This window comes from Pseudonaja textilis, chromosome Z, assembly GCF_049901715.1.
Source record: "Pseudonaja textilis isolate UNSWEBS1 chromosome Z, rPseTex1.2, whole genome shotgun sequence".
Lineage (NCBI taxonomy): Eukaryota > Metazoa > Chordata > Lepidosauria > Squamata > Elapidae > Pseudonaja > Pseudonaja textilis.
In genome coordinates this window covers 124,129,173-124,183,984 of record NC_142008.1, presented here as the reverse complement: position 1 = coordinate 124,183,984, position 54,812 = coordinate 124,129,173, and the positions used below count along the sequence as shown (strand labels likewise).

The 54,812-nt window shown below is 47.6% G+C and overlaps 1 protein-coding gene and 1 long non-coding RNA gene across 2 annotated transcripts; one reads left to right on the top strand and one right to left on the bottom strand.

Annotated features, from left to right (window-relative positions):
• Window positions 1-10,226: 10,226 nt before the first annotated feature.
• LOC148124368 (uncharacterized) lies at window positions 10,227-10,804 on the top strand. The gene is made up of 2 exons (XR_015740349.1): window positions 10,227-10,551; window positions 10,743-10,804. It is a non-coding gene; the product is annotated as an uncharacterized LOC148124368 (long non-coding RNA).
• Window positions 10,805-11,368: 564 nt separating this feature from the next.
• Window positions 11,369-54,093, bottom strand: KCNAB3 (potassium voltage-gated channel subfamily A regulatory beta subunit 3). Its single transcript, XM_087917805.1, has 14 exons — window positions 53,706-54,093; window positions 39,801-39,844; window positions 38,252-38,289; window positions 36,481-36,560; window positions 31,227-31,271; window positions 30,115-30,159; window positions 29,327-29,370; window positions 28,435-28,521; window positions 21,165-21,250; window positions 20,929-21,049; window positions 19,778-19,872; window positions 15,781-15,901; window positions 13,165-13,253; window positions 11,369-12,392 (listed from the first exon to the last, which is right to left on the bottom strand). The coding sequence occupies exons 1-14, from the start codon at window positions 54,005-54,007 to the stop codon at window positions 12,303-12,305; spliced, it is 1,287 nt and encodes a 428-aa protein (XP_087773931.1). The 5' UTR covers window positions 54,008-54,093; the 3' UTR covers window positions 11,369-12,302.
• Between the last annotated feature and the right edge of the window lie 719 nt (window positions 54,094-54,812).

The window sequence follows — 54,812 nt, the reverse complement described above, 5'->3', positions numbered from 1 at the left end:
CTGTTGATTCACTGGCTAGGATTGCATTGGCTTTTTTGACACTGCTGTCTCATATTTAAGGTGATTGTGCATCCGTTCTCCCAGTTACTTTCACGGTTACTGCTTTTGAGCCAGGTACCACCTATTCTATACCTGTGCATTTGTGTCTTTTTAATTTCCTTGCCATCTTCCTCATTCTCAGTGGTGGGCTGCAAATTTTTTAACGACCGGTTCTCTGGCTGGATAGGCGTGGCTGGTTGGTCATGTGACTGGGTAGGTGATGTCACTCATCACACCATTTTCGGGATAAAACAGTCTGAAAAACGGCCTGAAAACAGTCCGGAAAACAGGCCAAAAAAACCAAGCAGCGGCAAGGCCCAGCCAGGGGTGGGATTTGCCAGTTCGCCAAATCTTAACTACCAGTTCTCCCGAACCAGTGCGAACTGGCAGCAACCCACCTCTGCTCATTCTGTTCCCCTCTCATTTGTAGGATCAGCTGCTTTAATGGAAAAGATACCAAATGGGAAGGAAGAAATTGAGAAAAGGAAGGAAAGAAAGGCCCATTTTGCAAGGCAGTTAAACAGGACCTGGTGTTGCTACCAGCAAGACAAGGTTGGGTGAGTCAACATCTTTCTAAAGAAGAAGACAAGTTTTATGAAACCTGGATTTGCCAATCAGCGGATGCCAGTCCCATGACTGTTTATTTATTAAATTTGTATGCTTGTAATTTATATGTCAAATTACTGACATTGCATTTTGAAGTTTGCCTCGCTTCTTATTCCTTGCAGTAGTAAACTTTAAACAACATCGGATAACGTGAATGTCATGTATTCCACACTCCACATTTTGCCATCACAATCTCAGTTGTTATTCCTCATGGGGCACGGGGGGGGGGGATGACAGAAAGCGATTTGGGGGTGAATTCTGGGCTAAATAACCCACATTAAAATGATCTTACTCCCTTGCTATAGAAGGAGAGCTATGTTAGTCTGTGGTTTGCCAGAAATCAAATACAGGTAATACTTGATTGAGCCCAGAATTATAGTTGCTAAGTGAGAAATTTGCTAAGTGAGTTTTGCCCCATTTTATAACTTTTCTTGCCACAGTTGTTAAGTGAATCACTGTAGTTGTTAGATTAGTAACAAAGTTGTTAAGTGAATCTGGCTTCCCCATTGTCTTTGCTGGTCAGAGGGTCGCAAAAGGGGATCACATGACACTGCAGCCGTCGTAAATAGGAACCAGCTGTCAAGCATCCAAATGTAACTCCTTTCTGACAACTCCTTTTATGAACAGACGTAAGGAGCAGCTGCTTAAAACCTCAGGCTTTAAATAAAATTGGGAAAAGATGCTCACTTATTCCTGATGTGTTGTTTCTCTGTAAACATCAGAGTTTCTTTGATGGGCATCAACACTGTGTGTGAGTTGGACGGATATATGTACGTATGTGTGTATGTCTATGTGTATATGTATGTGTGTATATATATCTATATATATTTATATATCTGTATTTATATATTTATATATCTATGTCTGTCTCTCATCTCTCTCTCTCTCTCTATCTTATCTCTCTATCTACCTATGCATCTATCTATCTATCTATCTATCTATCTATCTATCTATCTATCTATATATGCATCTATCTATTTTATCTCTCTCTCTCTCTCTCTCTCTCTCTATCTATCTATCATCTATCATCTATCTATCTATCTATCTATCTATCTATCTATCTATCTATCTATCTATCTATCTATCTATCTATCTGTCCATCTATGCATCTATCTATCTATCTATCTATCTATCTATCTATCTATCATCTATCTATGCATCTGTCTGTCTGTCTATCTGTCTGTCTGTCTATCTATGCATCTATCTATCTATCATCTATCTATCCGTCTCTGTCTGTCTGTCTGTCTGTCTGTCTGTCTGTCTGTCTAGCTATCTATGCATCTATCTATCTATCTATCTATCTATCTATCTATCTATCTATCTATCTATCTATCTATCTATCTATCTATCTATGCATCTGTCTGCCTGCCTGCCTATCTATCCATCTATCTATCTGTCTGTCTGTCTGTCTGTCTGTCTATCTATCTATCTATCTATCTATCTATCTATCTATCTATCTATCTATCTATCTATCTATCTATCTATCTATCTATCTATCTATCTATGCATCTATCTGTCTGTCTGTCTATCTATGCATCTATCTGTATCTACCTATCTATCTATCTACCTATCTATCATCTATCTATCTATCTATCTATCTATCTATCTATCTATCTATCTATCTATCTATCTATCTATCTATCTATCATCTATCTATCTATCTATCTATCTATCTATCTATCATCTATCTATCGATCTATCTATCTATCTATTTATCTATCTATCTATCTATCTATCTATCTATCTATCTATCAGCCTCCCTGTGGTCATGAGATAAAAAATGGGACACTTGGCAACTGCCACGTATAACAAAATTTGGAAGGGACCCAGGAGTTTTTCTAGCCTAACTCCATGCTCAGAATGCCTATACCCTAGGCCCTTTCAGGAAAAATCAAGCGGGCAAACTACATTCGCTTAATGACTGTGTGATTCACTTAACAATGGCAGTGATTTGCTTAACAGATAGGGTAAAAGTTGCACAATTGGGCCAAACTCGCTTAACAACTGCCTGGCTTAGCAATGGAAATCGTGGGTTCTATAGTCATCATAAGTCAAGGACTAATCATAATATTATTATCATGAACTAATAATGAAAATATTCAATGTATTTCAGACCAAGTACAGAAATGAAGTTAATTTTATGCCTCTCAATAACAAGTTGGCACTGCGAAGCTTCAAAGCGTTGGAAGAAAATGTCCCCCACTGGTTCAGTTCCAAGATGGGAGATTAGAAAGAAAGGTTTATTGATGAAGCAGAACCCACATGTGATTCTGGTGCAGCTGACAAAATGAAGTTGAGAGTGGGTGGGTTTTTATACCTTCTTCGGGGCTTTGCACTTGAGCTTCCTGTTCCTGTGCAAGAACATGTATTCTATCTATTGGCTGTTGTCAGATTCCTATGGGGTCATGTAGGGGTCATAGCTGGCTCTATAGGCAAAAGAGGAAATGCAAATCTGTTTGAGCTAATCTGGTCAACCTCTGGCTTATTGTTTACCTGTTCCAAGGTTTCTGCGACTTTGAAGTTTGGACTGCTCTGGGATGGTGCAACGAAGGGGCTGGTGTTCTGAAAGGGTGTCGGACAATTCCTATTGTGCCTAACGGCTAATGTCCTGTGTTGGATCTCGGATGAGGAACTGCTTCTAATCCTACCCTTCTGCCTTTGTTTCAAAATATCCTGTCTTGAACGGACTGCCAAATCTGCATTTCTAAAAGCCGGCCTGCTCAGTTTCTGCTTTGAAGATATTAAAAAAAAAAGAGAGAGATTGGGGCATGCTTTCTGCCTTTAAAAACATGTTTCTCCGTTTCTCCTTTAGGGAAATATAATATTCTGCCTTTTTAATATCTCTCAAAATATTTCATTCTTCTGGAGGGTGGAGAGTAGGTGCTGTTTCTTACCCAAGTTTTAGAACGAATACATGCAGAGTCAGGATATGCGAGCCAGATTAAAACCTCAGAATCACGCCTTGGTGGGCGCAAGGAAATTGATGTGGTTTTATTGTCCAGGAGCGGTTTAACCAGTTAAAGAAAGATCATTCAGCTGGATTAGTCATCAATCATGCAGACGCACACTCAAGTGACAACAAGTATACAACGCGCCCTCGCTTTGTTTATTTTGTAACAACAGCTTATGGTTTCGGGGGTTGTTTGGCACGCTTGTGGCTCGCATTCATTTTCTTTCTAATGGTCTGACTGTTTTGAGGCACGTCCTCTGGTTTCTTCCAATAAACTAAGCCACTCGGTGTCTCTCCGTGACTTTCTCTGCTTGGATTGAACCAACCGTTTTTGGATTAGTGATGAAAGCCGCGGGCTGGGAGACAGTGAATTCTAGTCCTGCCTTAGGCATGAAAGCTGCCTGGGTGACTTTGGATCAACCGTCAGGAGACAGTGAGTTCTAGTCTTTCCTTAACATGAAAGCTTCCTCCCTCCCCTTTCCTATTTCCTATTTCAAGTTCTGCTATCCTGACTGGCAACCTAGTTCCCATCATCCCCGGCCTATAGGCTGCTGAGCGTCCTCGCCCCTCCCAACAGTGCAATTTCTTCTTCCAACTATTTCCCCCTCCCCTTCTCTACTTTTTCCAGGATTAATAAGAGTCCCTGCAAAGACTTTTCCCAGGATCTGTCGATCTAAGAGGGGCCGGTTCCTTCTCTCGCAGCGCAACCCTCCTCACAAGGTTGTTGTGGGGAAAATGAAAGGAGGCCAGAGCCTGTGTTTGCCACCTTGAGTTATTGATACCCATATTTTTTTTTAAAAAAATGGTTAAAGCAAACAAGGAAGTTGGAATAGAGTTCACTGGGCTTTAGTCAGCGGAAAAAGAGTTGACTTTTTCTACCAGGTTGTGGTCGACGCGGTGTAGCTACTCCAAACTCCACGCCCAGTTTCCTTTCCGCTGGCCACCTTGTCTCTACCGTCAGCAGAACTGGAGTGTCGCCATGTCTGGCTCCCGCTTACAGAACCATCCCTCTGTAGCAGCCTTCTCTTCCTCCTCCTCCTCTTCCTCCTCCTCCAGCTCCAGGTGAGATAGACACCTGCTTCTACCCTGCCTTGCAAGAATGGCCCAAACGAGCCAATAGCAACGCCTCTTCTGCCGAAGGCATCCAATTTGTGCCCGAGATGCTTGCGGTTGCTTCCTTTTGAATAATGTTAATTGCAGGGTGGAAAAGGAAGTGCCACTGGCCCTTAGAGGATACTTGGCACGTGCGCTGGCTGTGCTTCTCCAGCCTGGGGAGGAAGTCGAGCATCACATGAAGATGCTTGTTAGGACACGATCCAGAAACACATCCAGGAATCTGAATGCCAGAGCTGCCTTAGGGCAGCGTAACCGAGCGTGTCGGCCCCCCTGAAGCAGGTCAGCCAAAAATTCAGCTTCACACACATTTTTTAAAAAAAAATTCACTTGCTAAACCAGGGTAAGAGTTAGTTTCATGCCAGCTTAGAGATTTACAGGCAGTCCCCGCCTTAACGATCACAATCGAGTCCAGTGTTTTTGCGGCTTAATGCGAGGCGTTTGTCAAGCGAGTTATGATGTCCGATTTTTATGACCTTGCCACATTTGTCAAGGGGATCGCTGTAGTTCTTAAGTTAGGAATGCGGTCGTGAAGTGAAGCTGGCTTCCCCGCTTGTCAGAACGTTGCAAAAGGGGATTGCGTGACCACCCCCAGGACACTGCGGCCATCACAAATACGAGTCCACTGCCAAACGTCTGAATTTTGGTGATGTGGCCATGGGGAATGCTGCGACGGTCGTTCAGTGGGAAAAATGACCGTTTTTCACACTGAACAACCATTGCAGCGTCCCCATGGTCACGTGATCAAAGCCTGGCCACTAAATGAATGGTTGTAAGACAAGGACTACCTGTATTCAGGGGTGGGCTGCTAGCGGTTCGCACCGGTTCAGATGAACAGGTATGAACGCCGATCGGTTGGCCCCGCCCACCTGCCATTGCCCTATATTTCTTCAGTTTTGCTGCTCAGCTGAGGTGCGGCACAGCAGATTCCCACGCCTCGGCTATTTTACTTACCAGCGCGGGAGTAGAAGGTAAGTTTTAGGGCGGTCTTTGAATGCTGCGCAAAGCGTGCGCTCACCGAACTGGTTGTTAAACTGGTAGAATCCCACCACTGCCTGTATTGATCTGATTATTGAGGGTAAACGCAGGCACATGGAGGTTTAAAAAATGTGCCCCCCCTCCCCCCCATGAAAAAGGCAGCAATATAAGCCGGTACGGTCAGCGTCACCTTGAGAGGCTAAATTTGTCACGATGCTCCTAATCGCTTCGGCTTCGCTCGTTTTTTTCAGGGTGGACTTGGAGGGCTTCCAAGGAATTGGCCAGTCTGCAGTAACTCATCATTTTTATTTTCATTTTTTTTTTTGCATCACTTTGGAGTATTTTTGGAGGCTGGTAATTTGCATCTTGTCCAGTTTATACTTCAAGAAAAGAGAAAACGCGGCGCATTGCGTTTGTGGAGGGACACCGCAGTGTCCTAGTATAAATCTCAGGAGAAAACGAGAGGCCAGTTTTTCTTTGCTCAAGCAACTTCACACCTTTCCTTTCCTTTCTCCCTCCCTCTTTCCTTTCCTTTCCTTCCTCCCTCTTTCCTTTCCTTTCCTCCCTCCCTCTTTTCTTTTATCCCTTTCCTTTCCTCCTTTCCTCCCTCTTCCCTTTCCTCCCTCCCTTTCCTTTTATCCTTTCCTTCCCTTTCCTCCCTCCTTTTATCCCTTTCCCTCCCTCTTTCCTTCCCTTTCCTAACATTTACTTCCTCCTTCCTTTCCTTTTATCCTTCTTTCCTTTTCTCCCCCCCTTCTTTCCTTTCCTGGTTGATGGTCACCCCGCCGACTTTCATACCTAAGGCAGGACTAGAACTCCCAATCCCCTGTTGATTGGCCCAGAGTCACCCAGCTGTCTTTCATGCCCAAGGCAGAACTAGAACTCACTGCCTCCCAGCGTTCTAGCCCGACACCTTCACCGCTGCACCAAACCCACTCTCTATAATTGTGTTTATCCCAAGAACTTGAGAACAGGCCCAGGCTAAACCGACTTCCCTGCCTCTTCCGAAAGGATGCCAGAACGAGGAATAAGACCCAGGCCAGTTTCATCGTCTGCTGTTTATTTCAACAGTTCAGATATCCCACCCACCCTCCCTCCCACCTACCCACCCTGACAATCCAGAAGAAGAAAAATAAAAGAACCTCGAAGTAGCTAGATGGGCCCATTCTATTAATTAACAAGCATGTCTTCCCCCAGAGCGGTCTCTGCGGCCCCGGACTAAGGTGCTCATCACCCCCCCCCAGGTACAGCCAGGCAGGTAGAATTGGCCAGGTTGTAGAAGCAGCTAGAGCGGGGTGGGGGCGGGGGATAGAACCGTTTGGCTTGTGGGAAGAAGAGGAGGAGGAGGAAGAGGAAGGATGACTTCTTCTCTTTTATCCACCACCCCCCCCTTTCAAGTTTTCCACTCCCCGCAAGCTTGCTTACTTCAAGGCTAAATTTTAACTGGGAGTGGTCCCCAAAGTGCTTTTTCGAGAGGAAACTGGACTTCCTTTGTTTTTCCTTGGAGACCTTTCACTTCTCGCCCGAGAAACTCCTTCAGTTCTGACCGAACGGTGCAGGATGGAAGGATTTATATTCCTTGCTGTCACCTGGTCGTTAGCGCTCTCTCTGAGGATCATTGAGGCCGCTTGGAGGTTTATCTGCGTCCTTAGGGTCACCCGAGTGGTGCAAACGGGTGTGGAACGGCTGCAGGATTTGGGTTTGGATAGTTTAAAAGAAAAGAAGGACTGGGGGGACATGATGGCAGCATTCCAGAATTTGAGGGCTGCCCCAAAGAAGAGGGGGTCAACTTATTTACGAAGCCCCCGAAGGCAGGAGAAGCAGCAACGGATGGAAACTCATCAAGGAGAGAAGCAACCTGGAAGGAAGGAGAAACTTCTTCACAGTGAGGACAATTAACCGGTGGAACTGCTTGCGACCAGAAGTTGTGGGTGTTTTTAAGAGACAATCACTTATCTGAAATAGTATAGGTTATCCTGCTCAAGCAGGGGGCTGGACTAGAAGACCTCCAAGGCCCCTTCCAGCTCTATTCTATTCAACCTTCTTGGAATTGCTGAAAGGAGCTGTCTTGTAAACAGGAGATGTGGGGAGGTCACATCCCTCCCCGCTCTGTTGAAAGTGGAAGAGGGAGACTCTGAAGGCAGAGATAAACCCCCCTCAATGACTCCCAGAGAGAGTGCTAACAACCAGAGGACTGCAAGGAATATAAACTGTTCCATCCTTCGGTCAGAGTTGGAGAAGCTTCTTGGAGGAGAAGCGAAACGTCTTCAAGGAAAAACAAACACTTGCCTCTTGAAAAAGCACTTTTGGGACAACTATGACTCGGGTGACTGAGAATTTCCAGAGACAGCCGGGAGAGATATTCACACCCTTCCACCTTTTCTTCTCCTGAGCTGAATAAACTTCTCAAAAATTCTTAATTTCCTCTTCACCGGAGCCCTTTAGCGCTTCAGTTTTTGTCGGGCTTCGGTCATTTGGTTTATAGTGAATTATTTCCCCCTGAAAACTGAATAAACATAAAACATTTTATACCCTTCAAATCTCCCCTCTCCATACGCTAAATAAATCAATAAACCCCCTCTTTTCAAACAGTAAAAAGTGCATTGTCCTGAGCTTTCAGCAGGTACAAATCTGGATTCTTTTTAAAAGTTTAAACTCTTTTTTTTTGTTTTTTGTAAAAACACGTTTCTTTTTCAAAACATTTCTCAGTTTAAGGGTCTCTCTGTGTTCTATAGGTAGAAATGCTACTGGTGCTGGGTTGTTATTGTTGCTTTTTCTTCCAGTTTTAATAGCTCTTATCACGAGCTAACTCCTCAACTTTACTGAAACTCTTCCTAGCTATCAAAAAGTTGAACGCTCCAGAAAACTGTCTTGCTAAGGACAGCCAGCCCCCCCCACCCCCAACCTGGATGGTGAGAAAGAAGACCAGAGGCGGTTTGTGAATCAGGTGGTCTCACCTGGACAATGGTTGTGGGGGTACATGCAGATTAGAGACTGGAGATGGAAGAGACTAAGAAGGAACCCTTCTCCGCAGGGTTTTGGCCAAGCTGAATCCACCTTTTTTTTCAACCTCGTCACTTTAAGACACGTGGACTTCAACTCCCAGGGTGGTTCCCCAATCAACATGGAGGTCAGTAACCTCGGCAACTTTTCAGATGGGTGGGCTTCAATTCCCGGTATTCCCCAGCCGGCTCTTTCTTGTTTTACTTTGCTGAAGTCGAGATATATTACGCTTATTGCGTTCCCACCGTCTATTAAGAAAGTTACCCTCCATGGCTGGCTGGGGAATTCTGGGAATCGAAGTCCACACGTCTTCAAGTGCCCAAGGTTGGAGACCTCCGATTTAGGACTTGTGGACTTCAACTCCCAGAATTCCCCAGCTAGCTCTTCCCCCCCCACCCCCCCAATTTGCCAAAGTCAAGATATATTACGCTTACTGCATACCCACCATCTCTTAAGAAAGTTACCCTCTATGGCTGGCTGGCTGGGGAATTCTGGGAGTTGAAGTTCACAAGTCTTAAAGTGGCCACAGTTAAGAAAAGAAAAAAATCTGCTTTTTAAAAATTATTTCTGGTGCAATATGGCTGTCCCGGAGTTACGCACAGGAAAAAAAAAAACAACCCCTACTCAAATACAAGAATCTGTGTGAGAGTTAACTAAGCGCCATCTTTTACCAGTTCAAAGGGGCAATTCTGAATTTTTTATTGCCATTTCCAAGATGGAAAAAAATGGGAGCCTCTGTTTCGGAGAGTTTGTCGGTTGCATGAAAAGAGGAGTGGGGGGCGTACTTCTTGTGAGAAAGCCCACCATTGTCTCTGTTCTGACCAGCAGATGCCCAACCCCCCCCTCCCCCGTTGCTGCCCTCCGCAGAGACCCGGGGAAGAGGCAGAGGTGCTATCCTAGAGTAAATTTCACAGCCAGCGCAAGGCATCGGGGACCAAAGCAAGAGGAAGCGCAAAGGGGGTAGGGTGTGGGAATGCAGTAGCTGTCCTTCCTTTCTCCCCACTGCCCCCACACGACTCTTGACCCCGAGGGCACTTTTATTATTGCTTTTAAACGAGATGGCTCACTCCTGGAAAAGGGAGAAGGAGAAAGAGAGGGAGGGAGGAGAAATAGACGGAAGGAAGGAAGGAAGGAAGGAAGGAAGGAAGGAAGGAAGGAAGGAAGGAAGGAAGGAAGGAAGGAAGGAAGGAAGGAAGGAAGGAAGGAAGGATAACAGAGTTGGAAGGGATCTTGTAGGTCATCTAGTCCAACAGAAAGGAAGGAAGGAAAGAAGGAAGGATAAGAGGAAGGAGGGGACAGGAAATATCAACAATGGAGTATAGTAGCTCCCGGTTGGGATGAGAAATCCATGGTGCTCTCTGAGCTGGGTTGTTTTCATGACCAAACTAGGGAACATCATCAGTGCTACTCCAGATACACTGGTGATGTTTCCTAGTTTGGGTAATGAAACATCTGCAAGAATAATAACCCAGCTCAGGGAGCACCTAGAGTAGGGAATATAGGGAAGGAAGGAAGGAACAGAAAAGATAAAGAGGGAGGAAAGGAAATAGGAAGGAAGAAACAAAATGAACAAGAGGAAGGGAAGGAAGGAAGGGAAGAGGGAGGGGAAGAGACAGGGGAAGGAAAGGAACAAAGGGAAGAGGGAAGGAAGGAAGGAAGGAAGGAAGGAAGGAAGGAAGGAAGGAAGGGAAGAGGGAGGGAAAGAGACAGGGAAGGAAAGGAAGGAAGGGAAGAGGGAGGGAAGGAAGGAAGGGAAGAGGGAGGGAAGGAAGGAAGAAAAATGAACAAGAGGAAGGGAAGGAAGAAAGGGAAGAGGGAGGGGAAGAGACATGGGAAGGAAAGGAACAAAGGGAAGAGGGAGGGTAGGAAGGAAGGAAGGAAGGAAGGAAGGAAGGAAGGAAGGAAGGAAGGAAGGAAGGGAAGAGGGAGGGGAAGAGACAGGGGAAGGAAAGGAACGAAGGGAAGAGAGAGGGAAGGAAGGAAGGGAAGAGGGAGGGGAAGAGACAGGGGAAGGAAAGGAACGAAGGGAAGAGGGAGGGAAGGAAGACTGAAGAGCTGAGGACCAGAACTGTTTTCCCCACCCTCAGGAGTCCTCCTGACCCACGGGATCCTTTGGGGGACGTGCACCCCAGGAGGAAGGGGGAAAATTCTCTTCCCTCTCAACTGATCACTGCCGCAGGGGAGCAAATTTTGCTTTCCTGTTGACGGCAGAAGAGGGGATCCAAACCCCTCCCTCACGACCAGCTCTACTGCGGCGGTTTTCAAACCCAACAACTTTCCGACGGGTGAACCTCAACTCCCAGAACCCGAAGATGGCGGACGTCCTTCAAGTCCTGACTCAGTTTCCTTCTGGGATTGCTTTCCCCTCTCTTCCCTGGTCACCTGCCTTGAGATACCGGGGATGTCCCAAAAAAAGGGCGAGACGCCGGCTTATGACTGTAGGATTCCCTTTCCCGCACTTTCAACATGCGCACCGTCCTAACATATACCAAACTCGGGAAAAAAATAAATAAATTGGAGTTTAAGGGGACCGGGTGGGGGGGAGGTCTGTTTTTCTCCCACTGTGCGTGGTGATATTTGTCCTGATTTAGGCCAATCTTAGCCCTTGGGCGGTGCCTCTCAGTGACGACAATGCTGGTGTTCACCCCGGACTGTATTGCAAATTGGGGATGGTTTGTGGGTTTTCAGACATGCGTTGGGACGACGACCTCCAGGACATCTCCCCGCCACCCACATCCCCGACAGGAGACCCTGACTGGGGAAAGCGGCTCGCCACGGGCCACAAATCTCCGAGGAAAACCAAGCCATGGAAAACAAACACAGAGACAAACACAGGACGTAGGCCGGGGGTGGGATTCCGAGGGTCTGGACCGGTTCAGGCGAACCCGTTGTTTCGACAATCTGTTAGCCCCGGCCACCCACCCCCTGCGCTAGTCCTACATTTCCCCGTTTGGCAGCACAGCTGTTTTACTCACCGGGGCTGCAGTAAGGTTAGTTTTAGAGCTGAAGACTTGTGGTTTTCAAACGCAGTGCACGCGCAGCTCACCGAACTGGTTGTTACACCGGTTGAACCCCACCAACTGGGCGTAAGGGACCCACGCAAGGGACAGAGGGTTGCAGTGAAACCGAGGTTATCTTAACACCCAGACGGATCCGAGGTTCTCTTAGACGGAGATTGTGCTTATTTCTCTAGGTTGCTCCCCCTCTCCCCACCCTTTCCAACAACCCCTCCGGAGGAAGCCAGGCCTCCCCGTACGGAAACGGGTTGAAGTTGCAGCAGCAGCCCGGGCACCGGCCCAGCCAGGCCAAGGCCGTCTGGGGGGGTATTTCCCCGCCAAGCGCGATTGCTCATGCCATAGATTTGAACTCGAGATTAAGCAGCCACTCCGCGGATGGGAGGGCAGGATGACGCAACTTTCTGCTTCGCTGGTCTTGGAAGAATATGGATATTTTGTAGTTCATGCGCAAAGCAGGTCCTCTTGGGCCACCCCCGCCCTTGTCGAAGGCGGCAGCTGGTGGATGGCGGGCGGGGGCGGGGAGGGACGGGAGACGGACTCGGGGGTCCTCAGAGGAGCGGGAGGGAGGCGAGTCTGGTGGGGCCACGCCAGCCCTCCTATGCCCGGGACTCCTTCTTGGCGTTGGGTTTGTTCCCCAGGACCGCGTCAATTTCTTGGATGACTTGAGGGGTCAGCTGGGTTAGGACCTGTCGGGAGAGAAATTGGGGAGGGGTGGGTGGGCTCAGCATGAAGAGAGAAAACAAAACTTGCTACATGCTCCTCCCAACCCCGTCATCGCATCTATTATTATGGCTGCCTTCTGGGTTGTTTTGAAGGAGGGTCTCTAAAATAAAGTACAGGGACGCGGTGGCTCAGTGGCCAAGACGCTGGGCTTGTCGATCAGGAAGTCCGGCAGTATTGGCGGTTCGAATCCCTAGCGCCCTGTGACGGAGTGAGCTCCCGTTCCTTGTCCCGGCTCAAGCCAACCGAGAATTGGGGCTTGGGGGGCTTGGGTGGGGGGGCTCCAGGGATGCTTGGAAGCTGGGGGTTGGATCTAGCGGCTGGATCTAGAACATGGATAGCAGGGCGGGAGAGAGAGACTGTCTTTACCCATAACTTCCATCCTTTACAGGGTTAAACGCAGCCCCCACCCCACACTGAGCGATCGATCCCCAGATCTCTGGCCTCCTCTTCCCTCTCCCATTTCCGCAAACCTTACTCTCTCCCCCAGCACTGATAATATTACCTAGTTGGGTCATGAAACGTCTGCAAAAACACTACCAAACTCAGGGAGCATCAGAGATCCCACAGTCCTCCTCCTCCTCCTCTTCCTTCCCACCTCCTCCTCCTCCTCCTCCTCCCATTCCCATCTCCACTAACCCCACCTAGCACTGATAGTGTTACCTAGTTGGGTCTTGAAACGTCTGCAAAAAAACACTACCAAGCCCCCAAGACCCTCCCGGGCCTGCTTCTCCTCACCTGAATGGATCCCAGGTTCTCAATGAGCTGCTCAGCGCTAGAGACCCCCAGAAGCACGGAACTGACCCCTTCCGAGCGGAGACACCAGGCTGTTGGGGGGAAAAAGATCCCCCGCCCCGAAATAGGTCAGAAAGGAACAAGTTTAGCATCTTCTCCCCCCCACCTTCCTAAAATCACTGCTCGGGTGTGAGTGTGAGTGCGATCACTGCCTCTCACCTCCGGTGCACCCAGAGACCGTTTTCGGCAGGTCCTTCCTTGCTGTGAATCTGCTCCAGGGGCTGATTTCTCAGCCCAAGAGGATCACAGCTAAAGCATCATAAACCAGAGGAACGTTTCTGACACAATCACATCTATTCACACTTTTACTCATCTCAGACGCTCTTTGGAATCACCATTCTTAACTATTTTCCGCTTCCGCGGTTTAAACTAGCATGGTGTGGCTGGTGTGGCTTTTCTTGCTTAATAGAATAACAGAGTTGGATGAGACCTTGGATGTCTTCTAGTCCAGGGGTCGCCAACCTTTTGGACCTCAGGGACCACCAAACTCATCATTTTAAATCCCCCAGACCAGAGACCCTGGCAAAAACCCCCAAAGTCTGCAAGAAAATCGCCCCCCCCCGTTTTCCTACTGATGGATCATTCTTTATTTGGGATCGCAGGATACTGTCTCCATTCTTAGGGGGAGGGAGAGAGAGAGAGAGAGAGACTTTTGGCTTCATGCAAGGAAAGCAGCAGAAGCCGCAGAACTCTTTCTTTTTCTCTCCCCCAAACTCCGCCAGAAGTGAGTCTTTGTGAGACTTTTCACACCAGTGCAGCCTCTTGGAGCAGGAGGCCTTGCAGGGTCCCAAAGACTCATTTCTTGGGGGAGAGAAAGAAAGACTTTGGCTGCTTTCCTTGCATGCAGCCAAAAGCAGAAGAAGAAAGAAGCGGAAAGAAGCAGTCCAGTGGCCAGGCCAGGCGCGTGGGGCACGTGGGGTGAGTTCACCCCTTCCACCCTTCCCCCCCCCTTCCCTCACTATCTCGTGTTGTCCGCAATGCAAGTGACACAAGCCTTGTGTTCCTGTGGGCCATGTGGGTAGCGCAGCCTTGTGTTCCCGCGCAGCCTAGATTAATTGCTTTGGGGGTAGCTTTGGGGGTGACATTTCTCTGTGGACCACCAAAATTTTCCCACTGGTTGGCGACCGCTGCTCTAGTCCAACCCGGAGACCCCTATACCAGCTTAGACAAATGGTTGCCCGATCATTTCTTAAAAAGCTCCGGTGTTGGAGCACCTCCAAAATGAACACCCAACACAACCATTGAGAAACGCAGTAACAAAAATGGCCGTGCAATATAACCCATGGGCAGCCTGCAGTTGCGCGCTCCTCCGAATCAGTTTCGAAAGACCTTAACCCGTTGCTTGGAGAACGTTTCACCCCGGGGCCAGGGGTTAGACTGAAAATTCTGGGGCTGGGCCTTGTCCCCCATAGATAGAAGCCTCTTGTCCGAATCCCCGGACAGAGAAGAACAATGCCTGCCTTGGGGTGTTGTTATAAAGGGACATCGTGACACCGCTCAGTCTAAGCTTTGCTGTTTGCTTCTGCTAAGAATTGCTTGTGCTATTTTGCTACGGTTAGGAATTATTCGTCAGGATTTAATTCTGTAACCCTCCCTTGTTAAGAATTGCCTCCTTTGCTATCTGGTTTCTCGCTTCTGTTATTTGCTTCGAAGCTAGGTGAGATAGATCAAAACAGTTGCCCACGAACATCCTGCTCCATAGACAAACGGGGAGGATTGGGTTGCTGCTACCGGTTCACCCTGGTTCGGGTGAACCGGTAACTAATTTTATCATTTTTAATTACCGGTTCAGCAAACCGGCAAATCCCACCCTAGCTGCTCCACCCCACCCCTCCCAGGAGTCACCACGCGGCCTGTTTTGGATGCCAGAGCCCACACGGAAGAAAGGGCGAAAAACAGGCCTCCCCAGTGGCTACAGAAGGCCAGAAATGGACCCGTTTACGGCCTTCAGAGGGCCTCCGGAGCCTGGGGAGGCCGTTTTCACCTTCCCAGAGGCTTGAGGAAAACCTCCGGAGTACGAGGAGGATGAAAATGCCCCCCCACACACACCCCGGTGCAGGAGGCCAAATAGGCCACGCCCACCCAGCAACCAGGAAGAGGAGCCAGTCGCTGAAATTTTCGAAGCCCCCCCCTGCAAACAGGGCCAGAGAAGGGTGCCTAGGAGCACAGACACACAAGGCTACAAGGAATGTCCTGTAAGATAACGAAGAGAATGGACAGAGCATGGACGAAGAATGGATAATTGTGGGGGAAGGGGAGGCATGGACAAGACATTGCCATGTTGGGTAACAAACTTTTATTTCTGATTGGCTAAATTTGGGTATGAGACATTGGGGCTACACTCACTTAGCTTTTTTCCCCTTGCATACTTTTTGTCCGCATGCGTGTGGAATAAGTCTACCCAGCTCTTCTTTGTACAAATAAAAGCCGTTGCTTTTTAAAGCCTCTTCTTGAGTCTCGCTATCTTTGGCACCTCGGAGACTCAGGTAAACTCTGGGACCTTACAGTTACAAAAAAAAAGGGGGACATGCACACCCACCCATCCTCCAGCATCCTCACCAATGGCCAGCTGCGCCACGGTGCAGCCCAGGCGTTCGGCGATGGGCTGCAACGCTTTCACTTTGCTTTGCTGCTTCTTCCCATCTTCACTCTGCAGCTTTTCCTTCAGCCACTGGTAGCCCTGAAAAAGGAGGAGAGAGCTGAGAGCATCACGGAGGGTCCTTATGGACCAGCAGGCTGTGAACCTCAGCTTAGCTCACTGAATATCTGTGTCAGAGTTCCGGCGATTGCCCTAATTAAATCATGAGCCTCGGGCCAACCTTTAAAAAGATTTCAAAAGATTTATTAGGAGCAACAGGCCGGCATTAACCTTGATGAAGCCAATTCTGGCATATGTAATTTACAGTCACCTGTGACTCTGTTTCCCCCACCCCTCCCCTGGGTGTATCATAAGATTCTCCAATGTAGCATGTCCATGGGCTGGATGTCATCAACCACATTCTCCAAGGAAGGATTTTAGTGGGAAGAAGATCCGGTAGCCTAGCTACAATCTTTTAAAGGTAAGAGAGGAATGTATTTCTGGTTTTAAATTGCCGTAATGCTCCTTCAGATGTCCACCCCTCCCCCTTGTTTATGGCAACTCGAAAACAGGCATAGGACTGTTTTACGAGTTGACAATCTGTTTGGAGCAAAACGATCCCACCCTAACCCTTCTGGGTATTAAAAAGGATCTCCTAGGTTGATGAGTAAGTCGTGAGACTTGGAGATACGACGAAGCCTCGGCTGAAGACAGAATTTGGGGTAGAGGGGAGGAGAGCTTAAGAGGTGATTTCACTAGTGTCACTTACCACCGGCAAAACTAACCAACATGTTTAAAAACATGTCCGCTAAATGTTGGAAACGTAATCAAATTCCGGGCACATGCTACCACCTGTGGTGGACATTCCCCAAAGCAAAATAATAATAATAAATAAATCTGGGCGAAAATACATACATGGTTGGAAAAAAGGGTTAAGGCAGCATATATACAAACCAGAATTGTTTTTTTGTGAGGCATAATATCAGAAAAATATGATAAGGGAAATGTATATTTAATATTACATGTTTTGACAGTGGCAGAAATTGTATTTGTGCAGTACTGGAAAAAAAGGAAGCACCTACAGAAGAAGAGATCATTAAAAAAAATTAGGCTGTGCAGAAATGGACAGACTAACAATGAAGATAAAAGAAAAGAAGACAGAATATTTTCAGACTTGGTGTTTGTTTGATCAATGGTTGGATAATAGAAGTAGAAATTAGGAACTTAATATTGTTATGTAAATAAACTGACCCAGACAGTACACTGTTCACTAAGCAAGTATTGTATGCAAAGAGAAAATATATAAATATTTTTTTAAAAAAAGAGGGGATTTCACCTCACTTCTGGATCCAAATTTCATGATGCTAAGCTCATGACCAGGATGAAGCATAATAAGGGCTTAGCGCTCCTTGGGCTTAGTGAAAAAAACCAAAAGGAAATTTAGAATCTAGAATGGAATAACGATTGGGAGTCAGCAAACCAATATTGTTAGGAATTTTGCCCTGCAAATCCCACCTTCTCCAATGTGGTGCCTTCTTCCCACACATGAACGATAAAAATATTTTCATTAACGACTTAGAGGAGGGAATAGAAGGGGAACTTACCCAATTTGCAGATGATACTAAGCTGGCAGGAATAGCTAACACCCAAAAAGACAGGCTCAAGATCCAGAGGGATCTTGACAAATTTGAACCCTGGACCGTATTTAACAAAATGAAATTCAACAAGGAGAAAAGGAAAGTCCTACACTTAGGCAAGAAAAATCCAAAGGACACCTACAGACTGGGTGAAACCAGGCTCAATAGCAGGAACTGTGAGAGGGATCTTGGAGTCTCAGTGGACAACCAGCTACATAGGAGCCAGCCGTGTGCAGCAGCAGCCAAAAAAGCTAATGCAATCCTAAATTGCATTAACAGAGGGATACAATCAAGATCAAGTGAGGTACTAATACCACTCTGTAAAGCCTGAGTAAGACCACACCTAGAGTACTGCATCCAGTTTTGGTCACCACATTACAAAAAAGATGTTGAGATTCTAGAAAAAGTGCAGAGAAGAGCAACCAGGATGGTGAGGGGACTGGAGACTAAAACATATGATGTTTGGTTGCAGGAACTGGGCTTTCAAAAAATCATTTCAAATAGAAGCCAAGAGGAACAGATGTGCCCAATTTCAAGTTTGTAGGCTTTACGGTTCTGGATATTTTGTAATGATGCATGAGGGGTCTTTTGCTTTTATATATATATATATGTGTGTGTGTGTGTGTGTGTGTGTGTGTGTGTGTGTGTGTGTTTTCGTAGATTTTCACGGGTATAGGTATGTAGGTCTAGGTGTCTTTTCCCATGTAAGAAAACTCAACAAAACTCACAAGGCCATCACACAGCCCATTATACCAACATCAACTCCATCAACCAATCTATCTGTTTGTATCTTTGTCTATTGTGGATGAAGTATGTGTTGGTTAGGCAGTGGTTGGTCAGATCTAGGATGTGTTTGGGGGGGTTGTATTTGTTTTGGATGGCTGTCCAGGCTTCTTTGATGGGTACTATCTCCACAACAAAACTCACCAGGCCATCACACAGCCCATTATACCAACATCAACTCCATCAACCAATCTATCTGTTTGTATCTTTGTCTATTGTGGATGAAGTATGTGTTGGTTAGGCAGTGGTTGGTCAGATCTAGGATGTGTTTGGGGGGGGGTTGTATTTGTTTTGGATGGCTGTCCAGGCTTCTTTGATGGGTACTATCTCCACAACAAAACTCACCAGGCCATCACACAGCCCATTATACCAACATCAACTCCATCAACCAATCAAGAGGCAGCAGCGCAGCCAACCAGCCCAGCACACCAGCCCCCACCACCAGTATTTATAGAGAGACGGCAGCTCCGATCACACACTGCTTGCACTGGCACGAAGCTAAAAGCACCAGCCAGAGGATGGCAAGTGGGACCTTGCCGAAATGTCGCCAAGATACTCTTAATCTTACACGGGAAAAGACCAGAACACACCTAGACCTACATATCTGCCATCATCAGGCTTCTATATTGTGTTCGTCTGTGAGTCAGACTTTCACAGCCGTTTCTGTTTTAAATTTGATGCTAGCCTATTGCTGTGCCAGAATGGCTTTTTCTTCACAGCAGTAGGCTAGCATCAAATTTAAAACAGAAACGGCTGTGAAAGTCTGATTCACAAACACTATACAGAAGCCTGATAATGGCCGAAACGTTGCTACAACTTTAACAACGTTCTGCCGAAATGTTGCTACAACTTTAAAAGCACAGCTATAATGACGTGGGAAAATACCTGAACAAAGCTGAATGCCATATATATAAATACCCGCGAAAACTTAAGAATAGATAGATAGATAGATAGATAGATAGATAGATAGATAGATAGATAGATAGATAGATAGATAGATATAGAAACGGCTAGTTATATAGAAATGGCTTGTTATATACTATATATCTTCTAGTTATATCGAAATGGTTAGTTATAGACTAACCTTTTAAAAGTATAGGGGTTGTTCTACTGTGCTAAAAAGAGTCAGAAGTCAATATTTCTTTTTTCCCCTTTTGTCCCTCATATTTTCTTTCCCCTCTCTTTTTCCTTCCCCTAATTTCCTATGTTTTATTTTCCTTTGTATTTGATACTTCAATGAAACAATAAAAGTCACGAGAGGAAGATGTGGGGAGACCTGGCCCATAGAATCACCAAGAGTCGGATACAACTGAATGGCTATCACACCATTATCCTCATCATTTGAAGGCAGAAGGACCTCGGCAAATTCCAGAGCTTATGGACCCACCCCAAGGATCCAGGCTGACCAGAAGACCCTGGAAGATCTCCACACTTACAGTAGAAGACAACCTTCAATCCCAGAAATTCTTAGCAAAGAGATTCTGAGCTGGGAGGATTTGAATCCCTGCTGGAGGAGGCTGTGTTGCATTTCAGCAATCGAGAATGGTTGGGATCCTACCTTCATGGCAGCCCGGCAGTTGTCTGGCACGCGATCCTCATATTTCCCCGTGATGAGTCCACATGCCAGCGGAGACCAAGTTATGGCTCCCACACCTGGAGAAGGTAAATGGGGCAGGTGGGGTCAGGATGGACAACAGAACCTCCTCTCACTGAATCTTCAGGTATCTCCCACCGCTTTCTCTCAATCTTATTGTGACTCTAAAACATGGGATCTCCAGATCCTTCAAGCATCAGCCAGTTTAACCCATTAACCCTGGGCTAAAATAAGCCACCTTCACTTCTGCAATGTACTGTATTTAGGAATCATAGTTTGCCTCTTAGGTAGGAGGCAAACCAATTGTGAAACCCCGTAAAAACACAACTAAATTCCTTTTGTGTTCATCTGGGTCAGAGGACTCCAAACTTGGCAACTTCAAGACTGGTGGACTTCAACTCCCAGAATTCCTCCTCCAGTCATGTTAGCTCAAGAATTCTGGGAATTGAACTCCAGAAGTTTGAAGACCCTTGATCTGGGTCAACGTTTCCCAACTCTAAGAACTTTAAGATGGTTGGACTTCAACTCCCAGAATTCCCCAATCAACATGGAGGTCAATAGCCTCGGCAACTTTTTAGATGGGTGGGCTTCAATTCTCAGAATTCCCCCGCCAGCTCTTTTTTTCGCTTTGCTGAATGAAGTCAAGATCTATTACGCTTACTTGCATACCCTCCATCTATTAAGAAAGTTACCTACGTGGCTGTCTGGGGAATTCTGGGAGTTGAAGTCCACAAGTCTTAAAGTGCCCAAGGTTGGAGACCCCTGACTTAAGACGTGTGGACTTCAGCTCCCAGAATTCCCCAGCCAGTTCTTTTTTTTGTTTTAACTTTGTTGAAATCAAGATATATTACACTTATTGCATACCCACTGTCTATTAAGAAAGTTACCCTACGTGGCTTCCTGGGGAATTCTGGGAGTTGAAGTCCACAAGTCTTAAAGTTGCCAAGGAAATATTGATCTGGGTCAAACCAGGGTTGCAATTAATAGACAGAGTGGAGGACAAGGAAGAACTATCATGCAGGAAGGGAAAATACAAGGGAAAAGGGTTCCTTTCCTGAGACCCCCCTCCTCCCTTACCCCTCCTCCCCAAGCCCCTCTTCCTCTTTCTTTCATACCTATCTTGTGATACAACTCTGGCAACTGGGACTCCACTTTTTCCCTCTGGAACATATGATATTCAGCCTGTTCGCACACAGGTGGGATGAGGTTGAACTGCCGGGCTACCGAGTAAGCTTCCTACGTAACAGAGAAGGAAGAGTGGAAAGGAAGAAGAGATCGGGTGGGAGAAAGAGCGGGACCGACTTACCGTGCCCGTTTCACTCCCCGACCCCCCCCAAAGTTCAGAATTTACCATAATCTCCATTGCACTCCAGCGCGAAGTCCCCCAGTACATAGCCATGCCTTGGTTGATGACGTAAGTCATGGCTCGGACGATCTCTGGCAGGAAAAATGAAAATATAAAGAGAGATCAGCGCTAAAGTATAATTTCCCCTCTTTTTTTTTTGTTTCCCCCCCGCCTCACATTTCAAAGATGGGAAGTCTTTCATATTCAGAAAAACACGTCAGGGAAGAAAAAAGTGAACGAAGGCAAGTAGCTTGATGCAGAACATCGTCTGAACAGAATGACAAGAGTCGGAAGCAGTGGTGGGATTCAGCCGGTTCGCAACGGTTCAGGAGAACCGGTTGTTAACTTTCTGAGCAGTTTGGTGAACTGGTTGTTGGAACAAATGATTAGGATAGAGAGCCGGTTGTTAAATTATTTGATTCCCACCACTGGTTGAGAGGGACCTTGGAGGTCTTCTAGTCCAGCCCCCTGCTCAAGCAGAGACCCTAGACAATGTCAGACAAGGGATTGTCCAGGAGAGACTGGACAATCTCTTGTCTGACATTGTCTAGGGTCTAGATCTAGAGAGACCCTAGACAATGTCAGACAAGGGATTGTCCAGTATCTCCTTGAAAGCCTCCAATGTTGGAGCACCCACAGCTTCTGGAGGCAGGCAGTTCCACTGGCTAACTGTTCTCACTGTCAGGAGATGTTTCCTTAGTTCTAGGTTGCTTCTCTCCTTGGTTAGTTAGCATCGGTCGCTTCTTGTCCTACTCTCTGGTGCTTTGGAAAAATAGGTTGGATATCTTGAGAAGTTTTTCATCTCGCTCTGGTGGGAATCACATCCTGACCCGCAGACAGGAGTTGAAGAGCTTTCCCCAACAGAGCCACGTTGATATGAGTGGACTTCAATTCCCATGAGTCCGCCCTGGATGCTGAGCCTCTGAGGAGTTGCAGTTTCTCCCATCCAGAAGTTGGAAAAATCAAGCGTTTTTCAAACTTGGTCACTTGAAGATTGGTGGACTTCAATCCCCAGGAATAGTTGCCGAGATTAAAAGACACCGATTTCAGCGACTGCTTCAAAATCTACAGCCTGAATGTTATATTCATGGAGGGTATCTAAGTTAAGATAGCAATCACAACCACAAATCCATCTTTATGTTTCTGATCGCCTTTGTGGACATTTCTATTTTTAACAAAGTCTAGGAAATTGGAAAAAGCTTTGTCCCAAGTTCTCTGTAGACCAGTGTTACAAAGTCCCAGCAAGCAACGTATTTATGCATCAACAGTGCTTGTTTTAGTGAATGAACCCAAACATTGTGGTTGATTCAACAAACCACAGTTTGGACAACACACACACATACACCCTGAGTTCAATGCATGAATGCACGAGTCCATTATCACCTTACATTTTCAATTTAGCATCACCTTATGGAAAACAGATTAGATTATTTTTTTTTAGCATTTTCCATAAAGAAAATAATCACCACCTCTTTTTAATCATTTTTCCTTAAGGAAAATCAAAAAAATGGAAGAGGAAGTGTGAAATACATTTCAAAGAACATTGCAAAATGTGGGTGAGTCCACTATTAAAAACAACAACAACCAGGCAATAAAAGGTTTGCATTTAAGGACAGTCAGAAAAACACCGTATAAGGCTGCCAACCCTTTCAACTCCTCGTCCTTCATCACAGCTTGTTTTTAACCCTAAAATATGTTATTTATTTTTGACTTAGTACAGGTGGTCCTCGACTTACAACCACAACGGAACCCAAATGTTTGGTCGCTAACTGAAACATTTCTCAAGTGAATTTTGCTGAATGAAGTTCTTTCCACAGTTGTTAAGTGAATCACTGCAGTTGGTAAGTTTGTCGCACGTAACTTTGAATGGTCACTAAATGAACCATCATAAGTCGAGGAACACCTGTGCTTATTACACAACCAGGTACTTTCCAAGCAGAACGACGTTTCTGCTATCAGGATTTCTGGATTATTTAAATAGTGGTGGAAATGCTAAATAGCAGCTAAACCGGAGGTGCCTCTGGTTGTTGGCAGCACAAGCCACACACAACTCCAGACAGAGGGCCCCCACAAAGCTTGCAAACTACACACTATGCATGTCTACTCCCTACACGGAAGTACAGCGGGACTCACCTAGATGAGTAAGGTGGAAGTAAGCCCCACTGAAGTCAGTAGGGTTTCCTCTTTGGGAAAACATACAGAAGGGTAAGGAAGGGTTTGTTAACCTTCGTCCCTTTAAAACTTGTGGACTTCAACTCCCAGAATTCCCCAGCCAGCCAGTCATGGTGGGTATGTAGTAAGCGTAATAGATCTTGACTTACAGCAAAGTGAGGGTGAAAAGCCAGCTAGGGAATTCTGGGAGTTGAAGTCCAGGAGTCTTAGTGCCCAAGGTTGGAGACCCCTGATTTAAGACGTGTGGGCTTCAACTCCCAGAATTCCCCAGCCGGCTTTCCCCCCTCACTTTGTTGTAAGTCAAGATATATTACGCTTACTGCATTCCCACCGTTACCCTCCATGGCTGGCTGGCTGGGGAATTCTGGGAGTTGAAGTCCACAAGTCCTAAATCGGAGGTCTCCAACCTTGGGCACTTGAAGACGTGTCGACTTCAACTCCCAGAATTCCCCAGCCAGCCATGGAGGGTAACTTTCTTAATAGATGGTGGGTATGCAGTAAGTGTAATATATCTTGACTTCAGGAAAGTGGGAAAAAGAGAGCTGGCTGGGGAATTCTAGGAGTTGAAGTCCACATGTCTTAAAGTGGCCAAGGTTGGACATCCCTGATTTAAGAATTATGGACTTCAACTCCCAGAATTCCCCAGCCAGCTCTTTTTCCTCCACTTTGCTGAAGTCAAGATATATTACGCTTACTGCATACCCACCATCTATTAAGAAAGTTACTTTCCAGGGCTGGCTGGGGAATTCTGGGAGTTGAAGTCCACATGTCTTAAAGTCGCCAAGGTTGAAGACCCCTGATTCAAGACTTGTGGACTTCATCTCCCAGAATTCCCCAGCCAGCTCTTTTTTTCACTTTGCTGAAGTCAAGATCTATTACACTTACTGCATTCCCACCGTCTATTGTGAAAGTTACCCTGCATGGCTGACTGGCGAATTCTGGGAGTTGAAGTTCACCCATGTTAAAGGGGCCAAGGTTGAGAAACAGTGAATTAAGGGATTAGACTATTTTATTTCAGTTATTTTGTCAAGCATGTATTAAATAACAGATATAAGTATAACCGTGATTATTAATAAATAAAATGGGTACAAATAAAGGGAACGTTAGGACAGGGACAGTAGATTAGGGCTGGTTAGAGTTAGGAGGCTATTATGGGCAGCAAAGAGAAGTCCTGGGTTCAAGACAAGAGGAAATGGCAGGACAGACCTCTCAGGCCAGATCCCAGATTCTACTACAGGTAGTCCTTGACTTACAACAGCTCATTTAGTGACCGAAGTTAGAACGGTACTGGAAAACGGGACTTAGGACTATTATTTTTCACACTTATGACCACTGCAACATCCCCATGAACATCGGGGCAGGTGGATTCACTTAACAGCTGTGTGACTTCCTTAACAACTGAAGTAGTTCACTTAACAAACCTGGCGAGGAAGGTTGTAACGTGGAAGAAAACTCACTTAATGAATTTCTCCCTTGGCAACCTGAATTTCGGGCTCACTGGTGGTCATACGTTGAGGACTGCCTGTACTCTTTTCCCCTTTGTTATTAAGTCCATCTGATTTATTATTTTTTTAGATAATTACCCTGACTTCGTCTTTTGTTCCTTTGGGGGTTTTTCTTTTTAATTTTTCTGTGATTTTTTTAAAAGCAAATTATTTCAAGTAAGTCTTGGAAAGTTTCACTGCTGGGTATTCAGAGTTTTAGCCCTGTTTTGTAACCTTTTTTTTTTTTGGCACAGTTAAGTTAATCAGTGCAGTCCTTAAATGAGTAACACAGTTGTTAAGTGAACTCTGCCCTGTTATATGACTTTTCTCCCCACAGTTAAGCGAGTCGGTGCAGTCCTTAAGTGAGACACACGATTGCTAGATGAACTTTGCCCTGGTTTACGACCCTCCTTGCCACCGTTGTTCAATGAATTGCTGGGATGGTTAAGCGAGTCACACGGTCGTTAAGTGAATCTGGCTCCCCCCCAGCCCGACTTTGCTCATCAGAAGGTCGTAAAAGGGGATCGTGTGACCCCCCCTGGAACGGTCATAAATGTGAGTCAGTGGTCAAGAGCCTGAATTCTGATTGCGTGGCCGTGGAGAATTTTGCAAGTCGTAAGTGTGAAAAACGGTCCTGAGTCACTTTTTTTCAGTGCCGTTGTAAACTTCCAACGGTCACTAATGAACTGTTGTAAGTCAAGGACTACTTGGGCTTTGTCCCATTGACGAGTCAGATTCCTGCCATCTTGGCCTAGGGGGGAAAAAGCCCCCACATTTCCACATTCCAAAAGAGACCCCCACCCCACGGCCTTTGCCGGCGAAGGGACGGCCATAACAGCGAAGCCCAGGAAATAGGACTAGGTGTGGTCGTACCCACAGCTGCCTCCTTGACTTTTTTTGCATGCACCCTGAAGCCCTCATTATAGTACAAGGGGGTCTCCCACCAACCCTGGAAGTTTTTAAGAGGAGATTGGGTAACCCTTTGTCTAAAATGGTTTAGTGTTTTCTGCCTGAGGAGGGGGGTTGGACTAGAAGACCTCCAAGGTCCCTCCCATCTCTGTCTATTCTATTCTATTCTATTCTATTCTATTCTATTCTATTCTATTCTATTCTATTCTGTTCTGTTCTGTTCTGTTCTGTTCTGTTCTAATTCTGTTCTATTCTATTCTATTCCATTCTGTTCTATTCTGTTCTAATTCTATTCTATTCTATTCTATTCTATTCTATTCTATTCTATTCTATTCTATTCTATTCTATTCCATTCTATATTCTATTCTGTTCTGTTCCGTTCCGTTCCGTTCCGTTCCGTTCCGTTCCGTTCTATTCTATTCTATTTCTATTCTATTCTATATTCTATTCTATTCTATTCTATTCTATTCTATTCTATTCTATTCTATTCTATTCTGTTCTGTTCTATTCTATTCTAATTCTATTCTATTCTATGCTATTTTCTATTATGTTTTCTATTCTATTCTACACTAAATTCTATTCTATACTAAAGTCCCATTCTATTCTACTTTATTTTATTCTCTTCTCTTCTAAACTGTATTCTATACTAAATTCTTTTCTGTTGTATTTTCTGTATTTTATTCTCTTCTATACTAAATTCTATTCTATTCTATACTAAATTCTTATCCTATTCTACTCTATTTTATTCTTTTCTCTTCTACATTGTATTCTATACTAAATTCTCTTCTATTTTCTGTATTTTATTATTCTATTCTATTCTAAATTCTACTCTATTATCTTCTAAATTGTACTCTATACTAAATTCTATTCTAAATTCTCTTCTCTTCTCTTCTCCTATTTCTTCCAGCTACCTAGAGTCAGCATGATTTCAGACAGCAGTGCAATAAATAAAAATAATAAAAAAGAAATAGAAATAGGAAACTTTTTAAAAAGATTCCTGGCTGGAATGTAAAACGAATACATTTAAATCCGACCCTTTGAATTTAACCTCTTTCTGCTAAAAAGTTGAGGGGGGGCGGGAAATCCCCACTGAGAGGCAACCCAAAAGACATCCTGCTCCCCACCCGAAAAGCCCTTCCTAGAATTTGGGGGTCTCCTCACTGATGGTGTGACGAGGACAACGGGGGACACACACCATGTTTCGCCCCCAAAATGCCATTCGCTCTTGGAGAAAAAAAAAAAATGCCGATTTAACAGCCCTTGCAAATTTGTGGGCCTCGGCCCCTTTAAGACAGGGTGGACTTCAACTCCCAGAATCCCCCTGCCGGGAGCCGAAGTCCGCCCAACCTTAAAGGGGCAGGGGCCGAAAAAAGACTCATCTTATACACGTAACGTTGTAGGTGTTTTTTTCTTCACCCCCCACCCCTTTTCTAACGGCTTGAGAAGTTCAGGGTGCAAAAGACAAGAGGGGGAGCAGGACATTGGTGAGGGGGCTCACAAGGAGGGGATCTATAGTACCTTCCAGCAAGGACACCCGGAAGTTCAGGTCACCCTCTGCAGGAAGGAGAGAACCAACGAGACAGGCTGGAGTTTGCAAAGCCAACCCTGGTTGACTGGGCACTGAATTTGGGGGCTGGGGGTGTCATGCAGGCCCCCGGGGCAGTTCACCCCCTCCCCTGCATTCCCTACCTAGGAAAAAAGTGGGGGGGAGGGGACAGAGGCCATTGGCTTCACTAAAACGGGACGTCTCCGCGAGAGCAGAGCAAAACTGCGGTTGTTAAGGGAGTCACGTCTGATTTTACAACCATTTTTGCAATGGTTGTTAAGCGAGTCAAGGCACTTGTTAAGTGAATCATTACTGTAAATCTGGCTTCTGGCCAGAAGCCGGCTGGAAATCATGATTACGTGACCTGTCATAGATTACCAGCCCCGATTTTGATGACATGGCGATGGGGATGGTCATAAGTGCGAGGACTGATGGTCATAAGTCACAGATCTAGCCCCCTGCTTTTCCCTTTCTTCTTCTTCTTCTTCTTCTTCTTCTTCTTCTTCTTCTTCTTCTTCTTCTTCTTCTTCTTCTTCTTCTTCTTCTTCTTCTTCTTCTTCTTTTTTCTTCCTCCTCCTCCTCCTCCTCCTCCTCCTCCTCCTCCTCCTCCTTCTTCCTCCTTCTTCTTCTCCTTCTTCTTCTTCTCCTCCTCCTTCTCTTTTTCCTCCTTCTCCTCCTCCCTCCTCCTCCTCCTCCTCCTCCTTTTCAATTAAGTTCTTGGCCTTCCTATTTCTTATTTCTTTCTCTTGAAAGAAAACAGCATTGTGAAGACAGATCTACAAGATCCGGTCAAAAACGTCAAGATGGCCGGGCACTACGGCTGCCATCTTGGCTGCTTTTTGACTACCCCGCCTGCAAAATGTGTATCTGGGGTATTTCTTTTAGCTGCCGGAGATGCGAAGTGTGTCGGAACGATTGTGTGTGTGTGTGTGTGTGTGTGTGTGTGTGTGCATATGCCTCCTGTGTATTAAATATGTGTTGCTGTTTTTTTAAATCGTGGTGGAATTATCCTGGCGAGTGGTAAAAAGGCATTTATTCAGGGTAGACACAGGAGGCAGGTCCTTACTCAAAATGAGGCTGGGAATTTGGGGGGTCCTGATCCTAAAAGTTTGAGGGGTGTGCATGGGGGGGGGGGAAGAAGGCCAGAAGAGAGGAAGCCACCCACCTTCCATGGGGCTGTTAGCATCCATCCGGTTAGCGAAGACGATGTCCACGTATCCCAGCTGGAGTCTCTGCAGGGACCCTTTCAGCCCTGGAGGAGGGAAGAAGGGGAGGGAGGAGAAACGATGGAATTAGGAGCCCCCAAGGGGGAGGGCTGGGGATGATGGGAGCTGAGGGTCCCCAGCGGGGAGCTTGTAACCCATCCTTCCCACCCATCCATCCACCCATCCTTCTGTCCCTTAATCCATCCTATTCATCCTTCCTTCAATCCCTCCATCCTTTCCTCTTGTTCATCCATCCTTCCCACCCACCTGTTCTTCTGTACTTAAATCCATCCTTCCATCCATCCACTTCCTTTCCTTCCTTCCTCTCTCTTGTATTGCTCTTTTCCTTCCTTCCCTCCCTCCCTCTTATCTATTTTTCTCCTTCCTTCCTTCCTTCCTTCCTTCCTTCCTTCCTTCCTTCCTTCCTATCCCTTCTATTTCTCCTCTCCCTCCCCCGTCCTTCCATTTTGCTTCTCCCTCCCTCATCTATTTTCCTTCCTTCCTTCCTTCCTTCCTTCCTTCCTTCCTTCCTTCCTTCCTTCCTTCCTATCCCTTCTATTTTCTTCTCCCTCCCTCCCTCATCTATTTTCCTTTCCTTCCTTCCTTCCTTCCTTCCTTCCTTCCTTCCTTCCTTCCTTCCTTCCTTCCCTCCCCCTTCCCTTCCGTGTTCCTTCCTCTCTCTTCTACTTCACTTCTCTCTCCCTCTCATCTATTTCCCTCCCTCCCTCCCTTCTCCTACTTAAAAGCTGATCCCCCTTTCCACGAATTGCCCTTCCCCCTTTTCCTTGAGATTCAGCTCCCATCCAGGGCTCAGCCCCTCCCTCCCCAGCCCCTCCTCTGCCCCCTTCTCACCCTCAATGATGTGTTTCCGGGATAAGCCCCTTTCGGTCTCGGCCCTTGAAGAAAACAAGAAGAAGAAGGAGGAGGAGGAGGAGGAGGAGGAGGAAGAGGAGGAGGAGAAGAGAAGAGAAGGAAGGAGGAGGAGGAGGAGGAGGAGAAGAGAGGAGGAGGAGGAGGAGGAGGAAGAGGAGGAGGAGAAGAGAAGAGAAGAGAAGAAGAAGAAGGAAGAGGAGGAGGAGGAGAAGAGAAGGAGGAGGAGGAGGAGGAAGAGGAGGAGGAGAAGAGAAGGAGGAGGAGGAGGAGGAGGAGGAGGAGGAGGAGAGAGAAGAAGAGAAGAGAAGAAGAAGGAGGAGGAGGGAGGAGGAGGAGGAGGAGGAAAGAGGAGGGGGAAAGGAGAGTGAAACATCACAACCAGGCCCAGCCGCCATCCCTGCACCCCAAAATCCTCAAGGGGCAGTTAAGATTTTTTGGGAGAGTCCCTTAGAAAAATAGTGCTGGAGGGGAGTCGTGGGGGGAAACTCAGTTCCTGTTTCCCACCACACCGCAATAAAAAAACAAAAACCACAGCCCTATTCACAGGCAGGGCCTTCGCCTCGCCCGGCTGCCTGCGTCAGACTGCCGGGGAGGATGGCCTGTAGTCCACTGCCATCGGAAGCCTGCACGGAAGGGATAAAAAAATAAATAAATTCTTTTTAAAGGGATTAACAGAGTTGGAAGGGACCTCAGAGGTCATTTACTCCAACCCCCCCTCCTCCGTGGATTTTTTTTCTCTGCAGATGGACAGGTCTCGGAGCACTTACTGGCCTCCCCAGTAAATTTTGGTGGTGACCACGTAGCTGGAACGCCTGCAAAAAAAAAAAAAAAAAAAATAGAGTGGGCCGTCCTCGGCTCACAATGGTTCATTTAGCGACCGTTCGAAGTGACCTCCCTTTTTTCACACTTGCGACTATTGCCGCATCCACTGGGTCAAAACTCAAGATGCTTGGCAACTGAGTCGTACTTATGACGTCCCGCCCAGCGTCCCGAGGTCCCGCGATCCGCTTTTTGCGACTTTCTGATCGGCGAAACCCACGGGGAAAGCCCTACTCACTGTGTGACTCACTTAACCACTGCAGTGATTCATTTAATAACGGCGGCCAGAAACGGGAGCCGAACTCACTGAACATAGATCTCGCTTGTCAGATCAATGTTGGTGTCAGGATTCTGGCACTTAACCCGAGAGTGAGTCTCGAGCCAAACTTCCAAAACTTCCCAAAAAGGATTTATGGGGTGCGAACAGGTCCGGCACTGCCCGGGTGCAGCCGACTCTGAGACCCATCATTCATTGTCACCCTTGACCCTGGTTTCCCCACCCCCTCCCATCCCCACTGGGTGTTTCATAATCCATATTCTCCAATGGGACACAGCCATAGCCCAGAGCCATCAATCACGCTCTCCAGTTAGCATTGTACGTGGCAGAAACTTCAGTCACCTGGTTACTATCTTTGAAAAACTATTTATGGAATGCGCTTTCGGTTTCCCATCTGCCACACTGCTCCCCCCTCCTCCCTTTCTGTTGGCAACTCTAAAAAGAGCATAGAAATATTTTATGAGTTGACCCAGTTGGGCTCGATTGTTGTCATAACTCAAGGACTACCTGCATGCAATTTGGCAAAAAGGTGCAAACTTTCACCGAAACGAGGAAAAATAGGAGAAACCTTCTCAATTAGCCCCCCTCTCCCCCCCCCCCGATCCAGAGCCTGCGACTCCGCCCCCTTCGATGACCTCACAGCCCCACCCACTCTCACCCTCTGCCCTCCCAGGAAAGAACCCAGCTGCCAATCTGGGCTTGGGGCATCACCGGTGCCATCTGCCAGCAGGGACCGGGGGGAACCGGGGGGGGGTGAGGGTGGGGGTGGGGGGGAAGCCTTACCTCCATCCTTTGCTCTTCAAGATATTCCCCAAAGTTTTTTCTGCTCTGGAAAACAAAAATAGAAGAGAAAGAAGGAAGGATATAGAAAAGAGGAAAGGAAATTAAAAAAAGAAGGGAAGGAAGGAAGGAAGGAAGGAAGGAAGGAAGGAAGGAAGGAGAGAGGGGAAAAAGGAAAGGAAGGGGGAGGGGAGAGAAGGGGAAGGAAAGGAGGGAGGGAAGGACAGAAGGATGGAGGGAGGAACACGGAAGGAAGGAAGGAAGGAAGGAAGGAAGGAAGGAAGGAAGGAAGGAAGGAAGGGAGGGAGGGAGGGAAAGAAGGAAGGGAAAGAAGGAAGGCAGGAGAGAGGGAAAAAGAAAGGGAAGGAGGATGGGGAGACAATAGGGGAAGGAAAGGAGGGAGGGAAAGACAGAAGGACGGAGGGAGGGACATGGAAGGAAGGAAGGGAAAGAAGGAAGGAAGGAAGACAGGAGAGAAAGGGAAAAAGGAAGAGGGAGAGGAGAGAAGAGGTGGAAAGAAAGGACGGAGGGAGGGACAGAAGGAGGGAGGAGGGACACAGAAGGAAGGAAGGAAGGAAGGAAGGAAGGAAGGAAGGAAGGGAAAGAAGGAAGGCAGGAGAGAGGGAAAAAGGAAGGGAAGGAGGATGGGGAGAGAATAGGGGAAGGAAAGGAGGGGGGAAAGACAGACAGACGGAGGGAGGGACATGGAAGGAAGGAAGGGAAAGATGGAAGGAAGGAAGACAGGAGAGAGGGAAAAAGGAAGGGAGGGAGGGGAGAGAAGAGGTGGGAAAGAAAGGACGGACGGAGGGACAGAAGGACGGAGGGAGGAAGATGGAAGGAAGGAAAAGGAAGGAAGGAAAAACAGGCATACTCATGAGGAGGGAAGGAGGGAGAAGGGGGAAAGGAGGAAGGGGAGAGAAGAGGGGAGGGAAAGGAGAGAAGGAGGGACAGAAGGATGGAGGGAGGAAAAAGGAGGGAAGGAAGGAAGGAAAAAGGATGATAAGGAGGGAGGGAGAGGGGGAAAGGAAGGGAGGGAGTGGAACGAAGGATGTGACTATGTGACGTGAGAAGTGCTAGAAGGCAGTGGGGTTTTAGAGAGGAGGAGGAGGACGATGGTGGGGTCCTTGTTGGTCTCTGAGCTGGGTGGTTTTCTTGCAGACGTTTCATGACCCAACTAGGGAATCTCATCAGCGCTAGAAGGGAGGAGGGTTGGAGGAGGAAGAGGAGGGAGGGAGGGAGGGAGGAAGGAAGGAAGGAAGGAAGGAAGGAAGGAAGGGGAAGAGGAGGAGGATTGTGGGGTCCTTGTTGGTCTCTGAGCTGGGTGGTTTTCTTGCAGACGTTTCATGACCCAACTAGGGAACATCATCAGGGCTAGAAGGGAAGGGGATCTGCTCTTACTTTCTATTCCAGAGGCTGGCCCTGCCTGCAAGAAAACCGCCAAGCTCCGAGACCACCGAGGACCCCTCCGTCCCACGCTGAGCTACAAAAATTTATTATTTATTTTATTTATTTTGGTTTGTCAATCGCTTACAAGGTAATAGGTATAAGTATATACGTAGCTATGAATACATGAAATGGGTACATATAAGAAAAATAAAAAAGAAACAATAGGACAGGGACGGTGGGCACGTTGGTGCGCTTATGCACGCCCCTTTATTGTTTATTTATTGTTATTTATTTATTTTCTCCTTTATTGAAGTCGACCTGATTCAGCAATTCTGATACGGCAGCTTCCTCTCCCCCCACCCAGAAGGAGGAAGATAAGTTGTCCTGATCAAACCCCTTTCTTGAGCCCCCTTTCTTTCTTTCTTTCTTTCTTTCTTTCTTTCTTTCTTTCTTTCTTTCTTTCTTTCTTTCTCTCTCTCTCTCTCTCTCTCTCTCTCTCTCTCTCTCTTTCTTTCTTTCTTTCTTTCTCTTTTCTTCCTTTCCCCCTCCCTCTGCCGAGTGAAGGGAGCTTTTTCATGGCTGTAAGAAAATCTCTTGGAGGCCTCCTTTCCTTCTTCAGCCGCTGTGTGGTTTCCAGTTGGGTGTGTGTGTGGGGGGGGGAAAAAGCCACACGGAATCTCTCTTCCCTTCCCCAAGAATTACGCACACTGAAACGCCTCCCTGCCTGCCTGAGCAGGGGGTTGGACTAGAAGACCTCCGAGGTCCCTTCCGACTCTTGTCATTCCATTAGCCAGGAGGAACTGGAAGCTCCTTTTCTGACACCGGTTCTATTCCAGGACTCGTGCAAAGGTCCTGGTTGTTGTTGTTGTAGCGTTGCGAAGGAGCCCAGCTCTCTACTCACAACATGACATTTTGCAGCAATTGCGAAGAGGCTGAAATGGCAATCCCATAATAAGCCTTCCAGTTGACTGATGCCCGTTTGTGCATTGGTGTGTGTGTGTGTGTGTGTGTATGTGAATGCACGTGTGTGTGTGTGTGTGTGCGTGCGCGTGCGTGCCCTGTGGGCTACGATTTGTGCAAAGGCCCCGTCTATCTGGATGGCGTTGATGTGATTGTGTGCGATTCAGCTCCACCTGAATCACCCCTTGACCCTCCTTTGAAAAACTCTCTCTCTCTTTCTTTCTCTTTTTCTCTTTCTTTCTCTTTCTTTCTTCCTTCCTTTTCTCTTTCTTCCTTCCTCTCTCTCTTTCTCTTTTTCTCTCTCTCTTTCTCTTTCTTCCTTTTCTTTCTTTTTTCTCTCTTTTCTCTTTCTTCCTTCCTCTTTCTTTCTCTTTTTCTCTCTCTCTCTCTTCCTTCCTTCCTCTTTTTCTTTCTTTCTTTCTTTCTTTTTCTTTTTCTCTCTTTCTTTCTTCCTTCTTCTCTTTCTTCCTCTTTTCTTTCTTTCTTTTTCTTTCTTTTTCTTTCTTTTTCTCTCTTTTTCTCTTCCTTCCTTCCTTCCTTCCTTCCTCTCTTTCTTTCTTTCTTTCTTTCTTTCTTTCTTTCTTTCTTTCTTTCTTTCTTTCTTTCTTTCTTTTTCTTTTTCTTTCTTCCTTTTTCTCTCTTTTTCTCTTCCTTCCTCTCTCTTTCTTTCTTTTTCTCTCTCTTTCTTTCTCTTTCTTTCTTTCTTCCTCTTTTTCTTTCTTTCTTGTTCTTCCTTCCTTTTTCTCTCTTTTCTCTTTCTTCCTTCCTTCCTCTTTTTCTCTTTCTCTCTCTCTCTCTCTCTCCCTTTTCTTTCCCCCTCTCTCCCTCCCCACCCTCTCTCTCTCACACACACACACACTTCATTTGGAAAGGTTCCAAAATCCAGAATGACAGAATTGTGTCACTGATTCTGAAATTGGCCACATTCAGAGGGAATCGCTCCTAGCCAATGCTTGGTTTAATGCAAGGAAAACCAAAAATAAAAACCCAGGCCCAGTCTTGTGGAAAGAAGGGTTGGCTCCAGCAGCGCTAAACCATCTGGCCTAGAACAGGGCTGTGAAAGAGAAGAGGGTTTTTGAGCACGGAGAAGCACCCTTCTGTGCACGGAGAAAGCGCGTTTTCCTCCCTGCAAAGCAGCCAAGGGTTTTCTGCACAGGGTGAAAAAAACTTTTTGTCCCCGCAAAGTGGTCCATAGGGTTTCTGAGCATGGGAAAAACACTTTTTGTTCATGCACAGGGCACAAGAGTATGGAAAGAGCACCTTTTTCTACCTATAAAGTGCACAGCGCTGCATTTTTTCTGTTCCTCATCCGTGGAGAGAACATATAGTGCATAGTGCCTGCATAGCTGGACAGCCTGTGAAACACGGTGGGGCTATTTGATAGATCTCCCGTGACGACGGAGAATAGCCATGGGGAGTTGGAAAGCTTTTATCTTTTTATTTTGATTATTCGATTGATATGCTTGGGAGGAGCTGGCAGGCCAGGCACAGAAGGAAGCGTGGGGGTTGGCTCGGGGCTGAGTGGTGCCCAGAACGCCTCATGGGGGGGGCTGTGGCTGAAGTGCCCCTTGGCAGCGCCAACTACAGTTAAGGGAACTCGGCAATCATAGGGCAGGGCCTAGAGAATAATTAGAACTAGAGGATAATTAGGACTGCAGAAAAAACAATTACTACCCACCTGCCTTCCGTCGAGGACCTGTTATACTGCACGAGTCAAAAAGAGGGCTGTGAAAATATCTACAGACCCCTCACATCCTGGACATAAAAGTGTTTCAACTCCTACCCTCAAAAAGATGCTATAGAGCCCTGCACACCAGAACAACTAGACACAAGGGGAGTTTCTTCCCCCAAACGCCATCACTCTGCTAAACAAATATTTCCCTCAACACTGTCCAACTATTTACAAAGTTTGCACTACTATTACTATTAATCTTCTTATCATTCCTTATCGCCAACTCCTTCCACTTGTGACTGTATGACTGTAACTTTGTCGCTTGTATCCTTACGGTTTATATTGACTGTTTCCTAGTATGATTTGATTGCTTATGGTACCCTAGGACTGTCATTAAGTGTTGTACCTGATGATTCTTGACTCTTGACGGATGTATCTTTTCTTTTATGTACACTGAGAGCATTTGCACCAAAGACAAATTCCTTGTGTGTCCAACCACACTTGGCCAATAAAGAATTCTATTCTATTCTATTCTATTCTATTCTGTTCTGTTCTGTTCTGTTCTGTTCTGTTCTGTCCTGTCCTATCCTATCCTATCCTATCCTATCCTATCCTATCCTACATTCTATCTTATCCTATCCTATCCTGTCCTGTCCTGTCCTGTCCTGTCCTATCCTATCCTATCCTATCCTATTCTTTCCTATCCTACATTCTGTTCTGTTCTGTTCTATTCTATTGTCTGCTCTGCTATTCCTATTCCTATATCTTTCTTTCTATCTATCTATCTATCTATCTATCTATCTATCTATCTATCTATCTATCTATCTATCTATCTATCTCATCTCTATCTCTCTATCATCTATCTATCTATCTATCTATCTATCTATCTATCTATCTACACCATTCAGTTCCTTTTGCAATGGAGAAATGTTCCTTTTTCCCTCTGGATTGGGAGAGAGCACAGTACGCAGAATCCCAGGGCTGGAAAGGGCCTAAGAGATCCTCTAGTCCAACCCCCTATCCCATCCTGGCAAAGCTTGCTGGACGAGAAGTCACACAACCTTACTGCCGTGATGCCACCCAACCTCCCAATTCACCCAAGGGAGAGAGAATATTCGCCGGTTGAGTGTCCTCCTGGGCACCAGCAGCTGCAGCGAACACTCAATGGATCCTGTCTGTCGTCCTCCCCGCCCCATTTTCTCCCCCAAGAAAGCCAAGGGTGCAAACAGCCCAACCTACTTGCCAGAAGCGTAGACTTCGGCTGTGTCGAAGAGGTTGACCCCGTTTTCGTAAGCAATGGTGAGCACGTTTTCAGCCACCTGGGAGCAGAAAGAGAAACGGAGGGGAAGGAGGGAAAAGAGGAAGGGGGGCTTTTTTTTTTAACCTGGGAGGCTTCACTGCCCACCCAACCCTCCCCAGTAAAAGCTTCTCTTGCAGAAAGATAGAAAAATCTGCACCAACCGTTTAAAACTTGCCTGTTAAGAAAGAGTGGCGGGGAATGATTTCGGAAGCCTTCTCCCTATCTTGGCTTTTAGCTTAGGGACATAGAGTTTGTGTGTTTGTGTGTGTGTGTGTGTGTGTGTGTGCTAGGGAGGGAGTCTTTTCAATGTTGAGATTTGGAGAGGAAGCTGAGGTCAGCCTAGACCTCTTTAAAAAAAAAAAAAATAGCTGGAAACTTTTAAGACGGGTGGACTCCCAGAATTCCCCAGCCAGCCAGCCAGCTCTTTCTTTCTTTCTTTCTTTCTTTCTTTCTTTCTTTCTTTTTTAAGTCAAAGATATATTACATCTTACTGCATACCCACCGTCTATTAAGAAACTTACCCTCCGCGGCTGGCTAATATTCTGGGAGTTGAAGTCCACCCGTCTTAAAAGTGGCCAACTTTGAGAAAGACTGACCTAATCTGATATCGTGTCCGGTTCTGGCAGCCCATTTTAGGAAACAGTTCAGAGAAACCCGAACAAAATTCAGCGAAGGGCAAGGAGACGACCTCAGGATGTGGGTTGCCTACAAAACTTCAATTGTTCTTAATTCTGTCGAATCAAGATAGATTCCTTCTGATGGTCGAAGGGCAACAGGGCAGAAGGATCTCAGGTAGGCCAGAGTAAAACACCCGATCCATATAAATCAGGATTATTTTTAGGGTCATAGCTATTCTGACCTGGGCTTCCCCAAAAAGCACTAAGCAGACTTTTTTTATGTCCTGGCAAAACCACTTTTATTAAACAAAGGTGAATTTCTTGCATTCACCTTCAGCCAAAGGCCTGGCAAACGGTCTTTCAAGGGTCTAATTAGCAGCACAGACCTCATCTACCTTGGAGATCTGCCAAGCAAATATTTCCAAATGCAGTGCTGACAAGGAAGGGCTCAGCACAGAGTCCCTGAGATGCACAGGCAGATCTTCCCACTGCGGCAATGAACAAAAGGAATTGTTTCCTGCAAAAGCCCCCTCCCCTTTTGCTCCTCTTTTATTCCCTATGGGAGGGTCCGTTTACCGTCCACCCGTGGCTTTATTCCCAGGTCAACCCTGAGTTCATAATTGTTCTTTCCTTTTGGCCGCTCTGCGCATGCGCAGGCTAGGAACCGGCTGCAGCTGCTCTCCCGCCTCACTGCTGCCCGACTCTGAAGGCAGCTGATAACTGTCGGACGGCCCTGGGCCATCTTTGCCTCTGACGCAGAGCCCTCGTCCGAACCTTCCTCAGCCTCCAGGAGCGGCCCAGGTTCCCCCCCGCAACCTCCTCACTGTCCAAATCTGCTGCCAGCTCCGCTAGCTGCCCGGCGTGTTACAACAATAGCTAAAGAATCTTGCGTGTCTGAATGCGCTTCGTGGTTGCCTGAACTAGGGAGGGGTTTAGCTGAGATGTTTTCTCCTGTTATAATTCTTGTCTGGGACTTGAGACCCTCTCCTCTGTCCACTGCCTTGGTGGCCAGATCTTCTTCTTCCTGTCCTTTATGCCGTTCCGTCTTTCAACTGCAGTCATGAAATGGGTAGGTGGGCGGAGTGAGACTCACCTCATCTGAGATCTGGGATCCAAACGTCACCCACGTACCTACAAGGGAAAACGGGCTTTTGAAACAGGATTATCGATCCGGTCGCCCCCTCCTGCTAAGGATTTGCCAAGCTACTCTTAAGCGGCCTAGAACCCAAAGCGACAGAATCACAAGAGTTGGAAGGGACCTTGGAGGTCTTCTAGTCCAGCCTCCTACTCAAGCAGGAGACCCTATACAATTCCAGACAAATGGCTGTCCAATTTCTCCTTAAAAACCTCCAGTGATGAAGCACTCACAGCTTCTGGTGGCAAGCAGTTCCACTGGTTAATTAATAGAATAACAGAATGAAGAGAATTGGAAGGGACCTTGGAGGTCTTCTAGTCCGCCCCTTTGCTCAAGAAGGAGACTCTATTTAACATTCCAGTCCAATTTTTTCTTAGAAACCACCGGTGACGGAGCACCCACAATTTCTAGTGGCAAGCTGTTCCACTGGTTAATTGTTCATTAAAAGTGATCTTTTTGAAGCAGGATCACTATGGATATTTATCTATTATTTTTATTATTGATTTATTTATTATTATTCTCACTGTGTTCCTGTTTCATTGTTTATTTTGTTGTTCTATTTTGCTTCTATTCAGTTTACACACACACACACACACACACACACACACACACACGCACACACACTTTTGTTTTCTTCCTTTTTTATGGTAAGCTGACTAGAGTAGCCCTTCGGCAAGACATTATCAAATAATAGAAAAAAAAAGGGACAAGAATTTTGGGGGGAGGAAACTACAGGAAGTCCTCGACTTATGACCGATCGTTTAGCGACAGTTTGAAGTTGCAATGGCATCGAACAAAGTGACTTATGATCGGACCTCACAGTTGCGACCATCACCACGTCCCTACGGTCATTTGTTCAAAGATCAGGTGTATTCAGCGCGTATTTCATGATTTCAAGGTCACGCGACCACCATCTGTGACATTCCAACATGAAAATTCAGTGAAGAAGTCGGGTTTGCTTCGTGACCGTGTAATTCATTTAACAGCTGCTGCGATTCACTTAGCAACCATGGCAAAAAAAAAACCTTGTACAATCGGGAGCGGCTCACTTAACAACCGCCTTGCTTAACGGTGGAAATTCTGGTTCCAATTTTGGGTCGTAAGTCAAGGAATACCTGTAGTTCCTATTAAAAACGAAGTACATTTGGATGGAGAATTCTTGATTCTCTTTCTAACTGTCCTCCTCTGAACTGGGGAATCAGCCAAACTTTTCACCAATAATAGGGAAGATTTCAGCTTTTTAGTTACATCAGGGGGTCTCCAACCTGGGCAACTTTAAGCACTTTTTTCCCACTTTGCTGAAATCAAGATATATTACGCTTACTGCATACCCACCATCTATTAGGCTGGGAAAAGACTGTTTTACGTCTTATCTGTGGTGGAGCTGGATGCTGGCTGAAGGCCAAGGATGAAGCCACAAGCACACCCAACAGAGTCTTTTTTCCCAAAAATTGAACGAGCCTCCCACCTTTCAGAAGTATTCTGTGCCAGATCCTTTGGAACTCACCAAGGCCCAGACAGGAGACGCGCAGACCGGACTTCCCAAGGTTCCTGCAATGAAAAGAAAGGAGAAAGTGGAATTGGGTAGGTGGGTGGGGGGAGCAACTTTCAATTAAGGCTCTGACACTGGGGATGGCAACAGTGGCCTGCCAGGGTCTGTGGAAATGGCCTTGGGAGGCAGGAAAAGGAGCCGCGGATGAAGGAAGATAAGAGGCAGATGAACCAGAGGTGGTATTCAGCCGGTTTGGACCAGTTCCGGAGAACCGGTAGTGGAAATTCTGAGTAGTTTGGAGAACCGGCCAACACCCCCTCTGATTGGCCCCACCCCCACCTATTCTCCACCTCCCAAGTCCCAGCTGATTGGCTGGGCCTTTGGTTGCCCTGCACAGGAGAACGGAGCTGGAAAGCAGGTTAGTGGGGTCGGGGAGGGAATGGGGATTTTACAGCCTCCTTTCCCCTGTCACGCCCACCAAGCCACGCCCATGAAACCACACCCACAGGACTGGTAGTTAAATATATTTTAATCCCACCAATGAGCTGAACCCCACAGAAGGTAAGTGGACGTGACAAACAGAAGGGACCAGGAGGCAGGCTGCTAGCGGTTTGCACCGGTTCACGCGAAATGGTAGTTAATTTTATGTCCGGTTCACTGAACCGGCAAATCCCACCCCTAACTTGCCCCGCCCCCCTCTCCTCCCCTCCCAGGAGTGTCTCTCTCTCTCTCTCTCTCCCCCTACCACTCCCTTAGGGTCCAAGGAAGTAGGGGTCTCTTCCGCGAAGCTTCTCATGTCCTCATTCCTTCTTTGGGCTCAGCTGCCTCTTATCCGCCTCTCGCTTCGTCTGCAGCTCTTCCTCCCCCTCCCAAGATCACTGGCACATGCCATTGCAGGCAGTTCTCAACTTACGACAATGACTGAACACCCCCCCTTTATGTTGCTAAGCGAGTCATTTGTGAAGTGAATTCAGTCCCTTTTTTTTTTTTTTAAATGGCCTTCCTCAGCCGTTCGTTTGCGAAGTGAATCACTGTGGTTGCTACATTAGCGACTCGGTCATTAAGTGAATCTGCCTTCCCCCAATGGATGCTGTTCATCAGAAAGTCTCAAAAAGGGGAACTCTGCAACCATCATAAGTATGAGTCAGTGGCTGAGTGCCTGAATTTTTTGATCACAGGAGCAGAGCGGGGAAGCCGCAACGGTTGTAAACGTGAAAAATGGTCACAAATCACTTTTTAAAGTGCCGTTGTAACTTTGGCCACTAAATGAACTGTTGAAAGTCGAGGACTACCCTGTTTTCCTGTACGGAAGTTTTCTCCACCAACACAACCATTGGGTTTCATATCAGGTTCAAGTACCCTCCATACAGCATGCAACAGTGTTCTGGTGCCACCCCCCCCCCAGTATGCTGGGTGTTGTAGTCCAGCCTATTTAGAGGGGGGAGGGGTCCAGAGCAGAGCACACCCGAGGGGCGAGCAAGCTGCATTTCCATTGGTTTCGTTGCTTTGTGGAGGGACAAACCAGGAATGTATGGGTACCCAGAACTTGTGAATTCCCCCTTGGAACATTCTTCCCAAATTTCTAGCACACCCCGAAAAGCTGCGGCTGCTCCTTCTGGGCCTTGTGTTCCTCCCCGCGTAGTGCCCAGGGTGAGTCTTCACCGTTTGATGAGGGAGTCGCTCTTGTGAGCAATAACAAAGTTAAAAATAGATGCTGGTTTGCACTTTCGAAACCGAGTCACTCCCGCTTCTAATTGCTGGGAGGAAAACAGGCCACGAACCACCCCGGTTTCATGTGGGCAGCTGTTTTCATTTCTTTTTAGTGACATCATGCCCCAATGCTTTATAAACATACACACACACACACACACACACATATCCAGGGGTGGGGTTCAAATTTTTTAAAAACCGGTTCTGTGGGCATGGTTTAGGTGGTGGGTATGGCTTTGTGGTCATGTGACTGGGTGGACATGGCTTGGTGGTCATGTTATTGGCTGGATGTGGCCAACTCAATATCACTCACGTTGAGGCACGCATCTCCTCGCCTGGCCTCTCATGACTGTGGGGGTGCTGCAACAGTCGTAAGTGTGAAAAATGGTCATAAGTCACTTTTTTCAGTGCCATTGAAACTGTAATGGTCATTCCACACAAGCAAAGGGGAAAAAACTCCAGAGAAGTTCCTGAGACAGGAAATCTCGTCCTGCCAAGAATGCAATAAGGGTTAACGGAGAGGCAGTTTCTGTAAGCAACACCAGAATGTTTCCTTCCTGCCTCCCTCACAGGATTAGCCCAGTAATTTCTTCTAACAACCGGTTCTCTGAACTGCTTAGAATGTTAACAACTGGTTCCAGCGAATAGGTGCGAACTGGTAGAATCCCACCCCTGTATATATCCTATTGCCATAATACACAACATTTATTCATTCTCTGAAAAGGAAAACAACAACAACAACAACAAACCACAGACAACTGCTGGAGATTTAAATGTGGGTCGTGCATCCCCGACATTAAATCCCATTCCACCCCCTCCTTCTGTCTTTAAGAGAAATGCGAGTCTGCAGGGACCTTCAGCAAGTTTCAGTGTCTTGCAGAACGGCGGTTGGATCTTGCCATCAGGTTCCGTAAAGTGACCTTCATCTGCTCCATCTGCTGGATGTAGGTCCTCCCCCCTCCCCCCACCTCAACCCAGAGCCCAACGTCACGTCAAACGTTTGTCCACCCCGGCTTTAAATCTGCCCGCCTGGCCATGTTCCCGGAGCGGTGCACAAGCAGCGCTTAGGATCAAATTGGGACGGTGGTTTGGAAGCTAGCCAGATCCCGACAAGGATCTGATTTGCGGGTGGAGAGGCACAAGGGAGTTGGACCTCCCAGCTGGGAGGGTGGCCAGCCCCAGAGTCCACCAGGCCGCCACCGCCCTCCCCACCACCAGGCCCGATTCCCACTTAGGACCCTTAAACGCCAGTGGTGACATTCAGCCGGTTTGCAGCAGTTTGAGAGAACCGGTTGTTAACTTTCCGAGCAGTTTGGTGACCTGAATGTTGGAAGAAATCATGACGGTTGTCACATTTTTTTTTTTGAATCCCACCACTGTTATCAGCTCTTCCTCTGGCATGATGCCAACTGCCTCTTAATCTCTTCAGGGGTGCCCATCACTCCCCCCTCCCTTTCCCACTGCATGCCAACCACTCCTCCTCCTCCTCCTCCATATCCTTTAGAGGGAAATACGTCCTCTGGGGGCCTGGAATGGAGCAGAAGGCAAACTTGGGACACTTTTACACACACACACACACACACACACACACACACACACACACACGCACACGCACACACACACACACACACGAAGACACACATCCTTTGCTACCTCCTGCCCAGGACAGGGGAGAGCTGAAATCCAGCACCGTCTCGATTTTACACCTGACCAGGTGGGAGAAAGTCGATTATCTCTCCAAGTTACATCTCTTTAGGGAAACGTGTGTGTGTGTGTCTGTGGGGGGGGGGATTTTGCCCTCCCCTCATCCTCCTTCTTTTTATAGGGGAACCCCAAAGTCTTGGGTCGCCCCCATCTGCAAGAACCCCAATTTCCCCCCGCCTTCTTGGAACGAGTCGATTAACTTTCAGGTTCACACACACACACACACACACACACCCATGTCCCGTTCATTCCCCCCCCCCCCTCTAACTTTTCATTAAAAATGAAACAGGAGGTCGGAATGGTTTTGGAAACATAAGGATTGGGGGGTGGGGGGTCAAGCTGGGAGGAATGAGGGGTTTTTTTGGGGGTGGGTGGGGGGAAGGGCATTGCACGAACCCTTTGGGGCTACTGGGGAATGTTTTCCCCCTTGTGAAATATCCTGATCGGTTCCTTTGGGATCTGCTAGCCTGGATCCAGGAGGATTCAACTGGGAATCTGGTTGTGTGTGTGTGCGCGTGTGTGCGTGTGTTTTAGGGGTTCAGCTCCCCCCCTCGGTCTCTTTTCTACTGTCCTAGAAAGAAAGAACTCCGGAATCCCACCTCAAAATTGGCAAGAAAATAAGAAACCACTTTCATCCTTTCCCTGTCCCCCCCCCCCCACAAGGACACACACACACACAACACACAACACACACACACACACAGAGTCTTTCGCTGCTGTCAAAGTGTCCCAGAAATCCGGGGGCCTGGAACACAGCGGCCCCCAACTCCTTCTACTCATATTGGTCTCCCCCGCCCCCCACAATAACCCGGCCCAGCAGGCAACGGGACAACCCCTCCCCTGCCCCCCCACCCACCCGCAACCTTAGGCTGCAATCTTTAGACTGCGTGGCTGATGGGTTTTGCAGTCAAGCATCGCTGGGGACTGGTGCAACACGTCTGCCCTCAAGGGCCTGCAAGGCTCAGTTTGGCAGGGACTCAGTGGCCAATGGGATCTGTAGTCTGGTGGGGGGATGACTTCCGCTCGCTCCCATCCCTCCCGCTCACTTCTCTCTCCCCCCCAGAAGAATTCCCTCCCCACAATCCGCTCCTGCACCTTAGTCTCTGCAACCTTCAGCACCGCCGGCTAGTCCGGCCGATGGGCTCTGTAGTCCGGCATCCTTAGGGAAGGGGTGTTCCCTTGGAGAGGGGGTGGCTCATTAAAATTCTACCCACCCCCGCTGTAATAAGCCCCCCACAAGCCCAAACTCCAAACCTCTAGCACCACCAGCCAGCCCGGCTAATCCTGTGCGGCCGATGGGTTTTGTAGTCTAGCAACTTTAGGGAGGGGTGTTCCCCACCTCGACCCTCCTGCCCCGGCCCCAATCAGCCCTCCCGACACCCCCACAAGCCCAGGAGCTCCAAACCTCCAGCATCACCGGCCACTGGTCAAGTCCTGCGCGGCCGATGGGCTTTGTAGTCTGGGACAGACCCCTTTCCCCGCAAACCTCCCCCCCCCCCCCCCAGGAACCCGCTTACCGGTAGTTCATGCCGGTGGCTCGCCCGGTGGATTCTCGCAAGAGGAAGGCGAGCTGGTGGGGCAGGGTCTGCCCGGACGCCCGGACGCCCCCGGCCTGCCGGGATCCCTTGCCCGGGGCTGGAAAGCGCCGTTGTTTCCCGGGCCGGGACCCCCGCCCGCTGTGGCCGCCGCCGCCGCCGCCGCCACCCGCCCGCCACCCCCGCACAGCCGGTCATCGCTGCTGCGGCTCCGCAGGTTCTGTTCGGTGCAAGCGATGGAGATTTGCATGGTTTTGGCTCCAGGAGGGTCACCCCGGAGGGGGCGCGTCCGGGACAAGCTCGGGGATCTAGCTGGCTACCGGCGGGGCACTGGACGAGGGGCCCCCACCGAGCGCCGCCACGGGACCGAGCCCTGGCAGCCGCCGCGCTTCGGGATACCGGGCGCCCCTCGCCCGCCGCGCTGCGCCGCCGACCAGCCTCATTTGCATCCCGGCTCCGCCCACAACGGGGAGCCGACAAGACAAGCTGTGCGGGGGGACGGGGGGACGACCGGAATGTTTTTTTGGGGGCTGATCCGGCTCAGCAGATGCTGCGGTGGTTCAGAAATCCCCCACCCACATCAGGACTTCACTGATTTGGAGGGGGGGCAATCCCAGGGCCTGGAGAAATGGGGGGGAGGGCGCAGGGGAGGATAGCTGCGGAAGCCCGGGAGGAAAACACAACAACAACAACAACACACACACACACACACACACACACACAAAAGTCGCTTCCATCCTCCTCCCCCCGCTTTCTCGGAAAATCCTAAGGATTGCAAGTTACGCACGTCGTGGAATGGGTGGGATGGAGGACACGCACAGGTTTTTCTTAGGGGGGGAGAGTGGGGGGGGAGTCCGTGGGGGGAGGATGAATTCGCGGGGACACACACACACACACACACACACAAAAACGGCTCTTAAGCGCAGGATTAGAATCGCGAGTCTGCACCGCCCTCTGTTGGCGGCTGGTGGGAAGGGCTCTTGCACAGCCTCTTCCTTTTGGCCAGGTGAGCTGCTGCGCTCAAGTTAAAGTTGGGGAGGAGGCGCGGGGGCATCTCCTTCCAGCGCCCCCCATTCCTGACCCGAAGGAAACAGGGGTGATTTCCCCAGAATCACTCCCCCCCAAATGCAGAGTCCCTCCCACTGCAGGGAGCGTCCGTGGCAGAGAAGGGCAGGGTATTTTTGGGGGGAGGGAAGGGGGTTCCAGATCCCCCCCCCCAGGTGGGCAGTTTGGCCGCGAGGGGGTCAGAGTGGCCCCCTGGCTGAGGGTTATCCCCCTCCCCCATAGCCCGTGCAGGATAAGGGCGGGGGGAATAAGTTTGGGGCTGCCCGGAGGTTTCACCTTTGCACACAGGTGAGTAGGGAAAGGTTTACCTGCCCCATTTTCAGCCTGAAAATCAGATCCTCAGAAATAGGTGCGTCTGTGTCTGTGTGTGTGTGAGTCTGTGTGTGTTTTGTGTGTGTGTGTTGTGTGTGAATGTGTTGTGTGTGTGTTGAGTGTGTTGTATGTGTTGTTTGTGTGTGTTGAGTGTGTGTGTGTGCGAGTCTGTGTGTGTTTTGTGTGTTTGTGTGTGTGTTTGTGTGTGAATGTGTTGCGTGTGTGTTGAGTGTGTGAGTCTGTGTGTTGTGTGTGTTGAGTGTGTGTGTGTGAGTCTGTGTGTTGTGTGTGTTGAGTGTGTGAATCTGTATTGTGTATGTGTTTGTTGTGATTCTGTGTTTGTGTGTATCTGTGTGTTGTGTGTGTGTGTTGTGTCTGTGTATGTCTGTTTTATGTGTGTGTTGAGTTTGTTGTATGTGTGTTGAGTGTGTTGTGTGTGTTGAGTGTGTTTGTGAGTCTGTGTGTGTGTTGTGTGTGTGTGTTGTGTGTGTGTCTGTGTTTTGTGTGTGTGTTGAGTGTTGTATGTGTGTTGAATGTGAGTCTGTGTTGAGTGTGTTGTGTGTGTGTGTTGAGTGTTGTATGTGTGTTGAATGTGAGTCTTTGTTGAGTGTGTTGTGTGTGTGTTGAGTGTGTTGCGTGTGTGTTTGTATGTGTTTTGTGTGTGTGCAGGTGGAGCTGGAGGAAAAATATAGGTAATCCTCGACTTACAGCAGTTCATTTAGTCATGATTCAAAATTATGGCAGCACTGAAAAAAGGGGCTGTTTTTCACACTTAACGACCATTGCACCATTCCCCAGGGGGTCACACAATCCAAATTCAGACGCTGGGAAACTGACCCGTATTTATGACCATTGCTGTGTCCCAAGTTCTACCTGAGCCCCTTTTGGCGACTTTCTCACTGTCAAGGGGGAAGAGCCCAATTCACTTAACGACCGCGTGACTAACTTATTTACTACAGTTATTCACTTAACAGCGGCAGGAAAGGGGGCAAAATGGGGCCAGACTTAATGAATGTCTCACTTAACAACAGATAGTTAGGGCTCAAGTGTGGTTGTAAGATGAGAATCACCTCAAGGAAATTTGTCAGAAACGATGTATGATTTCCTGCTTAGGTGGGTGGGGGGGTTGGACTAGATGACCTATAAGGTCCCTTCCAACTCTGGTTATCATTATCTGTAATCATTCTTCAGGTTTAATAACATCTGGTGCTGCCCCAGGAGGGTAAGTATTGTTATCTATTGTAATTTGGAAGCCCGCCCCCACCTCCTAGGCGCCTCTCCCAGGTTAGGTCAAGCAGTATGCTAGAAACTGGGAGACTGTGAGTTCTAGTTCCACCATAGGCACAAAAGCTGGCTGGGGGACTTTGGGCCAATCACCAGGCGACAGTGCATTCTAGTCCCTCCTTAGCCATGAAAACCATCTAGGTGACTTTGGGCCAATCACCAGGCGACAGTGCATTCTAGTCCCTCCTTAGCCATGAAAACCATCTAGGTGACTTTGGGCCAATCACCAGGCGACAGTGCATTCTAGTCCCGCCTTAGGCATGAAAACCATCTAGGTGACTTTGGGCCAATCACCAGGCGACACTGAGTTCTAGTCCTGCCTTAAACATGAAAGCAGGATTGGTGACTTTGGACCAATCACCAGGCGACAGTGAGTTCTAGTCCCGCCTTAAACATGAAAGCAGGATCGGTGACTTTGGGCCAATCACCAAGAGATGATGAGTTCTAGTCCTGCCTTATCTGTGAAACCCAGCTGGGTGACTGGGCCAATCACCAGCCGACACTGAGTTCTAGTCCCGCCTTAAACACGACAGCAGGATCGGTGACTTTGGGCCAGTCCCCCCCCCCCCCTCTCTTTCTCTCAGCCCAGCCCACCTCACAGGGTTGTCATTGTGAGAAAAAGAGGAGGAGGAGGAATTCCTGCCTTCCGTGCCCCACCGTGATTCCTTTGTCAAATATAATCAAAGTCAGGATGGAAATAAAACCAGCCCGCGACAAAGTGGCTGCTTTAAAAGCCAGGCTCAACGGGGCCTTTTCCTCGCCCCCACGGCGTCACTTGCGTTGGCCCCGGAGGGAGCTCCCTTCCCCGGTCACAACTCAGCGGGAAAAGAGAGCCGGAGCTGCATTAGCCGCCTTGATTAAGCTTTTGCAAAGGAGCAACGGCTCCTCGGGGACAGCTAAAGCGGGAATTAAACTTTTCTCCTCCGGAAAATAAATGACTCCGGTTAATCACTCGTCTGGAAAGAATTCCCACTCCGAAGACATTCAGCTTTCGGAAGTAATAATGGCACACGGGGGTCTCTAGGTGGCCTAATCAGCCGAATCCTTTTCGGCTCTTAAACGAAGAAAGCAAATCCGAAAACAGGCCCTGAGAAATGGCACCTGCTGGAAGTCCCGTTTCACCCCCCACCCCCAAAGTGGCATGAAATGGACCAGTCCAGATCTGAATAGGATAGGATAGAATTCAGAATTAGAACAGAGTTAGAATAGAATAGAATTTAGAATAGAATGTAGGATAGAAAAAGGGATAGGAATGGAATAGAATAAGCTGCGAGGGAACCTTGGAGGTCTTCTAGTCCAGCCTCCTTGTTCAAGCAGGAAATCTTATATCGGTGGTGGATAAACTTTTGAGGCTCCAGCACCCAGAAGGCAATGTGTTCCCCCGCGCATGCGTGAGCGACTACCCCTACGTGCACCACGCCTCTCGCATGATGTGTGTGTGTCCCGCACACACACACCCGGGTGGGATTCTACCAGTTCGCACCTATTCGCTAGAACTGGTTGTTAACATTCTAAACAGTTCGGAGAACCGGATGTTAGAAGAAATTACAGGGCTAATCCTGTAAGGAAGGCAGGAAGGAAACATTCTGGTGTTGCTGACAGAAACTGCCTCTCCGCTAACCCTTGTTACATTCTTGGCAGGACTAGACTTCCTGTCTCAGGAACTTCTCTGGAGTTTTTTTCCCCTCCTTTGCTGGTACTTTGCTTGTGTGGAGGGACCATTCAAAGTTACAGTGGCACCGAAAAAAGTTATTTATGACCATTTTTCACACTTACAACTGTTGTAGCATCCCCACAGTCATGAGAGTCCAGGCTAGGAGATGCGTGCGTCGATGGGAGTGATGTTGAGTTGGCCGTGGCCAACCAGTCACATGACCACCAAGCCATGCCCACCAACTAAGCCACGCCCACAGATCCGGTTGTTAAAAAATTGAATCCCAACCCTGCACACACCCCTGCACATGCATGCCAGATACCCGACAATCAGTTGTCGGGTGGGCAGCACACATGCATGTGCAGTAGACCTGCTCTGGGTGAGGGCTTGCATGCGGCAGTAATGGCTTTGCATGCGACTTCCGGCACACGTTCCATAGGTTCGCCGTCACGGCCCTAGACCGTTTCAGACAAAATGGCTGCCCAGCGTCTCTTCTTCAAAACCTCCAGGGACGGAGCGCCCACAACTTCTGGTGGCAAGCAGTTCCCCTGGTTAATTGTCCTCACTGCGAGGAAGTGTCTCCATAATTCCACGTTGCTTCTCTCCTGGATGAGTCTCCATCCGTTGCTTCTTGTCCGGCCTTCTGGTGCTTTGCAGAAGAGGTTAATCCCGTTTCGTTATAGCTCGTCGAAATGTTCTGGCCGTCAAGAAATATCAAAACTTTTTGGCTCTGTTGTGTGGAAGCTGACTCCGGAGCTAAAGGATGAGTGAAGCCTGTGGTCCAAGTGTAGGGGCCAACACACACGCACACACACACACACACACGGATCCCTGTGCCTGTAGGTGACCTAAGGCTGTCTCCTCCCTCCATGTGAACAGTTGTAATTCTCCATAGATGGCCACATTAAAGGGCTGCTTGTGCACTGGAGACCCCCAAATTTCAAGTGACATTCCCCTCTTTAGGAACCAGTTCGACCCCGGCTCCCCCCCCCAGTGTAGCCCCGGTCTCCTAAATAGGGGTGGGATTCAAATTTCTTAACAACCAGTCCTGTGGGCGTGGCCTAATTTGTGGGTGTGGCTTGGCGGGCATGTGGCTGGTGTGGGAGTGGCTTGTATGTAAACACTGTAAATATTTGAGTAAATATTGCATTTTTTATTTTTTTTAAAAAAGTTTTTCCCAAAAATCAGGCAAAGCAGATTGAGTTGCTTGCAGATTCACTCAGAGGTCTACCTTTCTGCAATCTGCCGCCTGAGTCTGCACTGGAAAATAGATGCTTCGGTCCTAAGGAAGGTTCGGCTCTGCTCTCAGGCCATTTTCCTCCCACCCACCCCCCAAAAAATCCCTGAATATCAACACCCTGACTGGGCCTCTCGGGGAAACCTCCTGATGGGTGAAGGCGAAGCAGAACAACCGCGATCTGGATTAGCTAGAAAGCAAGAATTCCCACGATTTCCTGCTTTCTAGCTAATCTAAATCATTTGGCACAGCTGATAGCCGGAACAGCTGATCGTTGGGGTGGGGTGAAGTGAAAAATAGTAATTTACCAAATATTAGACAAAGGCGAAAACACAGGCGAGCTGGATGGCGTGCATACCAGGGTAAGGAGTGAGTGGGCGGGGAGAGGAGGATTGGGGCCAGCCAAGTGGCGTGATTTTCCGGTTCTCCGAACTGCGCAGAATCGTAACAACCGGTTCTATAGAACCAATCCGACCAGGTAGAATCCCACCCCTAAACCACATCACAAGCCCCCTCCCCCCTTTCCCGGAAGCTTCCTTTGCTTGCGTTGGAATGGGAATTGAATTAATTTAGGCCAAGCCCTAGGAGATTAATTCATTCTGCCTTTTCCAAATTGGAGCTGTCCTTCTGGGCTTTTAATCTCTCCAGTTAAGCCTCTTCCCCGGGTTTGGGATCATTCCATGGATGGCTGGAGAAGGACAATGATGACATGTGAGTCTTTTTCGCCCCCCAGCCAGCCACGAAGACGGTGGCCTGCCTTTTTCAGTCCTCGAAATCGTGGCCCTCGGATCTTAGGTTGACGGATTTACGTGGTGGAGGAGGACGAGGAGGAGGAGGAGGAAATCCGCATTATTGGATGGATCCTTTGGGTTGTCGCCAAACCCATTGGCTGCGGACTTTCGGATTGGGAGCACACACACACACACACACACACACAGCTGTCATACACGTGTGAGAATCAACAGGACCTCTCCCTGCAAATACTTCCACCTTTCTGGCAGGTCCCAAAGCCAAAGGATGACACAAGCGCACACCTCACGCAGTGGTTTGAAAGGAAACTTGGTTTGGCGTTAGAGAATGTTGGATTGTAACTGGGAAAGCCCTGAATGAATTTGAACCGTGCTTCCTTCCTTCCTCCTCCTCCTCCTCCTCCTCCTCCTTCTTCTTCTTCTTCTTCTTCTTCTTTTTAATGCCTTTGGGTTCTTGCTGCTACTAAATTTGCAATGTTCTCTGATTTCTTGTGTAATCGTCATTACTTATTTCTCATAAGCTTCTTTTCTGTGGCAACCGCTGAAGAGTTTTTCTAATCCGGCCTTTCTCTACTTATTTATGTCTTAATTTCCTTCCTTTACACATATAACCCTGCAGTTTCTCCAATTGTATCCTCAGACATAACTCTTCTAGGTTAACCGAATAATGGCATCTATTTATTTTAATATGGGGCTGGCACTACATTCGGATGGAAATGTTGTTATCCAAATTAATAGTTTCCAGTTGAATGCTGAGTTTTCTAAGCTTATTTGCCTTCTCAAAATATATTACTTGTTTATTTATTCCTCTCCTCGTTTCTCTTCCCCTCTTCAAATTCCCCCCAAGAGAAAAAGAAAAAGGAGAAAAAAAGGAAGGAAGGAAGGGAAAATAAAAGAAAGAACGAAATGAGAAAGAAAGAGAAAGGCGAAATATTTATACGATCTAAAGAGAAACCCCAGTAACAAGTGGCATAAGCAAGGAGTAAGGAATAGAGAATTAATAGAAAAAGTAATATGTAATAATTGCAATGTAATAGAAAATTAAGTATAAGAATATGGTTAAGAAATGTAAATGCTGTCTTCAATGCTGATGCAATTGGGTTTTTTTTTATGTTTTTAAATTGTTGGAAAACTGAATAAAATTATATTTCAAAAAAGAGAAAGAAAGAGAAAGAAAGTCTCATCCCTGGAGACTTTCAAGAAGAGACTGGACTGCCGTCTGTCAGAAATGATGTACGGTCTCCTGCTTGGGCGGGGGGTGCGTGGGGTGGACTAGATGACCCACAAGGTCCCTTCCAACTCTGTTAATCTAACATATTGAGAAGATTGAAAAAGAAAAAAAGGAAAGAAAAAAAGAGAAAAAAGGAGCTTTTGTAGCAAGGATGGATTTAAACCTCAGCAACTTGAAGATGGATGGACTTCAACTCCCAGAATCCCCCAGCCATGCATTGGCTACATTGGTACCTTAGAATCGGTGTTTTTCCCAACATCAGATTTTTTTTAGGGAAAAGAAAATCTATCATCATTGAAAAACAGAGCTGGAAGGGACCTTGGAGGCCATCTAGTCCAACCCTCTGTTCAAACAGCAACCCCTGTCACGCATTCACACACAAACATTTGCAATCCTTGCGCGAGATCCAAAACCAGCAGCCGAAACTAGTCCCTTCACGACAGCGAAGCGACAAACCAAACTGTTTTGACTGCAAAAGGCAATTTTGGATTTGTGTGGAAGGAATCGTAGCCGGGGAAAGGCGCTTCCTAGCCAAACTGCAGCCTAGGGGGGACACCAGAATTATTTTCTGTCTCGCCGTCTGTCTGTCTATCTATCATTTATCTATCTAACGATCTTTATCATCTATGTATCATCTATCTATCATCTATCATCTCTATCATCTGTCTGTATCATTTATCTATCCATATCTATCATTTATATATCATTTATCTTTCTATCATCTCTATCATCTATCTATCTATCTATCTATCTATCTATCTATCTATCTATCTATCTATTTATCTATCTATCATCTATCTATCATCTGTCTATCTATCATCTATCTATCTATCATCTATCTATCTATCTATCTATCTATCTATCTATCTATCTATCTATCAATCATCTATCTATCTATCTATCTATCTATCTATCTATCTATCTATTTATCTATCTATTTATCTATCATCTATCTATAATCTATCTATCTATCTATCTATCTATCTATCTATCTATCTATCTATCTATCTATCATCTATCTATCTATCTATCTATCTATCTATCTATCTATCTATCTATCTATCTATCATCTATCTCATCTCATCTCATCTCTATATATCTATGATCTCTGTCTGTCTGCTATGTATCTTAAAGAAATGATTGGACAATAATTCGTCCAGGATGATAAAAGACCCCAACTTTGGGCCCCCTAAAGGTTGGACTAGAAGACCTCCAATGTCCTTTCCAGCCCTATGATTTTGTGATCTCTCCCTCTCTCCGTCCCCTCTCCACCCGTCTACCTGTCTCTGACTGTCTGTCTGTCTGAGACTCCAATAGCTGTCATTTTTTGGGCCCTACTTAGATCTCCATTGGTCTTTTCCACAGCTGGCGAGTTTTCTAGCGAGTTGGACTGCACTTCCCATCGCGCACACACACACACACACACACACACACCCTACCTGTATCTCATGCTGGTTTGGCTCCTCTCGGCTTCCTCCGCCAACATCCCGGCCTCCATCAGGTAGCTCTCCATCCGCCGTTTCTCCAGGCAACACCTGGTGGCCTCCACTCCCTGGGGAGAATTCAGGGCCTCCCCATCCGGGCCCAGAGGGACCCCCTGTCTCTTGGGGCTTCGACGCTGGCTGCCGTCTCCACCGCCGCGGATCTTGCTCTTCTTGTTCAGGCCGTAGAGCTCCTCCAGGCTGAATTTGCCCCCTCCTCCCACGGGCCCCCGGCCCCCGCGGGAAGAACTAGCAAACATGGCTGGGAGGGTGCGGGGAGAAGGGACGGTGGGGCCAAACCGCCACAGGGAAGGACGGCAGCCCGAGAACGGAGTCTCTCTACGGAACAACCGGAGTGGCTTCTCTGGGCTGTGTGTCCCACTCACCCCCGGTCTGCAGGGTGGGGTGGGGGGGGAACACGTGGGGGATTTGGAGGACTAGCAGCTGTTGAGTGTGGTCTCTGTCCTGGTGTTTTCCACTGGGACCTCGCCTTTCCCCTCCCCTCGCAGCCGGTACCTAATCCCCCTTTTTTGAAACAGGTAACCGATGAACAGAGTTGGAAGGGGCCTTGTAGGTCATCTAGTCCAACCCCCCCGCCCAAGCGGGAGACCCCACACCATTTCTGACCGAGGCCAGTCTCAGTCTCTTCCTGAAAGCCTCCAGGGATGAAGCTCCCACAACTTCCGAGGGCAATTTCTGTTCCATCGGTTGAGTGTTCTCCCTGTCAGAAAATTCCTCCTTATTTCCAGATTGAATCTCTCCTGGATCGGTTTCCATCCATTGTTCCTTCTCTGGTGCTTTAGAAAATAGCTTGACCCCCTTCCTCCTCCCTGTGGCAGCCCCTCAAATATTGGAAGGCTGCTCTCCTATCTCCCCTGGTCCTTCTCTTCACTAGACTAGCAACGTCCAGTTCCTGCAACCGTTCTTCATATGTTTTAGTCTCCAGTCCCCTCATCATCCTGGTTGCTCTTCTCTGCACTCTTTCTAGAGTCTCAATATCTTTTTTATAGCGTGGTGAGCAAAAATGGATGCAGTACTCTAGGTGTGGCCTTACTCAGGCTTTAT

Bases quoted from the DNA above. Each gene is read 5' to 3' on its own strand.
- KCNAB3 (XM_087917805.1), bottom strand. From the start codon at position 54,007: ATGTTTGCTAGTTCTTCCCGCGGGGGCCGGGGGCCCGTGGGAGGAGGG. The intron at 39,845-53,705 runs GTAGGGTGTGTG...TTTTCATTGCAG, and splicing joins CAAACCAGCATGAGATACAG to GAACCTTGGGAAGTCCGGTC. The intron at 30,160-31,226 runs GTAAGGCTTCCC...TTTTTTTTGCAG, and splicing joins TTGAAGAGCAAAGGATGGAG to GCGTTCCAGCTACGTGGTCA.